General features: G+C 33.8%; 2 protein-coding genes across 2 annotated transcripts; both read right to left on the bottom strand.

Moving 5' to 3' along the window:
* Positions 1 to 20642: 20642 nt before the first annotated feature.
* LOC124927542 (homeobox protein ATH1) lies at positions 20643 to 24079 on the bottom strand. Its single transcript, XM_047467977.1, has 7 exons — positions 23755 to 24079; positions 23098 to 23177; positions 22710 to 22755; positions 21763 to 22619; positions 21318 to 21676; positions 21174 to 21234; positions 20643 to 21030 (listed from the first exon to the last, which is right to left on the bottom strand). Exons 3-7 carry the CDS (start codon positions 22717 to 22719, stop codon positions 20851 to 20853), a joined length of 1467 nt encoding a protein of 488 aa, XP_047323933.1. The 5' UTR covers positions 22720 to 22755; positions 23098 to 23177; positions 23755 to 24079; the 3' UTR covers positions 20643 to 20850.
* Positions 24080 to 47717: 23638 nt separating this feature from the next.
* Positions 47718 to 58245, bottom strand: LOC124927863 (uncharacterized protein ycf36). Its single transcript, XM_047468352.1, has 4 exons — positions 57685 to 58245; positions 57549 to 57577; positions 57380 to 57436; positions 47718 to 48058 (listed from the first exon to the last, which is right to left on the bottom strand). The coding sequence occupies exons 1-4, from the start codon at positions 58181 to 58183 to the stop codon at positions 47840 to 47842; spliced, it is 804 nt and encodes a 267-aa protein (XP_047324308.1). The 5' UTR covers positions 58184 to 58245; the 3' UTR covers positions 47718 to 47839.
* Positions 58246 to 72089: the final 13844 nt, after the last annotated feature.

Raw genomic sequence — 72089 nt, 5'->3', positions numbered from 1 at the left:
ACGAAAACCGATACAAAGGGTTTTTCCAAGGGTTATAGCTTTCTAGCGACTCCACTAGGGATTAAATGTTTAACACGAAAACATAAAATTGAAATTTGAAACATTTGTATCATGTTTTAAACTTAATAGGCATGTCTTGAAATGTACAACACCTAAAAGAGACGCATAGGTTTTACCCTATTTAAAAACCTTTATGGGTAAAGGGTATATCGCCCTCTTCTTACTTTCAAAGAAGTACACGACTAGGATCGGTACTTATACAATTATTTGCAAATATTTTCAATGAGGAATGACAATTTGTTACAAACCGAGTGATGTTGCGAGAAAAAAAGGTAGAATGCACGGGACCGACCCCACCCTTTGGCGATGTGTCGTCCGATAGGACGCAGGCATTGTGGAGGTGGGGAAAATTCCCAATTGAGTTGATATTTCTTGGTTTATGGCGGCATTTTTACCCCCTCCACTATTTGTAAATGATACACTCTTATGATTCCCTTAGAACAAAAACCTGGTTACTATCACCAAGCCAGTTGTTTGTCGTGTCTAGACACCCAAAACTTCGTCACTACAACCCTTTCTGTGACTACTATATATGTATTATGTGTATTCATGTATAGTCTAAGTGAGCATCTTAAACATATTCATTCTTTTCAAAACAAGCGTATGTTTGTAAATGTTTTAAATTTCTAATCACAGACGATGTCCATGTTGACGGCATCGAGCTGGTTCCGTGGATTGATAATCTTCGCACAAATGAGTGGAACTATCGATCCTATGGTCTCATTCCAATCATGAGATTCATAAACTTTAAGATAAACTCCACTTTCGTGATAAAAATGCAACGAAGACGGAACCCTATAAAATGGGCTTACTTCTTGGGAGAAATATCTATATGCCCAACCATAGAGGAGTTTTGCCATGGAACCCCATCAAGAAAATGACATTCAAGATGAACGACAAGCCCATGATTATGTTTGTAGGCTTGGAATGAGTTTACCTGTTATTATACCCATAGACTATTCAAGCAATTCGTCTAAAACTATATAGAAGTTTCCTTCGTTGTAGACATGCCAATAGATTACATGGCCTACGCAGGATACTTGGAAAAATGGCATGACGCCTTCCAAATAAATATCCTACAAAAGAGAAGGAAGTACCTGAATGTCATTCTCCAAGAATACGAGTAGGTCCATGAAAATGGAGAGGAGGAAGTTATAAGTGTGAACAGGCTACAATTGGACCTAAAGTATGTGACCTCCCTCAAATACTTTTTACTTTTAGACTCTCTTTGTAAAATATCAACAAGAGAGTTATGTCTGTAACAAACCTAACGAGTATGTTTATTTAACAACTATATATTTACTTATCGGATCACAAAAGAGATACTCACTCTCTATGATTCATTTCATATGCATATGCATTGCATTTGTACTTTGTTACAACTACAAAACCATCACCTCTTTCTCTTTGCAACTGTCCACGACTACGACAAGCCGACACAGCCCCCAGAAAGAGAGATCTAAAACCAGAAATTTTATACGCCACCAGATGACTAAAGAACTCTCATTACCTGTAATGGTCTTAGTGACCAATTTCAGAGAAATGAAGGCATATTTGCAACATGTAACGGAGCAACTCACGTTGATCACAGCTTCTTGAGCTAATTAGCAAATTCTGTCTACATCCCAAAACAAACCATTTTCTCCTCGATGTCCTAACTAGACAATCTCAGTTATGTTCACCCCCATTAAACCCCATCCTACTAGTCAGCAAGTTCAAGAAGAAGTCTCTCTCTACGAAGACTTTGAAGAGGATATCGACCTAACTACACGGGTAAAAAAATGAGGATGTAATCAACCCCTAGGACTACAAGAAAAACAAATTCTAGTGGATGATCAACCACCGCTAACAAAATATGAACACCAAATGGCTCAAGTTCAAGCCATGGACGCAGAGATGCAAACTCAGCTCAACAAGTTAGATAAGGGCAAAAGCACTAAAGAACATCTCGACTAGAAAGATTCTATAAAATTTGACAAACGAACAGTTATTCCGGAAGGCATCAAGCTTCCATCTCTATCCAAGTACATAGGAAAAAGCGATCCGTTAGTCTTTTTCAAAATGTACGCCTCCATAATGACCCATTGCGCCTTAGAGAACCAACTATTCTCCACTTATTCCCTCAGTACCTTGATGATGTTTCTCTACGCTGGTATCACCGGCTAAAGATAGTCTATTAGAGAATATAGGAACTAGCTACAATGTTCACAGAACGCTTCTCAATGCATCTCAACCTCGAATGACCTGAAAAGAGGTTAAAGAACATCAAAAAATGAAAAAATGAGAAATTCTTTGTGTTTATCTAGAGATGGAAAGTTGTCGCCGAGGAAATTGATTCCCTCCCTAGTGAACAATGACAAATCGATATGATTTTGGAAAACGTTAACGGATGATATTCTATGGGATTCGCCGTAAAAAACTTCCAAAATATAAGAGAAATTGCTAAAGATTAAAAATAACCTCGATGATTTTATCGAGAAAGAAGGAAAAGAGGGAAAAGCAATTAAAGTTACCCCACCCCAAGTCATTTCCCAAGAAAGGAAAAGACAGAAGTACACTTGGTAACCACTACTTGGCAGGAGCAATCGCCTCAAAAGACAAACCCAAGTAAGCCTCCACAACCTGACTTAGGTACAACCACTCCTAACAAGGTCACACCTCCAAAGGCATTTAAACATCCTAGAGTCTTTGAGTAACTAGGAATTCCTTTAAGTCAAGTGATGAAGATTCTCCAAGAAAATAATCTCATAAAACCCCTTTTACCAAGAATAGACGGACCATTCTTGGGAAAGTATGAGAACGCTTGGCACGACCACCACTAAGAAAAGGATCATGTTATTGATAGTTGTAATGTCCTCAAACACCTATTATAGGACTTGATCAATTAAAATGTGATCGTCAAGTTGGAAATAGCAAAGAATCTGTTACCGAATCACAAAGTCAATATGCTCACCACTAACGAAGCATTCCTTGACGTCAATCTTTTACTATACCTGATCCATAAATCTGAACTAAAGATCAACATAATCGATCCCTGGCCAAAAGAGAAGTCCAAAGCCCGCTTCAGCAAGACTTTTGAATGGTGGACGTCAAAAACGACTATGAACATATACGCCCAGATAGACATTGCATCAACACGTGGTGGAATAGATTTCCAACCCAGTTTCATGAAATCACACCGGCCAATGTGTCATCCACCTCTCAGATTCCTATAGGAACTAGAAGGGAAAATGAGCCTAGAGCTCTTAACTTGTGAGATAACCTCATGAGTCAACTGAAAAATGATAAATGCTAACATTTCCATCTAGGAAATTCTAATGTACTTTGTCGAGAACAGGAAAGCAGTCATCAATGAGCTGAGCAAGGCCAATGTCCCTTACAACACCATCCCTGAAGAAGTAGTAGAGATCATATCCGCTAGTTCGCAACACAACATGATCGGCTTCGAAGATAAATATCTTTCATCAGTCGAATCAAATCATGAAAAAGCCATCTACATTTATGTGTGAATGGAGGGAAAGACTATTCCGATGGTCTTGATAGACAACGGATTTGCTCTCAACATATGTATTTAGAAGACTCTTGAGAAAATTGGAGTATCACAAGACAGGATAATACCATCTGACCTGTGTATTATAAGTTTCGATAGTTCTCACTATGAGATAATGGGTTGCCTCAAGTGCACCGTCCTAGTGGCCAGCATACCCTTTTAAGTTGTGTCATCAACATGCAGCTTTCCTATAACTTGAACTTAGGAAGACCATGGCTTCATCAAGCTAAGGCTTTAGTCTCTACCCTACACTAGAATCTCAGGTTCATCATCAACGACCAAGTTATCACAGTCAACGACGCAACTGACACCGCAACAGTCATGGGGTCAACCCATATTGATGGCCTTGAGGTTTAACTAAGCGGGTTCGAGATATGTCCAATCCTCTTAGATGGTAAAGACTCGTCCCAACACCCTAAGTTTAGTATGTTTAGTCTCCCGTCAATGAGAATGATGCGTAGAATGGAATATTTCTATGGCATGGGCTTAGGCCCAAACACCAAAAGCATGCTATCAATCCTATAACCATGTTGTAACATGGATCGTCATGGTCTAGGATACATCCCTACAAGATTCGAAGAAATTCGTAAGGAAAGGATATCAAAAAGACACATAGTTGTCCCACCAACCCTAAATGGACAGTTCATCCGTGAAGGACAAAGCACCTTATGCTTTGACTTCCTTGAAGCCTTTACCAAAAATAAGTTACACTCTTTTATCAAAATATCAAGGTGTTGACCACCTTCCTCGAGGGTAATGATTATGGATAATCGTTTGTACATGACATCGAATTTATAGTTGATATCTCGAAAAGTTGGAAAAAAAATCTTATTCCATGATGAAAGAAAAATCATCACAAAAGATGGGAAAAAATGTTCAAAGTCAAGCCCTAAATACATTTCGAATCCGAAGATGTCATGATTCATTCTAAAGGATCAAGGTTGAGTCCAATCTCAAAAAAGAAATAGATAAATAAGGATAGGAACTAAGGAAACAAAAAATGTTTCTTTATCCAAAAACATGAGTCATGTGTCCATAAAAAAGACCTTAAAAACACCAATTGATTTTAAAATTAGTTGCGAAGGTCACTTCGCAAAAAAGGAAATAAGGATTCTATTGCAATAATCCCCTAAAAGTCATAGAGTCACGACCGATACTACAAAAGAAAAATAAGCAAAATCGAGTCTCTAAAACTCTATATATTGATTGGTGAGATAGATCGTTTATATACGATTCCACTTAAAAACCCTAATTATAGTTAGGCATCCAAACCCTATCTATGGATAGGTGAGATAGATCGTTTTTATACAATTCCACTAAAACACTAATTGTAATTAGGTATCCAAACTCTATCTATTGATATGTACGTGAGATCGTACGTACACAATCACGTTTAAATCCTAATTATAATTAGGTATCCAAACTTTATTTTTGTGTAGGTGTGATAGATCGTTTTTATACGATTCGGTTAAAACCCTAATTGTAGTTAGGTATCCAAAACATATATGTTGAGAGGTGCGAGAGATCGTTCGTACACGATCCCGTTCTAAACCATAATTATAGTTAGGTATCAAAACTTATATATTGATAGGTGCAAGAGATCGTTCGTACATGGTCCCGTTTTAAACCCTACTTGTTATTAGGTATCAAAACCCTATTTACTGATAGGTGCGACTGATTGTTTATATACAATTTCGCTTAAAAACCCTAGATGTTATTAGGTATTAAAATCTATCTGTCAATAGGTCGAGACATCATTAATATATGATTTTGTCTAAAACATTATTTGTTGATAGGTATGTGAGATCGTTCGTACACGATTCCGTTGTAAGCCTTGTTTCTTAACAAGCATGGAGATTATTTGTAAGATGATTCGTTAACAATCTTGTCTGTCAACAATGACCTAGATCGAGACTTTATTTGTATATGATTCCGTTAGAAATCCTATTTATTGATAGGTCTAAACATCGTCCGTACACGACTCTATGACTAAATCCTAATTATTGATAGGTCGAGACGTCATTCGTACACAACTCTGTGACTAAATCTTATTTATTGATAGATCGAGACATCATTCGTACACGACTCCGTAACTAAATCCTATTTATTGATAGGTCGATATGCCATTCGTACATGACTCCGTAACTAAATCCTATTTATTGATAAGTCGAGACGTGATTCGTACACGACTCCATGACTAAATCTTATTTATTGATAGGTCGAGACGTCGTTCGTACATGACTCTGTGACTAAATCTTATTTATTGATAGGTCGAGACGTCGTTCTTACACGACTACGTAACTAAATCCTATTTATTGATAGGTCGAGACGTCGTTCGTACACGACTTCGTGACTAAATCTTATTTTTTGATAGGTCGAGACGTCGTTCATAAATGACTTTGTGATTAAACCCTGTTTGTAAATAGGTCAAGACATTGTTCGTACATGACTCTGTGACAAAATCCTATTTATTTATAAGTTGAGACATCATTTGTATATGTTCCGTTAGAAACCCTATTTGTTGATAGGTGCGTTAATCATTCATACATGATTCTGTCTTAAAACCCTGATTATCAATTGGTCGAGAAATTGTTTGTACACATTTCTGTTAGAAACCCTATCTATTGATACGTACGCTAATCGTTTGTACAAAATTCTCCCTGAAAACCACATTTGTCAATAGGTTGAGATATTATTTGTACACAATTCTGTTAGAAACTCTATTTGTTGCTAGGTGTGTTAATAGTTTGTACACAATTTCGCCCGAAAATCATATTTGTTAATAAGTGGAGATATCATTTATATATGGTTCCATTAAAAACCCTATCATTTGATAGGTGCGCTACTCGTTCGTACATGATTCCGTCTAGAAACCATATTTGTTAATAGGTCGATATATCATTTGTATATGGTTCTTTTAGAAACTCTATCTGTTGATTGGTGCGCTAATCGTTCGTACACGATTCCGTCTGGAAACCCTATTTGTCAATAGGTTGAGACATCGCTTATATATGATTCCTCTAAAACTTTATCTCTCGATAGATATCACATCTCCCAATATCACTAAGCCCAAATATCTCAAAAAGAAAACACAATCTTTTGATAGGTATCTAAGCCTTGTTCATCAACAAGAACAACCATCATTCGTACATGATCCTATCCAAACTCTATCACTCAATAAGTATCCAAACCTTATCGTTTGAATAGGTATCAAAACTCTATCATCTGAATGGGTATCTCAAAACTCTATATCCCAATAAATATTCAAGCCTTGTTTTGTTAATAAGCACCATGATCATTTATACGATCATGATAAACCCTACCCCTCGATAGGTCCTCGAACAAAACTCTATCACTCGAGAGGTAACCCAAACCCTATCTCTTGATAAGGTACTCAAGAAAGCCCTATCGCGCGATAGATACTCCGATGAAATCTTAGTTTTCAATAAGTATTCTCTTCCTAAATCCACGAATGTTTATCTATTGATATCTACACAATCATTTATACATGATTGTTAGGATCGGTGTTGACAATAAACACTGGAGTCTGACTATTATAAACAACTTACAAACTTTAATTCGATTTTAAATCAGTTAAAAGTTAAAATATGTTTATATTCTTCGCAAATCTTCGCAAACTCTTGAACAAGTTCAAGTGCGGAACCGTTTGTTCAATTTGAAGCTTCAGACAGATAAATATAAATGGAAGAAATTAAAGAACACATGGAATTTTATGGATGTTCAGAGATAAAACTCCTACGTCACCCCTTCTTCCACAACCGGAAGGATGTCCACTAGGAGGCTTTGATTTGTATAGAACACACAACACAAACCCAGTTAGAAACTAAAGATCTTAACAACCGCCTACTTCTGAACTTTTAGCTAACTCTTTGTTCAACAAAACAATCTCTATTCAACTTATAATACTGAAATTTCACACAGAAAGAACAGTAGACTAGTTACAGAGTAATCACACAGACAGACAGTGAGTAGTTTATGCTTAAGCTAGAGAGATTGGATAATCAGAGAAAGAGTTTAATAAACAGTATATCAAAAGCAAAATTTTAGTTAGTTGTTAAGTTAGGCAAGATATTGAAAATGAAGTTGTTCGTTCGTTGTCAATGAGCTTATATTTATACTTGAAGAGTACCAACGGTCGAATATTCTTTGTGGACACGTGCCCTCCTTTTGTTGGTCGGCCGCTAATAGTACAAGAGTACAGCAAACTCTGAGCGTTGGGATCGTGGTCGTACCAGACAGGTAGTGCGCTGAATATCCTCTGATATTGTCTTGTACTGGATAGATACAACGTGCGCAATTTGAGTGATAAACGCATACGTGACAATCTTTTATTTGTTGGGATCAACTGGCTTGTCACACTATTGAAAACAGTAACTACAGATGAGTTGATAATTATAGTTAGACAGATGCTTCTTTTAGACTGCTGTTAAAGCAAGGCATCAGATGTTCTTCATTAGACCACATCTAAAGGAGTTAGACCGCGTCTAACTACGCTTCCCTTTAGACCTCGTCTAATTGTGATTCCCTTTAGACCGTGTCTAAAGGAGTTAGACCGCGTCTCACTGCTCTTCCCTTTAGACCATGTCTAAAGGGGGTTAGACGACGTCTACTCGCGTACTCGAGGCTCCATCTGAAGTAGCAAGATGTCAAAAAGCACCTGCTTCAGACCACGTCTGAAGTAGCATAATCCTTTAGATTGTGCTTGCACAAAAACAAATTAGCAAATTAGTCTTCTTCGTTTGAAATATTAAATTAAGCTCTTCAGCTTTGCCTGTGCATAACTAAGTTTTATTTCAATTAACTCATACATCATTAAAACAATGTCAGCCCATAACTAAGATAATAAACTTATTTCCTAAGTTCATTTTAATCAATTTGACTAGACTCAACAATTTCCCCCTTTTTGATTAAGTGAAAACTTAGTTTAAAGGATCAGATAGATCAGCAAAAATTCAATCCTATTTCTGACAAGAAAGATTGGATTTTATATATATAAGCAAATCTTTCCACTAACAAAGAAGAGTTAGGTCTTTCCTAAAATAGGTCAATATCATCGGGAAGATCAATATCCTAATACCCTTAGAGCCCTTTGAAGCCGCTGACTACTTCTCTTTTCCCTTGCTCTTCCTAACCTAAAGAAATAGTTATAGACTATGTAGATATCTATCACTTTGGAAGACTTAATGAGGACCCCATGTCCAACATTAACTCGAAGATAGGCGAGCAGCATACTAAGCAGAGTAGCATACCCAGTTGGCTTCCTTGGAGAAGAGATCGGCTTCACCAAGTTATCGAAGAGGATTTTTGACTAGTTGATGGATATTCCCCTAGTTATAGCCACCATCATCTCAAAGGTCTTTTTTGAATACACATTAGTGGCTACCTTAACCAAAGGGATTTAGAAATAATGTCATTGAGTATGAAAAACTCATGATTTAAGGAAGACTTCTTCCCGTGAGTTTCGACAAGAAAGGAGCTATCTGAGAAGGTAGCTTCATCTCAGATAGGACATCATCTGGAGAGGTGGGAAACTCTAACAACCCCTCTAAAGGAAGCTTGAAAAATAGAGCGAAAGTTTCTTCACCGAAGGAGATTTATCTCCTTTTATTGTTGTCAGGATAATCTTGTCACCTATTATCCTTACAAACTCAAAGAACTCATGAACCTCGAGGTTCGTGAATGATGACAGGTCCCCCAAGAAATTTCTTCAGGCTAGAAGCTTCAATAGTTTCGAACATTGCAACCATTTTTAGAAGCGTCGAGGAAGAGACAGACTCGAAGTTTACTTACAAAGTGTTTAGATAAAAAGAGGCCATTTCTTAGCTTCATATTTTGAATATAGAAGAGGACTTATAGTTGCAGGCAACTCAGAATCTTAAGAGATTTCTAGAGAGAGAGAGTGGAAGTATTCAGACTCATAAAGAAGATGATGAATCTCTTAAGGTGTAAGTTACTCTTTATAGAGTATGATTGACACTTAGCTACACAAGTTATCATTAAAAGTAAACCGTTATTTAATTTAAAAATGTGTTCCCAATAAAATCATCATTTAAAACAAAAGACGTCATTTAAGAACTATCATAAAATCCATCATTAATTTAAAAGAGGTAAGAAATAAACCGTAAGATATATTAGTCATATTTATAACATTGAGAGACACGTGTCTACAATTTATTCGAAATATGACTGTTCAATTTCTAGGAGAGAAAAGTACATGGATAGCTCATGAGATGATGGACAGCTGTCCTCAACTCGTCCGAAGATGAGACGTCTAAGTATACACGTAGTTAGACGTCTATGTCATCTGCATCCCTCGCGTCTAAGCTGGGTAGACGTCTTATTCGAAAGGTGTCTAACCAGGAACATCTACAGACGCTTCAACAAGTCTGGATGTCGTCTAATCAAACACATCTTTAGACGCTTCAGCAAGTCTGGACGTCATCCAACTACGCATGTCTATAGACGTTTTAGACACCTTCCTCACAGTTAGACGTCTAACCAATCTTCTATGCAAGTTGCTTAAACATAACTAGTCTAAGTACATGGTATCTTTAGACACTAATCTAATTGGTCCGATTGAGACCTCCATCTACACACGTCTATCCAACCACTTTACACAACAACTTTCCCCCTAAATTTGTGCATGTGTAATTTGAATAACAATTAAGGCACTAGTGGCCCAATATATTTCTAAAATATTTCTACAAGACCCAAAATATTTCTAAAGTAAGAAAACTTAATCTCGAGAAGTGGCTTCGTAAATACGTCTGCCACTTGTTGATCCATTGGGACATATTCAAGACGAATATGCTTCTAACTGACATGCTCCCGAATGAAATGGTGTTGGATTTTGATATGCTTCGTCAGAGAGTGCAACACCAGGCTGTATGTGATTTTTATGGAATTGGTGTTGTCGTAGAAAATCAGTGATTCGTCCGCCTCAATGTCGTAGTCCCTCAGCTGTTGTTGAACCCACAAGAGCTAAGAGCGGCAACTATCTGCAGCAAGGTACTCAGATTTTTTTGTAAACGTGGCGATGGACGTCTGATTCTTGCTGAATCGAGAGATCAGACGATCACCAAGGAAGTGGCAAATTCTACTGGTGCTTTTTCGATCGATCTTGCACCCTGCGTAGTCTACATCAGAATAACTAGTTAAATTAAACTAGAATCCTTTGGATACAACAGTCCCACAATTTGAGTTCCCTTTAAATACTTCAAAATACGCTTAGCAACAACATTATGAGATTGTTTAGGGTTAGCCTAAAATCTTCCATAGACGCTGACGGCCAAAAAAATGTTTGGCCGGCTAGCAGTTAAGTAGAGCAGAGAACCGATGATCCCTCTACAAGCAGTGATATCAACACTTTGGCCATTTTCATCCTTGTCAAGCTTGCTGGAGGAGTTCAATGGAGTAGCTACAACCGAGTAGTTCTCCATGCCAAACTTCTTTAGCAGCTCCCTGGTGTACTTGGCCTAGTTGATGAAAGTGTCATCTTCAAGTTGACAAACTTGAAGACCTGGGAAGAAATTCAATTCTCCCATAATACTCATCTCAAATTTGTCTTGCATCAACTTCGAGAATTTCTAACATAGTGGCGGGTTAGTTGACCCAAAAATGATATCATCAACATAAACTTGAACAAGAAAAATATGTGAATCTTTAACAAATATAAACGGAGTTTTGTCTAATGTGCCAATAATAAAATCATGATAAAATAAAATTTTGGTTAAAGTGTCATACCAAGCTCTAGGAGCTTGTTTAAGACCATATAATGCTTTTTCAAGTTTAAAAACGTGATTTGGAAATGAGTGATCTTGAAATCCAGGCGGTTGTTCAAAATATACATCCTCATTTAAAACTCCATTTAAAAATATATTTTTCACATCCATTTGAAAAACTTTAAAATTCTTAAAAGATACATAATCTAGGAAGATTCTAATTGCTTCAAGTCTAGCGACAGGGGCGAATGACTCCTCAAAGTCAATTCCCTCCTCCTGTATATAACCTAGCCTTGAGCAACTAATCGGGCTTTGTTTCTCACAACTAGGACATCTTCACTAAGCTTGTTTCGAAAATCCCATCTCATTCCAATAATCGATTGATCAATCGACCTTGGAGTCAAATGTCACACTTTATTTCTTTCAAATTGATTCAACTCCTCTTGCATTGCATTGATCCAATCTGGATCAAGCAATGCTTCATTGACCTTCTTTGGCTCAATTTGAGAAATAAAGGTGGAGTTTTCCATTTCATCCATTAATTGTTGTCTGGTCCTAAAAGGAGCATTATGATTATCAATTATCAATTCAGGTGGATGATTTTTGTTTCATTTATAGCTTGGTCCTAGGGGATCAGACGTCTGATCAGACAGCCCCGCGATGTCCGAACTGTCAACCATCTGCTGACTTGTAGTTTGTACATTTGGTTGACTCTCAACCGGATCAGCCATCTAATCAGAGGAATGTATCATGTTGATCGGAGCTTCATCATCACTATCAAATTCAAGACTTGTCGCTTCTAATCTGTTAGCAATTTCAATGAATTTGTCAAAATTATTTTCAATGGATTCATCAAAAACAACATGATAGGATTTTTCAACAGTTAGTGTTCGATTATTAAACACTCTATACGCTTTACTAACTAATGAGTAGCCTAGCATGATTCCAACATCTACTTTAGCATCAAAAGCAGTCAAATGATTTTTTCCATTGTTGTGAATAAAACACTTACACCCGAAAATTCGAAAATATGAAACTTTTGGAATTCTTCTATAAAAGAGTTCATACGGTGTCTTGCAAAAGCGTTTATTAATCATTGACTGGTTTTGTGTATAGCAAGATGTTTTTTATGGCTTCTGCCCATAGCTTTTGAGAAACACTTGAGTCGGCTAGCATAGATCTCGCTGCTTCCTTTAGTGTTCTGACTCTCCTCTCAGCAATACCATTTTGTTGTGGAGTTCTAGAACTAGACAATTCGTGTCTAATACTAGACTCCTCGAGGTAAGAAGTTATGCGTCTGTTGGTAAATTCGGTTCCCCGATCACTTCTAATCTTGATGATGCTTAAAGATTTTTCGTTTTGAAGTCTTCTAAGTATCTTAATTAAATTCTCATTTGTCTTATCCTTAGATTGTAAAAACAATAACCCAAGTAAATCTTGAAAATTCATCAATTATGATCAAGGTGAATCTCATTCCTCCCAAGCTTTTTACTGGAATTGGACCGAACAAGTCCATGTGCAATAGTTTCAGGCATCGGTTAGACTGAGATTTCCCTTTACTCTTCAAAGTTGATCTGACCTGTTTTCCCAACTGGAAAATAGGACAGACATTGTCCTTTGAAATTATCAAATTAGGTAAACTAGAAACTAAATCATGTAAACAAATGTTGTTAATAGTTTTAAAATTAAGATGATTTAATCTCATATGCCATAGCCAATTTTGATAATTTTTGGATATCATACATACGAGATATGATATCTTATTTTTTCAGTTCATTTGTAAGTATTTCCTACTCTACTTCTAGTCAGCAGGGTGTTACCCTACTGATCCTTAACTAGACATGCATGTATTTGAAAATCAACAGTAAATCTATTATCACATAATTAGCTTATACTAATCAGGTTATAACACAAGTTTTCAACAAGTAGCACGTCGTTGATGGTGAGGTTAACATGGATAATCTTACTCTTACGCATGGTCTTACCCTTGTTGTTGTCACCAAAATTGATCTTAGGCCCTAATCATTTAGTCACTTTAGTAAGTAGTCGTCTATCTCTAGTCATGTGTCTGGAACAGCCACTATCCATATATCAGACGGATGCTTCCAAGAAGCTGACCGAAGCTGACTTGTTGTACCTTTAAAAACACATATTTATAACTTTTTTGTACTCACATTCACTTGTGTCCTCGGTCAATCAGTCCTTTGGGAATCCATATTTGAATTATTTTGATGGATTTCTCATGTTGTGTTGTGATTAGTGCATATGATTTAGGCTTAGTAGACGTCTTCCTGCTAGTAGTTGTTGTATTAACCTTAAGGATGGTTTTTGTCTAAAACTCCTTGACTTCTTTTCAGGTTTTGGTTTGCTCGACTTGTTGGATGCTCCCTTCCTGGGCTTCAGCCATTTTTCAGTTGGCTTAACATAAATTATCGCATCCTTTAAGGTTAAGTCACCACAGCTTGAATGAGTCCTATATCAGTGAGACTACCCCTAACAAAGTTTATAGCCTCAAGCTTGTCTTTCTCCGGGTTTAACTTCTTTGACGACTGGTCTGGACTGGCATTGTCAAATCCTAAACCGGATTTGCATCCGACAGGCCTCAACATACTTATTTGTTGTCAGACTGTATCTCCAAACCTCGTACGAGAACTTACCACATAAGTCAAACATTGGTTTTCAGAAAACGGTGTTTGAACCTTTTCCTTGAGCTTCTCATTCTCATATGAGAGCTCAGTCACTTTGTTTTCAAAATCTTTTAGTTCAGAAGTTTGAGATGATGAAGAGTTATCAGTTCCATATTTCATTCTCATTTCATTACAAGAGTTTGACAACTTCTTGTATTCAATGACCATGTGATTAAGTGTAGCGGTTAATTCATCTCTTGTGAACTCTTTAGAGGAGAAGTCAAATACCTCAGATTCTTCTTTTGCCATGAAGCAGGTAACTTCTTCATCATCGATGTCACTGGATCATGAATTATCTTAGTCGCTTTGATCCCACTTGGTATTGCTATCAGCAGCCATGAGAGCCTTCAGCTCCTTCTAGTTCTTCTTGTCATCCTTTCTCTTGTCATCACGCTTTGGCTTCCTGCATTCCGCTTTGAAGTGTCCTAGTTTATCACAGTTAAAACACCTTAAGTTAGGCTTATATTTACCCTTATCAGCATTGTTATTATTTGAAGAGCTTGAGTTAGGATTGCTCTTCTTCATGAATTTTCCGAATTTCTTCATGAAGAGATCCTTGGTGTCGCTGCTGATCTGCTCCGCAACAGTCTTCACAGCAGTGGTAGCAGGTGGCTCCTCAGCAGTCACCAGCGCCTTGGTAGAGATGAAGGATGTGGAATTCTCCTCTTCATTCCTAGAGTTTATCTCAACTCGTAGGTCTTCAGATCAGCTAGCAAATCATAGACCTCTATCTTCTTGAATTCCTCAGACTCCCTCATCGCCATCGTCTTAATATCCCACTTTTAGGTAGAGCACGCATGACTTTGATTACAACCTCTCTTTTTTTGTAAGTCTTGCCTAAAGTGGATAGAGTAGTGATGATTTTACTGAATCTCTCATCAAACTCATTCATCATCTCTCTAGGACAAATCTTGAAGTTATCGAACTGTTGTGTGGTAACCATGAGTTTGTTTTCTTTCATTTGCTTGTTGCCCTCACACAGTTGAGTCAGCCTCTCCCAAATATCTTTTGAAGTGGGACATGAGATGATTTTGTTGAACATGTTATCATCCATTGTCTTGTAAAGGGTTTCTTTTGCCATGTTATTGAGGTTGTCCTTCCTTTTATCTTCACTGGTCCATTCAGATCTGGGATTCTCGATCTTTATCGGACCATCTGTGATGACAAACCACATGTCATCATCTATGGCAGATAGATGAGTTTGCACTCTAACCTTCCAACCGTTGTAGTTTTCCTTACAGAATATAGGAATCTTGTTGGTGACAGCCATAGACATGATTTCGGATATGATGATGCTTGAGAATAGAAAACGAGGTTCTGATACCACTTGTTAGGATCGGTGTTGATAATAAAGACTATTGTATGACTATTGTAAACATCTTACAAACTTCAATTCGATTTTAATTTTATTAGAAGTTAAAATATGTTTCTATTCTTCACAAATCTTCACAAACTTTTGAACAAGTTCAAGTGCGTAACCATTTGTTGGATTTGAGGCTTCAGACAGATAAATGAAAATGGCAGAAAGTAAAAAACGCAGGGAGTTTTATGGATGTTCGGAGATAAAACTCCTACGTCACTCGTTCTTCCACAATCGGAAGGATATCCACTATAAGGCTTTGATTTGTATAGAACACACTACACAACCCTAGTTAGAAATCACATGACTTAACAACTGCTTGCTTCTGAACTTCTAGCTAACTCTCTGTTGAACAGAAACACCTCTTTTCAACTTATAATACTAAAATTTCACACAGAAAGAATAGTAGAGAGTAATCACACAGACAGTATTTTATGCTTAAACTTGAAAGATTGGATAATCAGAGAGAGTTTAAGCAACAGTATATCAAAAGCAAAAGTCACTCAGTTGTTAAGTTAGGCAAGCTATTGAGAGAGAAGTTGTTCGTCAATTGTCCATGAGCTTTTACTTATACTTGAAGAGTACCAACAGTCAAATATTCTTTGTGGACACGTGTCCTCCTTTTGTTGGATGGTCGCTAATAGTATGAGAGTACAACAGACTCTGAAAATTAGGATCGTGGTCGTACCAGACAGGTAGTGCGTCGAATATCCTCTGATATTGTCTTGTATTGGAGAGATACAACGTGGACAATTTGAGTGATAAATGCGTACATGGCAGTTTTTTCATTTGTTGGGATCAACTAGCTTGTCAGACTGTTGAAAACGGTAACTACAGATGAGTTGAGAATCATAGTTAGACGTATGCTTCCTTCAGACGACTGCTAAAGTAAGGCATCAGACGTTCTTCTTTATACCACGTCTAAAGGAGTTATACCGCGTCTAACAGGAGTTAGACTGCATTTAACAACGCTTCCCTTTAGACTACGTCTAAAGGAGTTAGACCACGTCTAACTGCGCTTCCCTTTATAATGTGTCTAAAGGAGTTAGACCGCGTCTAACTACGCTTCCCTTTAGAACACGTCTAAAGGGGGTTAGACGACATTAGGGATGAAAACGGGTACCCTACCCATCGGATAGTGAAGTACCCATCCCCGAACCCGATTTTCATTTTACTACCTGACCCCGAACCCGACCCCGACGGGTATATCTAATTTTATCCCCATCCCCGATTCAACGGGTACCCCATTACCCGATTAAAAACTTAAAAATTGTAGAAGTTGAAGAAAAAGAAACATAATAACTGTAATAAATAATAAAATTATTAATAACGAAATGTTAAAAATATAAACAAAAACATTACTTACCTAAGTATTTATGTTATAGATCTTGAAAAAAATAAAAACTTTGTTGTTTGTTGTTGCTAAAGTGAAGAAAAGTTAGAATAAATGTAAAAAAAATATTGATTTATGTTGAAGATCTTGAAAGAAATAAGAACTTTGTTGCTGCTAAAGTGAAGAAAAGTTAGAATAAATGTTAAAAAAATAAACAAAAACATTACTTTCCTATGTATTTATGTTGAAGATCTTGAAAAAATAAGAACTTGGTTGTGCTAGATTGAAGAAAATATAATGAATATTAAAAAAAAGTTAAAGATTAAATATGAAGAGTATTGAGATTGAAATACATCTTGTTATTAAAAGAAAATTTGAAAATGATGAGAGAAATAACTTTTGGGGGAATATAAAGAAATAATGTCTTGTTGGGGAATATAAAGAAATAATGTTTGAGTGGAGTATGGATAAGAGCAAAATATTAATGATGATATTTGTAATAATGAGATATTTGACATGTCACATTAAACTATAATAAAAAAAAATTATTTTTCATATTAATATAATCGGGTATCGGGTATCGGGTATCGGGTATCGGGTATCGGGTTTGGGTTTCACACACTCCCCATCCCCGACCCCGTATCCGATCGGGTATTTTCTCTCATACCCCATGCCCGACCCTGACCCCATACCCGATTTAAAATACCTGAACCCAACTATCGGGCATACGGGTACCCATTGCCATCCCTAGACGACATCTACTCGCGTACTCCAGACTCCGTCTGAAGTAGCAAGACAACTAAAAGTGTCTACTTCAAACCACATCTAAAGTAGCATAATCCTTTAGATTTGTTCTTGCACAAAACAAATTATCAAATTAGTCTTCTATGTTTACAATATTAAATTAATCTCTTCAGATTTGCCTGTGCATAACTAACTTTTATTTCAATTAACTCATACATCATTAAAACAATGTCAGCCCATAATTAAGATAATAAACTTATTTCTTAAGTTCATTTTAATTAATTTGACTAGACTCAACATGATCATCTTCAATCTCACTTGTGGGTGATCTTTACGGAAAGTTTGTTAAATCACGTGATAAACATTGACATTATCATGATCATATATACATGATCAGACGATAGTAAGACCCATAGGAAAGTTTATTAGTTTCTCACCAAGAATTATATGTTGATAGTCTAAATGATCATTTGTTTATGATCACCCTAAAAATGTTACTTGTTATTGTTAGTAACCCACATAAAACGTTACTAAAACTTTCATGTTCCCAGCATATCTATTGATGATAACCTTAACTATTTATATATGACTAAAACATGAATATTTTGTTGATATTCATGTTAGACATGAATTGATATTTCGATACCTAAGACTATCTTTACCCCCATAGATTATACGGGTTCTTTGTTAAGTTATGTAAAACATGATTCCCAAGAATTATCCTTGTTAGGATAATCATCAAAGAAATATCCCTACAATAACGCTTGAAAGCACATCGACGAACTACCGTACACAGCATCACCAGGTCACTCCAAGAATCAGCACGTTATATGTTCTATCTTTCTAAACCCCCTCAATATAGATTGGACTAGATAACTTAGTGTTAGATGTCATACTCGAATCAATATTTTCAAAACCAGTTTGTTGTATTCAAACTCGATTCGAGATGGGAACTCTATAAACATTAAAAATCTACACACCAATTTATAAAATTAAAATAATTAGTTTGATATTTTTAAATAAATAAAATCAAAATAATTAACCCAATTGCCAAAACCCAATTAAAATAATTAATTAGGCTAATTATTATAATAATTAAAACCTAATTAATTAAAGAAAATTGCCAAAATAATAAAATAAAATTATTAAGGGGTAAATGTTGTACTCATTATCTTAAAATAATTTTAGACAAAAATAGGGATTAAAATAAATAATTTAGGATGAAATGAGGTACTCGTAAAATCTAAACCCTAAACCCTATACCCAAAATAAGTGTCAAACAATTTGTGATGAATTCATCTAATATTATACTTTCTTTCTCACCTATTTATGGTGAAAATAATGTTAACAAATATAGAAAATTAGTATAAAAAAACTTCTTTGTCATGAGAAATTTTAAAAAAAAATTGGTATGATGTGGTTGCACTAAGAGAATTTGTCTTTTGGTAAGGAGATATGAATTTTTGGATCAATGCTCATGGGATCAAAATTATACATGAATTTGTGGGGATGACTTACTTTATTTGATTGGACATTTATTCTCATATATTTCACATAGTTTTAAGATACGCGGTCCGACCGCGAAATAGTGAAATAGGTTGTTCGGCTTTTGACTTATATATGGTAACCTTTTGAACCGGTCAAAATTCAGTCCGATCTGACGGTTCGACTAGAAATTAGAGCCGAAAATTTCCGGTTAAAAAGGTTAGTCGATCATTTGTCTTCCTCCTTGTCCTCCTTCATCTGATCAGTTCTATTAAAGGTTAGTCGATCATTTGTCTTCCTCCATGTCCTCCTTCGTGTAATTAGATTTGTTCAAGGTTAGTCGATCCTCTGTCTTCCTATCTGTCCTCTTTCGTCTGATTAGATTTGTTCAACTAAGATGAGATGTCAAATAAAAAACATGGAGATTGAGCATTCGTCTTACCTTCGTTGGAAGATGAGATAGTATGAAACGATGAATCTCCATCTATAAGATGATACTTGGAGAGAGATAATAGATTAAAGGTTAAAAAATAATCAAGTTAAGTTAAGAAAGTAAAGGTTTAGTATTTTGCAATTGTTATTTATTATTTTTAAATAATTTTTTTAATTTATTTATTGGTTTCACTTGTACAAAAATTAAATTTCGGTATAACTAGTGGTTCAACCAGTCGTATCGAAGTTCGCCCAAAAAACTGGGTTGATGACCATAACAGTTTTCAAAATAATGTTATTTTGTCATTTCAAAAGGGGTTCTTTTGTAAATAAAAAAAGAATATTTATAGTTTTGAATTTTGCAACCTGAACAAATATTTTCATATGGATGAGTAGGACTAATAAGAGAAGTTTTTGCAATGAGGTGAGATTTGAATCTTAGACAATTTCATCTCAGGTGAGGCTTTTTTATATCTATTTACACTCAATAATAGCCTTTAATAAAGTTGTTAGAGTACATAGTTAAGAGTAATTGTAAGGATGTGAAAACTTTTGTAACAAATGAGGTAAGAATGATTGGTGACACCTTATAAATATATGACACCTTAAATTTTAAATTGAACATGATAAGCACATTTAATAAAAATAAAAAATTTCTTTTTTATTATTAAAAAATATTTAATATTTTTCTTTCTTTAATTTTTTATAATTATAAATAATCTTTTAATATTATTAATTTATTAATATGTTTTTTTAATTATTGTTTTTGTTAAATATATAAATTTATTATTATTATATATATAATAAATATCCACAACTTTTTATTAAAAAGTATTTAAGGTAAAATGTACCTAACCATCTAAACTGAATTGATTTAAACCTAAACAAAAAAACTAATTGAACTGACCAAACTAATGACGTCATGACTTGGTGGTTGATGAAATCACTAAATCGAATTACCAAATGATTTATTAAGGTTAAAATTTAAAATATACATAATTTAGTTAAAATTTATAGTTGTTACTAACTAACTAAGGCCTTGTTCAAGTTTTTTAAAAATCTAAAGGTGAAAAAAAATAAAGTTATTATAATAATAATATTTCTCTTAATTCTTAATAATTAAATTTTCAACCGGATACTATCAAACATCTTCCATCAACTTATTTCATTTTTGCCTTAAAAAGTTCTAAGAGAATATTAAAATACTCCTTTTCATTTTAATATATTTGTAACACATGGTTCCAAAATATAGTAACAAACTACCACTGGAGGTTAATAGGTAATGCAAAACCTTAGTTATTTACATTTGGAATCACGATGTTTAACACATATAATAATAATAATAGTAATAATGCTCTTTGCTATTGACTGATCAAATATAAGAAATTGTATTTTCCTGTATTGACAGACACAAATGCAACAGCATACTTCTCCTCTGCATCACAATTCACAACATATCAATTCATTTGAAATCTTCCATAACTTCCATTCTCAATGCTCAACTGGCTTCTTCTCTGACTGCTGTCTGTTTCTTCTTCGATCCTATGATTATTATTTCTCCTGTTCATCTCCGAATACATATCCTCTATCATTGGTTTCCATAGTCGAACCCGCGCATTTATAAACCAATTCGATACCTATTCACATTTTATACAACAAACATGTAAACCAATGCAATAATTCTCAGATCAAGAGATCAATTCTTTTTTCCAAAAACCAATAAAAATCTCAAATAACCAAACATCAACAAGCTACAATGTGTAATCTATCTCATATATACCTGGCTCCTTGTTAAACCGCTCTTAACCGCCAGCAAATGCTTCTCAGCATCTTTCGGATATCTGTTTTTTACCCACCATCAAATGTGACATAGTAAAATAAAAAAAAACAAGAGTGAAAAATGAATTCAAAGAATAACACTTACGGGTGAAGGAAATTTTGGAACATCCAAGCCCGTAAAACAGAAACAGATTTCTCGGGTAACCCTCTTTGCGGTCTCCATAGCTGATGATCCTTTCTTCGTAGCTGCTGAAGAGCCCATCTTTTCTGGATAAAAGAAGTATCAAGTGTTGTTCCATCTTCTTCACCTCCATTATTACTACCAAAATATGCTCCCATTGTAAGGATTTGGTTGCTTATTCTTTCTCTTAAGTTCTTATAAAGTGACGACACTGTTTGTAAAGCGAAACGAGCATGAATATGAGGATCCAGTTCTGTCGCTGCATGGAATGCTGATATAACTGTATGGATCTCATCCAAGCATTGGTTATACTTATCGTCAACCTAAATGAAAATAACATAAAATTCATATGAATAAATAACATTTTCATGTCATGCAAAAACAGAGCAAAATGTCACAAAAATGGTACCAATTGAAGAAGAGACAACAATTGTTTTTTCCTCGATAAGTTCTTTTGACCCTGGTGAATTAATTGAGACATGTCGATTCCGCCATTAATACCAAACTCATCGTCACTAAACGCATCGACTAAATAGTTTTTGTTTGCCTGATTTCCTCCACAATTATCAAGCGAGTAAATTGCAATCTCCGCTAGTATTTCTTGAATGGCACCAAGATATCTAGAACCATAAAAGAATTGTGGATGAACTTGGGCAGGACTTCGCGATCCAAAACTCAACGAAAGACTCTTGCTATCGGAAGATGATGGATCAGAACTTATCACCGAGGATCTATCAGGAATTCTCGTAATTCCTCCAATCATCGATGGCTTATAGGTGGCTAAGCTAAGAGAGAGCTCATTATTACCAATCACCCATGTGTTTGGATCAACATTTTGAGTCAACTGGCCATGCTGAAGCCCCAGATCAGACGACGATGATCCATTTACCTCAGACCAAACCGATCCTTTGTTGAAATCCCATTTCGGTACACCAAAATAATCAGGCTGAATAGAATTTGGGTAATTTTCCAAGGATGTTGGCAAATTGTTCGAATAGTTATGAAGGGAGAATAGAGATGCAAATTGGTCATGAATTTCAGTTTCTGCTAAAGGAGGCAAGTGATCTGAAACCATTCCCCTTGCAAGAGGAAAGTTTCTTTGAAAGCTATAATCTTCAACATTGTTCATTAGTTCACCCTGTAAGATTGGAATAGCAGCAAGTCCATCCATGATTTGTTGATTATGATTTCTATTATAGAATTGTGAAGATGGGGCCGAGATTATATGAGCTAATGTCCCATCTATATTTCGATGATTCGGATGATCTACAATACTCGAAAAATACCCAAATATTATAGAATTCCATATTGAATTCATCAGAGCAGAGTAAAAATAGAAAATTAAGATGATCTTACCATTTTCCATTTCTTCAAGCTAGTTTATGTTCTTTTTCTACAGTACCTGACCCAATTAGGGGAACAAAAACTAACATATTAAATCATATAATCAACCTTTTAATGATTCTATCTGGATTATTGGGATCATGATTCAACTAACCGCAATCATACCAACTATCCTAAATAGCTACAAATTTACTGATTTGACATACAACTCAAGATTTTCGAAAAAAGACAGTAATTTTCATGTGGGCTTTCTATCAATATCTCAGAACTATCCAAAAGAGTGTCAATGATTCGAAAGATATTGAAAAACACAATCTAAGACAAACCCATGATTGCTTCATATTTTAATTGAACATTGCCCTGCACCTGTACTAGGAGGAGAGAGAGAGGATGAACAAACCTTGGGGGGCATTGTTAAAGAAGTTCTCGGCACCGTTTCAACTTCAGATAAAAGACAGAGGAGAGGAGATCATTGGGTTTCTGCCGAATGCGAAAATGGAGTTAGGTTTTGATTGAATTTGAAGGATAACTAACAAGGGAGAGAAATAGAAAAGAGGGATAATAACCCCACAGATACAGTGCAGAAAACGAACAAAATAACGACTGATGATGAAAAGGGTAATGGCAAAAGGTGGGTTAAAAAAATTTCTTTTGCATGATTCAGAAAGTGGGTTCTTTTTTCTCCAAAAACCAAGAAACTGAAGTTCAGCTTTGAGACCTCATGAAGAGAATCATGACATCTGCTGCTAGTGCTGGCTATATGAATAAAGTTTATAATGGGGCAGAAAATGCAAATGGGTCTCTGGCGGAAAAAAACAAAAGGACGACCCATTTCAGAAGAGAGCCATTAAAGCAAGAAAAGAGAGACTGTCAAAAAGCCAAGAAAAGAGGGGCCTGTTCAGAGATGAAACCAGAGAGAGATTATGCCGTGGACCCATGGATTAAAGATAGTGACAGAGGAGAGGATACGTATAAACATGGAAAATTAAAAAGTAAAATTAATTAAATTTGATTCACTCATTTCAGTTGCAGGCTTTGGAGGGCCCATCAATCCCACCATCATCACAATCTGAAGGGTTTTGGTTTTGGGTTGATCTGGTTTGTCCTTCTCAGAGCCTCTCATTATCTGCTGCTGATGCTCTGCAGTTATCACAACCAAAATATCTGGATTCTGTCTGCTCAATCTTCTGTTCATGGCAGCAGGTCTTCTCAGTTCCATTTTCTTTCAGGCAGACAGACAGATTAAAGCTAGCGTCTTTGCTTGCTTTGTTTAATTTTTATGATGAGAAAGAAGAAGAAATAGAGGAAACAGAACAATATACTTTCATCCCTATGACTAGCCAACATGGGTTATAAGGCAATAATATATATATATTTTAGGGTTTGGGGTGGGTTTGAGTTTGAGTGGTGTAAACATTTTTATTTTGAAAAAGAGGAAGAAATGATGATGATGATGATGCGTGTACGGTAAATAGAAAAGTAGGTAGAGAAAAAAGAGAGAAGGGAAATGATGATGCAAGCCAAAGGTAAAAAAGAAATACTAATACTACACCACCTACAGGCCTACTCATACTGAGAAAAATCTGGGGGAGTGATCAATGTCGATTTCTTTCTTTTATGCTCCTCCATAGATGCCACCAACATTATTTTTAAAAATAAAAAATTTGACAAATTTTTTAATTTAATTAAATATTAATATTCATTAATAACTCAAATTTGAAAGCCTAATACCAAATTAGATTATTTAAAAATCTAGAAATTTTTATTTATTTAATAGATATGTATTAGAATAAGTTATGAATCATTAAAAATAATAATGGGTATTGATTTTAATAATAGTTTTTTAAAATAAATAAAATATTTAATATTTTAGTTAATAAATAAAATAATATAATTATTTAGATAATTAATAAAATAGTAATCATAATATGATTAAAAAAACAATTTTTTTTTACAAGTGTTCAAAGTGTCACCAAATACAAGAAAAAAAACAATAAAATTAACCATTTTAGAAAAATAATAAAAACGTAAGCCACAAATTTTTTTTTTATCAACGAACAAAACATAACAAAATATAGCATTAACAAACTCGGAGATCCTTAAGAAAATCAATAATTTCATTAACTGGTCCCTTAGCGTCATAATAATAGAGTTGTGGAGTAAACGTATCAATTGGCCGCAATCATTGAACGTTTTATAATTTTTTTTCGAGCTTAATGATTTATTAAAAAATAATCGGGATAGGGACTCATCGACTAAATATAACCGAGCTCACAATTTTTATCCAAATATCATAACAATTCACGATTGACTTAGACATCACTTAATAGATATCAATAATGTTTAAAAGTATGCTTCAAACTGTAACAACTTCTTTACAATGCAAAAACAAGTGATGTTGTCTTCAACTCTTTGCAACATATTATGCATCGACTAACCATAATACACAATTTTCCATACATATATCATCCGTCAAGATCTTTAGTATCTCACATCTTCTCCCAGAGAAAGTTATACAAGACCGTTAATAAATTGTAACAATAACCAACCTTAAAGGAATTCATATTTTGTCAACCTAAGATACTTCCACTTTGTGCCCCCAACATTTTTTCATTTAAGGTTAACTCTATAACATTAAATCTTCTCATATATTTGATTATACTAACGTCGATTGAATATGTCCTTGACCTAAAAATTTCTATAGATCGAAACCGAAGCGAGGGTGAGGAATGACAAGGCAAGATTTTTGACATTGCACTAAAACATTGTCTCAAAATGCCATTTTCATGGCCACACTATTATGAATAAGAAACAAAGTCATCATAAAAATAGACATAGTGGTCAATGCACTCTTGATAAGGACCAAACGACCCCTTTTTAAAATCATTTTGCTCTTCTAGATAAATAACTCTTCTCAATTTTAGAGATAACCGGTCTTAATAGATTTTGAATTGCATTTTAGCACATATAAGCATATCAAGATATTTGCTCTCGAATCTCTCATGCTCCCTTTGTTCCCTCTCACAGAGAGGAGGACAAAACAGTCATTTAACAAAATAATAATAATAATTACATTTTTGCCCCTCCCGTAAGAGGGAACATGTTGTATAAGGGATTTGAGAGCAGACAACTATGGGTGTATCAAAATGAGTAGACGAAAATATTTCAAATGTTAAAGCCAATAATACTTGTAAAATCGTCTTCTACCTAGCAAAAATAGAGATCGAGAAAAAAAATTAAATTTACTAATAATGACTCGTAGTCCAAAATGCTCCGAACAACTAAAGAATGTGGCGTAATGTTTCACATGCATGTGACATGAATCCTTCACAATTAAACAATTTGTCACGAATAATATCTATAAGTTATTGTGTCATTATATTACATAGAGATTACTAGTTATTTAAATTATAAAACATTAGAATAAATGATAAAAAAAAATAATAGATATCAAATTAAAAATAGAAAGTTATTTCATTGTAAGCTCCTCTATCATATGACCACGAACAAGGAAGATCAAATACTTAAAAGTAACACCTTAGCACTTAACAAAGACAAAATGAAACTGAGCACGACTAACTAGACTAGTTAAAATATAGACAATCATTAGTAACCATTAAAAAAAGAATCATGTTAGATAGAGAAATATAGTTATTTGTGTTTTAGTTTATTGAATTAGTATAGTGTTCTTTTATATAAAAAATTTAATTTTATAAATCTAAATTAAAATTATTTTAATATTTTAATTAATAAATTAAATAATTTAATTGTTGAAAAGAAATAATTAATTTATTTTAAATTTAATCATATTTATAATGCTATATATTTTGGTATAAGTAAATTAAAAAAAGAGAGTTTTAAATTTCAAATATTTCTAATGTGATATTTGTGTATTAATACAAAATCCAAAATCATCAAACGAACAAAATCCAAAATCATCAAACGAGCTTTAAGATTAATTTATTATTTAAATATTTATTTATGACCTATCTAACATATTTCTTATACCTTTCTATTTCTCTCTCTTGAAAGTTAAATCTCTCATTCTTAAGTCTCTCACTAAAATTTGCATCTATTGTATTATTTTATTTTTTTAATCCATATATAATAATGCTATATTAAAATTAATTTTTATTTATGAATATTATATTATACTTATAAATAAATTAATATAATATAATATTGATATTATCAGACAATTTATCAAATATATATATAATAATTTCAAAATGTTCAAATTTAATTAATTTCATAGTTGAAAAAGATTAATTAAAATTATCTGTAATTTTAATTTACTTTTTGTAGTTTTGTTTATCTCTTTTTAATTTATCTTCATTTTTTTAAATGATAGGGCAACGAAATTGTAACAAAAATAAGACCAAAAATTCTACATGTATTATAACATATGTAAGAGAGAGAAAAGAAAAAAAATATAAAAAAAATGAAAAAAAATCTCTCACTTTCAAATATGCCATTTAATCTTTCTCTCAATTCTCTTCGTCGAAAATATATTTTGTTTATTTTTCTATTCGTCGACTGACGATTTCATTTAATCTCTCTCTTAACTATCTGTGACGAAAATATATTTTTTTCGTTTCTTTATCCGGCGACTGAAAACTTCCTTCTTCGGCGCGATGACTTACTTTTTCGGCTGTGAAAAGAAATATCCTTGTAAAAACATGAGCATGTTATTTTATAAAAAGAACATCAACTTGTATAGAAAAAAAATTAACTATAAAGTTAAAAGAACATGACTTTGTAAAAACTTTGCCATGTTTTAAAAAAAAAAGTTTTTGAAACTAAAAATTACAAAAAAAACATGATTTAAAAAAAAAAAACTATTTTATTTTTAACTTAAAAAGGCGTTGAACATGGAGTTCATGACTTACTTTTTCGGCTGCGAAAAGAAATATCCTTGTAAAAACATGAGCATGTTATTTTATAAAAAGACCCCATTAACACCAATCCATCCTCTTTATCAGTGGGCATAACCACTGTAATGATACCAGGATCAGGGGCGGAGGCTCTATAAGGTCCTTCTCCAATTTGTTGAGCAAGTCAAGCAATTGACCGAATTCTTGCAACTACAGGGCTTGAAAACACCCGATCCCATGAAGACGGTGACCTTTGTTCCACACAGGCCAAACTTTGGCAGAACGTCGACCACAAACGAAGGATGGCCAGGCCCCGTTTGCTTGCTGTAGGACGGTTCCAGAAGTCTGAAGCCCTTACAGCCATTGTCTCAGTCCCGGGGGCCCCAGTGGTGAACCAGAAGAAACTCACGCCAAAACAGCAGAGGAAGCGAGCCTCTATCAGAGAAGCCATTGCAAAATGTTCTAGGTTGCAAATGGGTCTTCAAGCCTTCATTCTTACGAAGAAAGCAAGTCAAGCAAGGAACCGAAAGGGAGAGACGTTAGCGGTCACTACAAGTCTCGATCTATACAAAACGCACTGGGCCAAAAAAAATGTGTTTGAAAGAGCAAAACAACAAAAACAAAACTCCGATAAGAGTCACGAAAGGAAAAGGAAATATGAATATTTCATAATTTTGATAACCCCCCGGAACAATGCCATTAAGCTTCAAAAACCGATAAAGCGGGATCGTCGCTCGTGTCAGAAAAAAATTTAACTATAAAGTTAAAAGAACGTGACTTTGTAAAAACTTTGCCATGTTTTAAAAAAAAAGAAAGTTTTTGAAACTAAAAATTACAAAAAAAAACATGATTTAAAAAAAAAACTATTTTATTTTTAACTTAAAAAGGCGTTGAACATGGAGTTCATGAGCGTTGAACATAGAGTTCATTGGTACAGTTCATTGATACTGAATATTATTTTTTAGAAGAAAAAAAAACTAAGTAATTTTTTTAAAAGAAAAAGACGTTAAACCAGGAGTTCATGGACGCTGAACAAGCAATTAATTGGCGTTGTTCATGATTTATTTTGAAAAAAACTAAGTATTTCTTTTTTAACTGAAAAAGTCGATGAACATAGAGTTCATGTGCGCTGAACATGCAGTTTATTGGCGCTGAACATATAGTTTATTGGCGCTAAACATGATATTTTTTGAAAAAAATTAAGTACTTTTTAACTAAAAAAAGGCTCTGAACATGGAGTTCATGGGCGTTGAACATTTAGTTCATTGGCGCTGAACAAACACTTCATTGGCGCTATATATATATATATATATATTTTATAAAAAAAAAACTAAGTATTTTTTAACTGAAAAATGTGTTGAACCTAGAGTTTATTGGCGTTGAATAGGGATGGCAATAGTACCCATATGCCCAATACCCGTATGTACACGATAGTTCGGGATCGGACATGGGGTATGGGAGAAGGTACTCGATCGGGTATGGGGTCGGGGATGAGAAGTATGTAAAACTCAAACCTGATACACAATTATATATATAAAAATAAAATGATTTTATTAAATTTTAATGTGACATTTCAAATAAATCATCATTACAAATATTATCATAAATATTTTGTTCTTATCCACACTCTACTCTAACATTATTTGGTTTATATTCCCAAAATATTTATTTCTCTTATCATCTTCAACTTTTGTTTAATAACAAAGTGTATTACCCTCTCTAAACTCTTCATATTCAATCTTTAATTTTTTCCCTTCAACATTCATTCTACATTTTTCTTCACATTAGCAACAACAAAGTTATTATTTTTTTCAAGATTTATAACATAAGTATACATATGTAAGTAATGTTTTTATTACAGTTTTGATAATACTAATTTTAACCTTTCGATATTACTAATTTTATTATTTATTATAATTATGTTTCTTCTTTTTCAACCTCTACAATATTTTAAGTTTTTAATTGGGTAATGGGGTATCCGTCGGAGATCGAGTACCCAACAAATTGGGGATGATGATAGAAATAGAGATACCCATCGGGGTCAGGGTTAGGTAGTAGAATAGAAATAGGGTTCGAGGATGGGTACTTCACTACCCGGCGGGTAAGGTACCCGTTGCCATCCCTAGCATTGAACAAGTAGTTCATTGATAAAGTATATTTTTTAACTGAAAAATGCGCTGAACATGATTTTTTTGATAAAAGATAAGTTTTTTTAACTGAAAAAGTGTTGAACATGATAAAAAAACGAAAAAAAAACTAAGTTTAAAAAGACAATTTTTTTTTATCAAAATTATGAAGATTTGATAGTCATATGTCGGAATAAACACAAAATTTTGAGGAAATGAAATGAGAGATTTCTGAAGATGTTGAAAAAAACTTAAAATAAATATGGATGTCAAAGCTTGTATTGCAAACAATCAGAAGTGATGAAAGAGAATTTTTTTTTTGTGGTTTGTAAAAAGAGAGAGAAATAGAGAAAAGTGCAGATAAAAATAGAAAGAAGAAAATAAAGAAAAGAAATTATGCACTTTTTTAAAATATCAGATAATTAAAATTCTTTTGTCTCTCCTACACATATGTGATGGGACACGTCGGATTCGTGGTCTAACTTTCATTATAATGTTGTTGCCCTTACATTTCTCTTTTTTAAAATATCAGATAATTAAAATTAATTATTATATAAATGTTCAGAATAAACAATATTCTTATTACTATGTAAGATGTCCGATCTAAGTACTAAGCTAAGAAAAAAAGCAAAATAAATCAAATAAGTATTCAGGAAGAAAAAGTTTGAAACAATAGTATTTACACATGAATTGTAACGAATTTTGGTCTAATTATCTTGAAAGCCGGAGAACAATTATAAGGCTGAAATGATATATTTTCTATTTTATCATACAATATTTCTAAACTAGTAGATACTAAAAAATAGTCTGTTGGTTAAATTAAATAAAGAGAAGACAAAATTAATTAAGAAAAAAATAATTAATATGCACAACATAATTTTGATGATATGGTTTGAACAAAACTAAGTTAGGTAATTTGTCATTGTGCAAATATAAATCTAAAGAAGACTGTCTATTCGGATGTCGTCTAACTCCTTTAGACGTTGTCTAAAGGAAAGCGTAGTTAGACGTGGTATAACTCCTTTAGACGTAGTCTAACTCATTTAGACGTGGTCTAAAAGAAAGCACAGTTAGACGTGGTCTAACTCATTTAAACGTTGTCTAAAGAGAAGCGTAGTTAGACGTGGTCTAAAGGGAAGCGCAGTTAGACATGGTCTAACTCCTTTAGACGTGGTTTAAAGGGAAGCGTAGTTAGACGCGGTCTAACTCCTTTAGACGTGGTCTAAATGGAAGTACAAATAGACGTCGTCTAAGTTGATCATACGTCCGAAGGAGCGTCTAACTACTTACTCACTCAACTCATCTGCAGTTACCATTTTCAATAGTCTGACAAGCTAGTTGATCCCAACAAATGAAAGATTGACACATACATTTTTATCATTCCATTGCCCACACTATATCTCTCCAATACAAGACAATATTAGAGGATATTCGGTGCACTACATGTCTGGTTGACCACGTTCCTAATGCTTAGAGTTTGTTATACTCTCGTACTATTGGCGACCGTCCAACAAAAGGAGGACACGTGTCCACAAAGAAGATTCGACTGTTGGTACTCTTCAAGTATAAATAGAAGCTCAAGGACAACGGACGAATCACTGTCTTACTCAACCAACTCAGTGACTTTTGTTTTTATATACTATTTCTTAAGCTCTCTCTTTAATTATATAATCTCTTAATCTCAAGAACAAACTACTTAGTGTCTTATTGTGTGATTAATCTGTAATTAGTCTACTGTTTTTCTCTGTGAAATTTTAGTATTGTAAGTTGAATAGATGTTGTTCTGTTCAACAGAGAGTTAACTAGAAGTTCAAAAGAAGGCGGTTGTTAAGTCTTGTGGTTTCTGATTGGGTTTGTGTAGTGTGTTTTATACCGACCAAAGTCTTCTAGTGAATATCCTTCTGGTTGTGGAAGAAGGGATGACGTATGAGTTTTATCTCTTAACATCCATAAAATTCCTTGTGTTCTTTACTTTCTACCATTTACATTCACCTGTCTAAAGCTTTAAATCCAACAAACGATTCCGCACTTGAACTTGTTCAAGAGTTTATGAAGATTTGCGAAGAATAGAAATAGATTTTAACTTCTAACATAGTTAAAATCGAATTGAAGTTTGTAAGTTGTTCACAATAGTCAGACTCCCGTCTCTATTATCAACACCGATCCTAACAAATCTTGTACTCTTAGTTTTGTCTTCAAACAATGGGCTTGTTCTCAACTTCCTAAGCTATTAGCTAATACAAATACTTTATTTTCCCGAATCTTTTCCGAATCTTCTTAATCTATGCTTATAGGAATTCTTTTCCTAAATCTTCTTAGAATCTCTCTATGCTTGTAGAAATGAGTTTCTTCAATCTTCTCCGAATCTTCCTAAATTTATGCTTGTAGAAATTAGTTTCTTGAATCTTCTCTAAATCTCCCTAAATCTATGCTTGTAAAAATGAGTTTCCTGAATCTTCTCCGAATTTCCCCAAAATTATGTTTGTAGAAATGAGTTTAGATGAATAATAGTTCAAGAAAATGAAAATCATGGAGAAAAGGGTTTCCGATGAAGATGGATGAAAATAGAAAATGAGGAATTAGATGAAGAAATGAATGAACTTTCTAGAAATGTTAGGGCTTTCAAGAAAAAAAACATAATAAAATATAAAGGTAAATATAAAATACATTTTTTATACTAGTTTATAATTGGTTCTACAAGGTACAAGTTTGTATCTAGTTTGAGCTATAAAATATATAACTTTTAAATATTGTTTATATAAAATATTTAAACCAAACATTTAACTAATATTATTATCCTATCTATATCTACAGTAGAGCACGAACTTGGGATTAAATATATAATTGGTGAGTTAATATAAAAATTAACAAAAAATAAATAAAAAATAATTATAAGCTAATTTATATATATATATATATAAATTATAAATTCAAATTCCTAATTGACCAATTTACGTGAATCATGTTGGATTTTTCCGTTTAAGTTTCATAATTTTCGCTCTTCAAAATCTATCTCAAGGTAAGAATTATGTCTTTGAAGGGTATATGAGAAGTCTTATCCTATTCATTTTCCATGAAGATTTGAATGGTCCCTAAATTTATTTATGTTCGCTTATAGAGTCACCATTTATATCTAATTATATATATATATATTTTATTTTCTAATATAAAAAATTAGCATGACAGTCCACAACCATATTTTTCACTTCTAATTAAGACGTTATATATAATAAGTTATTTGTGTTTTAGTTTTTCATGACTAGGGAGAGAATTTGATTACAAGTCTAATAAACAATCTAATCGTTCGTTTAGAAACGGTCTCTACTCGCTGAAATTTACTTATCCTTACAAAAATGGTTTCCCTTATCTTGGTAAATCTCGTGAGATATTAGTAAGTTTATTTATCGTCCACTAGTAAAAAATGGCTTTTAACGAGGGCAAAAATTCTCGGTGAATGCCTAATTTCCTTCGGTGATGATTTTCACCGAGGGCGATAATGCTATTGGAAGGTGTTGATAATTCGACTGTCGATGAAGAAAAATTAGTATCACTGAGAGAATTTGGAGCCTTTAGGGATAATATTATTACCGAGAGCACTAACCACTCTCGGTGATAATTAAATTCTTTTACCGAGAGTAGAGTCAATGCTCTCGGTGATACTCTTAAATACCACATTTTGATGTTCACTACATAATCTCTCATTTCTCAACAGGCTTTTACACAAACCAATTCAAAATTTTCAACACCAAAACAAAATCAATCAATTAGACAATGAAATCCATCATAGATAAATACTAACCTAGTTTTTAATGGGATTGAATGAATACTATGATAATGCAAGACAACAAATCTTTCTAATGGATCCCAAACCTAGTCTAAATAGGACTTATGCAATGATACAAAGTATTGAAAGACAGAAAGAGGTCCAGTCTTTGATGAATGACCGAACATATAGTTTTGCTATGTCAGTAAGAGATTATTCTGAACGACAGAAACGACAAAACAGTGATAGAAATACAAAAGGAAAGGGAGGATACAACAAACAGAAAAATGTCAAAGAAAAGGGGTCATCAATACTGTATTGCACACACTGCAAAACTGAAGGCCACATTTAAGAAGGGTGTTTTAAACTCATAGGATACCCTGATTGGTGGAGAGGAAATCGTGACTCAAAAGCTAAAGTTTTTGTTAACGCAGTTAATACTCTATTCTGTTTTGGTGAAGAACAACTAGAGAGCTCCTCAATCAGCACAATATTATATTAATCAAAGGATGCGCGATCGGCATAGGCAACACGACATGATCAGCACGGGAGACACAATAGGCACGGACGACACAACCCGATTTGCACGAACGACACGATATTGTCTAACGACGTTCTGTTGTGTAGTTGGCTTTGATTGTTATTTCTCGTTTTTGTTTCTTTTGGATGTTTTTTGGGATATGATGGTTACCGTTTACTGTGTAGTTTGCTCCTCAATCAAGCTGGTCTAGGTTGGGTGGCTTTGCTGGCTCCTTTATTGTCATATGTTGCTACAGATTACTGTTGTTGATTTCTGATGCATGTCTAAATTGTTGATAGTTGCTAAGGCATTTGGTTGTCTTTTGCGCAGGCTAAGCCACGATGAGCCTCCGCTCGACCAGCCTCCGCTCGACCAGCCTCCGCTCGACCAACCTCCTTAACCGAACTAAAAGCATAAGGAAAAATAAAGGGAATCTAGAGAAATTGGTTGAAAGGGCTGCCACTTCTTCTATCCGACCAGTCACAACGTTGCTGATGCAGATGACGCTGACTTCAATCCAACTATTGCATCGAACACTCACATGGCTGGTCTATCAACCGGTCGCATCCATCTACTGACTCATCTCCCAACTAACCATGACGCCCCTCCCTTGACCGGTCATGTATCCACCACCCCGACCGTCATGGCTGTTGTCAACCAAACTAGTAGCGCTACTCCTTCGACAGGTCATGTCGCTGCCACCTTGACCGGTCATAATGTTGTTTTTCCAATCGGGCTCACCTCAACCACTATGGCATGTCACGACATCCCCACCCTGACCGCTCAAATCCCCGATAAGTCATGGACCATGGGACGAAGTGAAATCACAAATCTGGCAGGCATTAGGAACCAAATTCTCAAATCCCTCGCCCAGTTCCAAAGGCATGAACTTGTCATGACCAATGAAAGGAGCGAGCAAATCATTTGCCAATTCAAAATTCGATTCGAGCAAGATTGGAACTCATTTAACAAAACCGAATACGAGGAAATTGTTACGTGGTCGGTTAGTTTCATGAGTGAGTTCTACAAGTGCCCTAAAACCTATGCCTACACTACACAAACAAATGCAAACCAAACATGGCAAACCAATAAGGTTTGGGGGAAAATGGGACAGATAATGGAGGCAAGCTCAATGTGATCCTAGCCTAAAAATTAAAACGCTCGAACACCCGCTCCAAATTGAACTCCCCCTAGAAATTGAAGAGGAATGCGTCAACGATGGGAAGCGAATTGTCGTCGGTCACTTCATGGGCACCCACAAGGCCCCATTCCGAGCAATCAAGGCCGTCATTTTCCGACAATAGAGCGAAAAGGGACTTAAAAGGTCAAAGTCAACGACTTTGGCTATTTCTTCCTCACTTTTGGCACGGAGACCGAAGCCCAAGCCATTGCCAACTCAGATTTCACCTTCATGTTCAGCTTATGTTTCAAGCTTGCCAAATGGAATGAAGAAATGGACATCAATAACAAACCGCCACAATCCGAACAAGTGTGGGTGAGACTAAGAAACATTCCACCGCACCTTTGTAATGCCAAAGAACTTGCCTACCTCACCGGACTCATTGGAAAACCGCTTAAGCTCGATCCCAACTTTGACTCATTTGAAAGAGTCAAATTTTCCTGTGTTTGTATTGAGATCGATTCAACGAGTACAAAACCAGAAAAATTTGAGTTAGGATGTAGGAATGGAAACATGGTTGTCATTGAGGTCATGTACGAGCAGCCGAAAAAAGAGGACGAGAAAAAGCAAAAGAAACCCGTGGCCACCCCTGAGCAAGAGAATCTCAAGGTGGTTAAGAAATCATATATCGAAATCCTCAAAGCAAATGAAAACCATAACGAACACGTGAACGAGAACCAAACTGATCCCAATCCCACCGAGCCTGAAACCGAGGCCCTTTTCCCATTAATTAGGTTCGAAAAGCCCGACGTCGACGTGGATGATAGCGAAAGCCAAAACATCTCAAAAGTATGAGCTCTGAAACCAAAGAAAGCCGCAACGTTGTCAAAGAAACCACCTTTAGGGAAACAACTCATACGCTCAACTCCAAACTCAAGCCCAAAAGAAAAAAAAATGACAAGAGAAGCTGGAAAAGACGAAGAAGTCGGAACTCTATCCGGAAATATATCCTAAAAAGACATAAGGGTGACAAGAAAGAAGGAAAGAAAGAACAATGGTAAAGACAAGAGAGACGAGTCCGAGGAAATCAACCCCTATCGTCTTGTTTTAGTTGATTGATTGTTAGTTTCATTCCTTATTCACCTTTGTACTATGATTTCATGTCCGTGTGCGTTTCTTAGGTCAACTGTGGATTCCTTATGACCATCGTGTGTTGACTTTGAGCAAACTGTTGTAAGCTCAATTTCAGCTCTTGTACTCCTTTTACCCTTTTCGGGTTCTTTTAATTAATGACAAACCATTTCTCAAAAAACAAACAAACTAGAGAGCTCCTCTTCTGTTTAATTCAGCAGCTCTGAAATTGTTGTAGTCGTTAGAGAAGTAATGAAAGGACTTCTTGGATATGGAAAAGGAAAAGGAAAAGACAAAGGAAATGAGAACTACTATGAAGGTATGTATCCTACTAGTAATTTCACTAATGCATGTAGTTTAAATGTACATAATAACTATAAAGATAAACCTGTTTGGATTATAGATAGTGGCGCTAGTTGTCACATTTGCACAAACTTAAACTGCCTGACCGAAATTAGAAAAGTTACTAGCATTCCTTTATTTTTACCTGATGGAACAACTAAAAATGTTAGATTTATAGGAAATGTTAGTCTGTTAGATAAACTAAAATTGTATGATGTTATGTTTGTAAAAGATTTTACATATAATCCAATTTCAGTATCTAAACTTGCAAAAATAAATAATATTAGTTGCCAATTTTCTTCTATTGGTTGTTTATTGCAGGAAGTTAAAAATTCTACCATCATAGGCAAAGGAGATTTTAGACAGAACCCCTACATACTAGATACAAATTTAGTCAATAACGTGTGTAATACATCTACTGATTTTATGTCATTACATAGAAAACTTGGACATATTTCTGATGTTGCACTTAAGCATGCTTTTGGTTTGAATAAAAATGAAAATTTTCATTATGATATATGTCCACTTTCAAAACAGAAACGACTACCTTTTAATTTTAGTTCATCTAAAATGATAAATGTTTTGATTTGATTCATATGGATATTTTGGGACCTTATAAAGAAGTGTCACTTATTGATTGTCCATATATGCTTAATATTGTTGATGATTTTAGTAGATTTACTTGGACATACATGATTAAATCAAAAAGTTCTATTTATCAAATATTCATTGATTTCCATGCTATGATTAAAACACAATTTCAGTCATCAATTAAAATGGTTAGAACTAATAATGATAGTGAATTTTTAAGTCATCAATGTCAAATAATTTTTAAAAATAATGATATTTTGCATCAAAGGTCTTGCCCTTATACCCCACAACTAAATGGGGTTGTTGAGCGTAAACACCAATATGTACTATAAGTTGCACGATCTTTGATGTTTCAAGCCAAAGTTTCTTTAATTTTTTGGTCTTTTTCAATTCTTATTGCAACACATATAATAAATAGAACAACATCACATGTTTTAAACTGGAAAAGTCCATTTTATAAATTGTACAAAAGAAAACCAGATTTAAATAATATGAGAGTTTTTGGTTGTTTATGTTTTGTCAAAAATAATATTCCTCAAAAATCAAAATTTGAACCGAGAGCAAGAAAATGCATTTTTATCGGGTATTCTTTAGGACAAAAAGGGTTTAGAGTTTTTGATATCGCAAATGAAGTCATTTTTGTTTCAATGGATATAGTTTTTCATGAAAATATTTTTCCATATCAAAAGAAAAAAGGGCTGAAAATGAAACAAAAATTTCTGTAAAAGAAGATTTTATTTTTTCCGATTCAGATGAAGAATCAGAATTATTGGAGTCTAATGATACATCAATGAATGACAATCATGATGATCATATGACTAGCCCTAATGATGATTCAAATATTTTTCATGATAAACTAGATGAAAACAATTTACAAAATCATTTGTAAACACGTCAAATAAAAAGTAAGAGGGAAAAAAGAAAACCTTCCTGGTTTGATAATTATATTGTTAACTCTAACATTGATTCTAATAATGGTAAGGGATACACACCCAATATTTTCTCTTACTTCATAAATTGTAAGGACAGTGAACTTCTTGAATATTTGGGTAATATTTCTACCATTAAAGATCCTCAAACATACAAAGAAGCTTCTCAAAATGCAATGGATGAAGAATTGAAAGCACTTAAAAATAATCTAACTTGGGATTTAGTTGCACTTCCGAAAGGAAAGAAATTAATTGGTTGCAGGTGGATCTTTAAAACAAAACTCAATCTGAATGGCACAGTGGCTAAGTATAAGGCGAGATTGGTTGCTAAATATTACAATCAAATGGACGTAATAGATTTTCATGATAGTTTCTCACCGGTTGCAAAACTTGTAACGGTAAGACTTATGTTTGCGTTAATTGCTACTAATAATTGGTTTCTAGAACAGGTGGACGTAAATAACGCATTTCTTCATGGGGATTGGAGGAAGATATATGACTATCCCTGAAGGATATGCTGAAAAAACAGAAACTGTTAATAAGGGTTGTCGTTTAAATAAAACCTTATATGGTTTACAACAATCATCCCGACAATGAAATCTTAAATTTACAAAAAAAAAACTTGTTCAATTTGGTTTTGTATAGTCTATGCATAATAATTGCCTCTTTGTATATAAAACTGATTCCACTTTTACAGCTTTGATTGTTTATGTTGATGATGTGTTATTAACTGGAAACAACATGAAAACAATTGAATCAGTTAAAAAACATCTCAATATTAGTTTTTCAATTAAAGATTTAGGCAATGAAATTTATTTTTTGGGACTAGAAATTTACAGAATTAGAACAGGTTTTTAACCAACGCAAATATGTGTTGGATATTTTAAACGACACAGGATTGACGGGCTGTAAACAAACTGATGTCCCTATGATTAAAGGAACAAAATTTAGTAACTCTGATAGTTTAATATTCGCTGAACTAGAAAAATTCAGAAGATTAATCAGAAGATTAATATATTTGAAATTTTCTCATCCTGATATAAGTTTTAGCATTCAACAATTAAGTCAGTTTATGCATAACCCATTAAATGTACATTGGGAGGCAGCTTTGCAGATTGTTCGATATCTTAAAGGCTCACCATCATTGGGGTTATTTTATCCTAGTAATTCTAACTTTTTACTTGAAAGTTTTTCAGATGCTGACTGGGCTACATGTAGTGATACACGCAGGTCTGTTACAGGATACTATATCAAACTCGGTGAAGCCTTGATATCCTGGAAAACAAAAAAAAGTGATTATTTCTCGATCATCTGCAGAAGCTGAGTACCGTAGTATGAAGACAACAATATGCGAATTATAATGGATATCATTTCTGCTCAAAGACTTCCACACACACTGCAAACTGCCTATACCCCTAAGATGTGATAACATGGCTGCTATTCACATTATAGAGAATCCAGTCTTCCACGAAAGAACAAAACATCTCGATATTGATTGTCATCTTGTTCGGGACAATTTCAAGCAAGGATTCATCCGACCAGAACATGTGTATTCAAAACTGCAAGAGGCTGATATTTTCACTAAACCATTGAAGTTTAAAGCTTTTTACAATCTTAGAAGCAAGATGAATCTCAAAGATATTCATCTTGAGGGGAGAATGTAATAATTATATATATAATTTATATAATGTTAGGAATGCCTAATTATTGAGTTATAATATGTCAAATTAGAAGTTTAATATAATTTTATATATTCTTATATAGTTAAAGGGTCATGGTATAAATTAGACTTATATAAATAGGGAACACTATCCTAATTATCTATTATCGTGAATACATTATGAATTCATCTTTGGTTAATATCACAAACCTAATAATTTTTAAGTTATCAGATTTTAAAAATCCTTCCAAGAAACCTTGGCTAATTTAATATGATTAAACCAATTTAAAATTTCCAACACCAAAACAAAATCAATGAAATAATAATGAACTACATCATAGATAAATCATAACAAGTCTATCGATCCATGATTTATTACAGATCTCGCCGTTGTAATATGGAGTTGTTTATGATGATAGAAGATTAGGTTTAGGAGAACTTACAATTGGGGTTCAGGGAGGGGAATCAAGAGATGATTCTTTCTTGATTTTCTCTTCAGGGATTCTCTTTACCGGTTGAAGAGACTTGACGTTATGGATCGACACTTTTCTGATTCAATTATTCTCTAACGGTGGCTTAATTGGAAGATTAGGGTTTCTGGTAGTGCTGAATACTTGTGTTCGATCAATTGAAAATGTAGAAGTAAGAGTTTGAAGATTTAGAACAAGATTTGTTAAAGAATGAAGTGAGTAAATACCTCTAGAGTGGTGGATCCGTGAGATTTTTCTTGGAGGATCGATTATTGGCTTCAAAGGGGAGAAAAGGATCGACCGAGAGGAAGAGGGAGGAAAAAGAAAAAGGCGTTATCGGATGCTCTCGGTAATAATATTAAATGAATATCGTCGAGAGTTGTATCCAATTGCTCTCGGTAATAATAATTATCACTGACGGCAACCCTTTGCTCTCGGTGATATTAATATTCCCGAAAGTATTCTTTCGCTCTCGACAACAATTCTCGGTAATTATATATATTTTATTAGTGATCGGATGATGGGAGAAAGAAGAAATAGAGTGATAAAACATAGAAAGAATGTATTTTTTGATTTTTTGTTTAGTTGTTCCCCGCGCCTCCACCACTATTGAAATTGTCTCAGTATCACATTTTCGGAATTAAGGGACCGTAGTTCATAATGCAAACTTAAGTGAGGGTTAATACCTCATGGTTGAATGCAAATTTGAACGCTTTGGATGAAAAATTAAATTAATTTTCTTTAGAATAATTTCATAAATGATGAATAGTATAATTGTAATAAAAGAAAAATAAAAAATGACAAATGCACACTTATTTTTTACAGCTTAATTTATAACATTCAAATTATGAGCACCAAAGTTTTATTTTATAGAATTTCTAACTAACTCATTACACGATATTAAGAATAAATAATTGACTCAAAAATGAGATTTATCAACCAAATCCTAAGAAAGCTACAAAAATCATCGGGCGAACGATACATTTCCAATAGAAGTAATGTGCCTCATCATTTGTAGCTTAGGAGAAGCCCCGAAGCACGATTAAGTCAAGAAAATGACCGAAACATCCACATTAAATAACTAACGCTACTGTGCACCCCTCGTGAGCTACAAAGTCTCAAAGTGAAGCCTGTAACAATACATATCGAGTGGTTGTTACTGCCGGTCGTCATTCACCTTCTATAACTCGAGTCAAGCTAGTTGTGGTAGTTGCGAGTTAACTTAATTGGAAGTTTTAAAACCGCCACATAGGGTCTCTTATTTAAGCTAGACTTCTAGGCTAGTGTTAGGCTAGCTAATTAGATCCTAAGGTGATCGAGGGAAGGAGCTTAGGAGATCGTTTATTTTGTCGATTGTCATTGTCTTCAAGCTCGGGAAAGAGAGAAGCTTCCTTCGGAGTTTGCTCGACTACGTGTTGCTTAAGGTTTGCTAGAAGTCTTTTCCATTAGAAGTAAGTCCTCTGATCTCCTTGTAACACACGTATTCGAATAATAAATTTGATATTTCATTTTGTTTTGTCTTCTATTTCATTTGTTGCATGATTCATCGTCTAATCTTGATTTGTGCATAGCTTTTTGTTTTTTGCTCGTTGATTACATTACATTGTAAGTGCCTAGTTGTTTAAGCTCTATTGCGGTTTCTATTCTGAGAGTGAGACAGGTCGATTTTCCGAAGGATAACAAATACAATAATATGGTCTGGTTCAGTTTTGGGTTATTTAAATAACTTAAAAAAATAAAAAATTATTTTATTCTCTTTCTTATCAATTAAATCACTTAATTTATTAACAAAAAAATACAAAAATATTATCTATTTTAAATAATTATTTTTTATTTATTTATATTATATATATACCCTTTAATTTTTTTTTTTAAATCTACCTCCTTAAAATTATCGCAAATCATTTTTTTTTATCTCTTCTTGTTATTTAAATAACCTTGCGGAACAAGCCTATGTGTTGAGCTTCCGTTAAAAAATAGTGACATTAGAATGTGCTTATGTGAGTAAATAATCGATTAGTAAGTTATATATTCCGATGTATTATTTAGGAGTTGTTGACAATTTCGAGAAGGATAAGTCTCGGATGATGTCGCAAAGATTTTATTTCATAAAAAAAGTAAATTATTTAAAATTGGCTTAAAATAAATTATTAAAATATTTTTTTATTTAAAATTTAAATTTAATAAAAATAAAATAATAATATTTTTATATTTTAATTAATAAATAAAATAATTTTAATACGATAGAAATAATTTATTTATTCAAATATATAAGAATATGAAAAAACCAAAACAACCCAGATCAAATTAAATCTCCAATCATCTCAATAGCTCATTGGCAATGGGTAGAGCTAGCATGGGTAATTTCATGCAATATAATAATTTACTTGATCAAATCTAAAAACATTTTTTTTCATTCTCTATATGTATTCTCTACGTATTATCTTGAGGGATTTAGTAAATGGATCTTTTGATTTCATTTTGGGATTGAGGGTAAACTTTCTTTTTTGGATTGATAAATAATTAATTTAAATAAGAATTTATATATGAAAATTTAATTTGTAAATTATATAAAATAACATCTACCAAATCAAAACAAATAAATGAGAATTTATATATTAAGTAGTTAGTAACAAATTTGTAAAAATAAAAATTTAGAAAATTCAATAATTTTAAAATTTCGAATAACTTTAAATATGAAGATAGTTGAGTTTAATAAGGTGAATAAGGAAATACAACTAGTTAACAAATCAATTATAAATCAATTATTATTTAAAATGTTTTTATCATATGGGACTCGAATGATTTTATGAGGCTGGAACTTTCACATATTTAACCATTTGAAAACATCGCCTCAAACAAACTGAATGTCCGTATATTTATGGCAATGTGTTTTTTTATTTTTTTATCTAGCCACATATTTATTTAATTTCCCATGTGTATTTCTCTTTTATTAAATAAATTAAATCATAAACTAAAAACTCTAAATTGGTCAAATTTTTTCCACTCACTTCCTTTCTCCTCTCACTTGTTCTTTGTATATCAGCGCGACTTCAGTTTCTTCCTGAGTTCTACTACGACCGGAGCCTTGTCTTAAATTTTGAGCGCGACATTGACCTATGGGACAACTTTACCTAGACACTACCAGATATTTAGACTTATTTTTTTGTGAATATGTAAATGCAAGAGATATTATATGATGTATTTTCCTTTCAAATAATGTGGATTGTCCTATCTTCTTTAAGATAGATATTAATAGTTTATAATCCAAATAACAGTGTTAATATACACAATATTTTTTTATTTTTCCTCTTATATATTTCGTTAAATTGATCATGGCAATAGACCACCTTTACCACTTTATTATATTTATCATAACACTAATTATTACAAATATGATAATCAAAATATGACTGTTAAATATACGGTTTAAAGATTTTAAACCGTTAAAATTTAACGATTTTTTTTTCGGATTACATTTTTTATGTCTTGTTCTCAAAGTTCCTCTTTCCATGGTTTTTGATAATCGGAATAACAATTAGTGGTCAGGGAAAGCAAAATACCGATGTTTCGGGAAGAAAACTACCATAGGAGTAAAAATTCCTTAGTACCGATAAATTATCTCAAAATCCAGAACGATATACATTTTTAACTTTTATTTAAATTATTAAAATTTAGACTTTTGTAGTTTTATTATTATTCTTTTGTAAATTTGTTCGAATATATCATTATTGTAAACAACTAATATATAGTAAATTAATAAGGTAATTATGAAGAATCGAACAAATCTAAATAATAATAAGAAGAAAGTAATTATGAAACTACAGTAATTTAATTTTTATAATATAAATAAAAGTAAAAAATGTATACCGTTCTGAATTTTATGACAATTTTTTAGGGCTAAGGATTTTTTTACCCTATTGAAGCCTGCTCCCCAAAATATAATTTCGCCTTCCTTTACCATTAACTGCTATTTAGATTATCAAAACCATGGATATTTTAGGAACCTTTACAACAAGATATAACAAAATTTTATAATATGAAAAAAAAAATAACTGTTTAAATTTAATAGTTTAAAATCGAGTATTTAACCGTCATAGTTTAATTACCATATTTTTAACAACAAGTGTTACAATAAATAAAAAAAGTAGTGAAAGTTGTCTATCGTCGTGATCTATTTAACGAAATGCTTTAGAGGAGGAGAAATAGAAAAATAATATTTGTGTATATTAACACGAATTGTTATTCCGATTATTAAACTATTAGTACCTATCTTAATTTTAATAAAGAAGTCAGGACAATCCTCTCTATTTGAAAGGAAAATACAATATATTCATATAATATCTCTTGCATTTATATATTTACAAAAAAAAAAAAATCTAAATACCTGATCATTGTTAGGTAAAGTTGTACCTAAGTCAATGTCGTGTTCAAAATTTAAGGTAAGGCTGCAATTTTAGAAGAGCACAGGAAGAAAGTGAACCAAGAGAATGAAGAAGAACAAAGAGGAAGAAGAAAAGAAGTGAGTGAAGGAAGACTGTCCGATTTAGGGATTTTAGTTTAAGATTTTATTTATTTATTTTAATGAAAGATAAATATATCACTATTATGAAAATTGTTTCAGTCGTCAACACGATTTTTTTTTAGTAAACTTTGGTTAAATCGATTCAACCAATGGCTGAACCGATTTTTTTTTAAAATAAATTTAAATATATTACATAACAGAAAAAATGATAAATGCAAATTTCTAATTTTGATGTTATGGCCTGAAAATAATTACATATTTTAAGGCTAAAAGCAATTACGAGTGGAAAGAAGGCCTGAAAAAAATAATTACATACTTTAAAGCTAGAACCAATTGCGAGTGGAAAGAAGACAATCGACGTACACATTATCAGCTATATAGACACGGTTACCACCATTTGTGTTGGTTAATTAACTATTTTCATGTCTACCCATCTTTCATTCACTTTTTCTCAATATACTCACATTTTCATTCATTTTCCTAAAATCTCTACGTTCTCTCACCAAACATATTAATTAACCCACTAATTACATATTTCATTCACTAAACTTAATAATTATTTAATTTTATAAAATTAATATATATATAATTAAAATTAATAATATTTTATTAAATAATTAAAATAAAATACATTATATAATAAAATAAAAATATATTAAATAAATATTAATATACTTTATCTTTATTTAATTTTTTAAATATAATATGTATAATTATAATTGAACATTTTAAATTAAATAATTCAAATAAATATTATAAATTAAAATAAAATATATTACTTAATAAATAAAATAAAATAAAATAAATAAAATAAAACATTATTTATCTTTATACATCTTATTTTATTCTTACAATTTTATTTTATCTTTATACATTATATATAATATATTTATTTTAATTATTTATTTTTATAAATATATTATATTTAATTTTATTAGAAGACATGAATTTTTTTTAGGTAGTTAAAAAGTAATTTAATTTTATTATATAACTTAATTTATCTTTGTACATTTTATTTTAATACTCATATAATTTATATTTATTTATATTTAATTTTATAAATATAATATATAAAATTAAAATTATAGTTATAAAATTTTCCACTAAATTAAATTAAATAATTTAAATAAATATTATAAACTAAAATAAAATATCTTAGGTACACATTAAAATAAAATGTATATTTTATGTATGTAGTTTAATTTTATTTATATAAATTTGTTTTAGTGGGGTGTATATTTATTTAAATTATTTAATTTAATATGTCGATTTTTAATCCTATAAATTATTATTATAAAATTAAGTACAGATAAAATATGTGTGTAATTTTAATATTTATATAATATATATTTTATTTTATTTTAATATATAATATTTAAATTTATTATATTTAAATTGTTTAAGTATTATTAATTTAATTATGTAGATAAAATATATTAATATTTATTTGAGAATTTTAATTATTAGAAAACATGTAATTATGAATTTAGAGAGAATTTGTGGGTATTTTGATAAGGTGAATAATGAAAGATAAGTATATTGGGAAAAAATAATAGAATTTGGATAAATAGGGAAATGACAAAAATAAGAGAGAAGCAATGATGGATGGATTCTAGTAATGAGAGAATACCCATCAAATACTTTAATCTGATATGACTGATTAAGATCTTAAACAACACTCACTTGCAGATAAAAGAAATCTATTGGGGATGTGATCTTACTTACTTAACTCTGTTTAAATGACCCAGCTGGTGACAGATAGAGACTAGCATCATCAAACTCTCTCTGGTTACCTCTCATTACAAAAAGAAACAATGTATACTTGGATACGAGAAATTAAGGAATGGTAGACCATGCTGGATAAGTTCATGTTGGATTTCATCACAGTCTGAAATGGTAGATCTAACATCGGACGAGTTAAGGAATATAAAGCCGGTTGAGTAGATGTTCTTGAAGTTACCAAATAGATATGAGAAGAGTTTTGGAGGAGAAATACTCTATAAATATCATAATTGGATCAAAGAATACTATTTTATAATGGTAACCTTTCGAATCACAAATATCTAATTTGATTTTTCGGTCGAACCGGATTTTGACCGATTAACCATATTTTGAAGTCAAAATCCGAACCGTCCAATCAAGCGTTTCGCGGTCGGACCGCATATATGACATGTCGGAAGCCTCAAATAGTTAAATATGTGAAAGTTCGAGCCTTATATGAACCATTTCAAACTTCGAACCTAATATAGTAAAAACAATTCATGTTTGAGCCTCAAATGATAATTTGTATGTAATATAATTTTGTTATTAACTGTGGATTCAAAATATGGACGTGGATAGTTATTTTCCTACAACTACTGTCTATTCAAGGTGTTTTAGTACGTACAACTAAAACATATTTTTCCAGAAAAGATGGCAATCCTAGCAAGCTTGATTATTTAATAAAAAGTAGTGTTGATTGTCTTTTTCGCAACACCAAAGTCAATCAAAAGATTTCGACATCCGATCTAATAAGGAATTGAATATAAACACAAAAATGTTTCGTTAATCATATTTGTTAATGGAAATAACTACCTATTATGTAATTATTACAATAAATTATAAAAATTATAAACTGTACACACATTTTACGATTTAAGGATTTTGAGATTAACTTGAATCAAAAATTTAAATGAACTCTTTTGCTTATTTTTTTTTTCATTTATACGTCTTTAAATCTCAAAAGCAAGTCACAAACTATTTGATCTCTTGGATAGTTCAGTCAAACAATCTCCAAATTATCATATGTACTTTATTTTACTAAAGAAAAATAGTGTCTACTTCATCAAACCTTTAATATTAATATCAATGAAGGTCAATATAATGATCATTGTAATTATTTACAAAAAGATAGAGATCTACCAAATATGGAAAATATAAATGGGTAATTAATATACAATATTGCTACGTGTAAAATATTATTCTGAATGAGAAGTGAAAAAGAGGGTTAATATATTCCTAACAATTTCATTAATTATACATCTAATTAATGAAATTGATACTAAAACAATAGTGTAATATACAAAATACTTACAGATTGACCAGCAACAACTTATTCCAGACTGGGTTCACCACAAAATGCATCAGGTTCGAATGATCTTGCAGATTCATCGTTATAAACCCCAGGAACAGACCTCCCACCAGCTTCGGGCGATGATATGTAGGTGATCTTGCTACTTCCTTCCAGGTTCATTAGGAGGAGAAAGCATGTAAACAACCCTACTGCAAGTCCTATAAGTGTATCTTTCAATCTGTTCAGCACAGGTTTCACCTGTGTGAAAAACGCAAAGATGATGAGACAAACAAGAGAAGATGTGCTAAGTGAATGGGATTAGCTTATAATCATGAAAAGGGTCGGATGTGTTGAGCTAATTAGAAAGGGATAATTATTAATATGTTTGGATAGACATCACTGTGTGAACACAAACAGCCAAAGGACCATCCCCATTTACAACCTTTAATGTCATCAACCAACAACAGTTCCATTGACAAAGAATCAAAGTAGTATATCTTCAATCTTTACTCCCTCCATCCCTCCATCATCAAGAACATTATGGACTCTATTCTATACCAATGTAACAATCTGATACAAACCCTTTATAGGATTTGTATTGATTTTGAAGAGCTCAAAGTAATCTTGAACTTTCTTGAAAATAACTGATTAACTAACAAAGTTGTGAAACAGTACTCGAGTATCTTGAAGAGGGAAGCTAACTTTTTACTAAACTCTCGAAATTGGATTATTACTAGGGACGTAAATGAGGCAAACCGCTCGTGAGTTGCTCGGTCAAAGTTTGATTCAAGTTCGGTCAAAATCGAATTCGAGCCTAGCTAGAGCCAGCTCGTTTAAGATTAGAGCCGAATTCGAGCTTAGGTAAGACTCGCTTGATGACTCGTCGAACTTATTCGAGCCTAATTATATAATATTTTTTATTTATTATATTTTAGTTTTTAATTAAAATTTGAAACATACCCATAAGACTATCTATGGGCTTATTGCTTGGGGCTCCCCAAAATCATATTTTCCACGTTACCCTATTTTTTATTTTCCAAATTTCAAATCCTCATATGACTCTTTGAATGGTTTGATTACCCTTAGTCATCTCTTGTTCAGATCTGTCTACAACAATTATAGATCGAAGATTAGTTCTTTGTAGATTTTGATAGATGGAACTGTTGGAATTTTTAAACTAATTCTATAAATTCCATTAATGAATAGAAATTAGAATATGGATAATAAAATCAAATCAAATTCACATGAAATTCAAACGTGAATTAAAGGGTGAAATTTGATCCAAATGTATAATTTAAATCAATTAATTTAAATTAATTGATCTAAAATGCCTTGATGACCAATTAACAAAATGTTGTTAATTTGTAGTGTAACTTACATGAGTTTGTTATTATTATTATTATTTGTTATGATAATTTATATTATTATTAACAAATTGGAAAACCATGTAATGTTAGTATTGAATTGTAAATGCCTTAATTGTTTTGGCAAACAATTACTCTATAATGAAGAGAAAAACGTTAAGGTAATGAAGAGGCAGACAATGCCAACCGTTGGATCAAATGATGATTTTATTTAATGGTTTAACTTTCAACAATATAAGACCTCTCATCTCTAATTAAAAATAACTTCTTTATTTTTCATTCTTTCTCACTCTAGAATTCCAAAAGTCTTTTTCTTGTTTTGTGAGTGTTCTTCGAGTTCTGTGTTCGATTTTTCCGTTGAAACCCGGTGATAGTTCAGATACTTTATCAAGTTCGTTGTGTAGTGATTTCGGTGCTGAATCACTACTAGATTCGTTGTACCCTGGGAGACAGCCATCTGTGATAAGCTCTAGCACATGGGGAGACGGTGGAACTGTTTTAAGGGAAATGTGTCTAACACATGCCTCGAATCAACCATCAAATACGGTGATATTGTTCTTCATATATTTTATTTATTTCATGTATTTGTAACATCATTATATATATATTTCTGTTATTTTTCAAGACAAGATTTCTAACAATCTTAAAACAGTTTCTTTGTGCTAAGCTATTTAAGAGCTTGCACCATCGAATATATTTTTTGTCTTTGATATTTCAGGAATACGAGTTATGATGTTATAAAACAGATGATGACTTATTTCGACAAGATAAAGTTGTTCATCTAAAGGAATAGAAGAATCTACAAATAAAGATAAGTCTTTATTGCATATAAATATGTTTGATTATTAACACATATGTTTTTATGCTTTTAAAACTTAGTTTTATAAGCTAATATATTTTGATATGAAAATTTTCTGAAGAAACATTAATTTGTATATTCATTATACAAATGTTATATAGAAAATAAATTAGAACACAATAATTTAATTTGTTCTAATCTTATTTAAAGATTTGTTTGGTTATTAAAATTATTAATAATACTGAATGAAAATAAGAAATAACTAATATGTTAGCTTTCAATTTTTATAAAATTTATGGTGTTAAAATTAATTATAATTGAAACATATGATTTCAGTTTTAAAATAATTAATTATAATATATACCTTCTTTTTAATTAAGCAATATAATTAATAAGAATATGGTAGGATGATTTAATAAATAAAGAGAGATGATATCTTTATTTATATACATTGTTTTAATAAGTTATCGTTTTAAATGTGTATATATTTATTTATTTTTTTGACAAATTCCAATCATATATGGAGTATAAGTTATTTCCGGAAAGAAGACAAAAGGTCATAAAAGCGGTATAACAATGAAATGGCGCATTGGTGCAGTGGTTCAAAGTTTAGACGCAATGGTGCGTGACGGAAGGGAGGTCCCCTGTTCAAATCCAACAGATAAGATGATTTCTTTTTTAGAAATCAGACGTGACATTAGTCATTTACCTTGATTTCTTTTATAGAAATCGGACGTGATAAAATGACACTGGTCATTTATGGTGGAACCATTCAAATTTCTTGTATAGAAATTATTAGATGAATGGAACCAATGATTTCTTTCATAGAAATCTGATGTGTTATAAAATGACACTAGTCATTTTGTTGAAACCATTCCAATTTCTTTTGTAGAAATTATGAGTTGAATGGGGGTAGTCAATGATTTCTTTATAGAAATCAGATTTGTTAAAATGACTCTAGTCATTGATATTAAAACCATTTCAATTTCTTGTGTAGAAATTATGAGTTGAATGTGTAGTCAATGATTTCTTGGTAGAAATCAGACTCATTAAAATGACTCTATCCATTAATGTTGGAGATGGATGAGGTAGTTAATGATTTCTTTATAGAAATCAGACTTGAGTCATTGATGTGAAAATCATTATAATTTCTTGTGTAAAAATTATTAAATGAAATGAAATGGGGCACTATAGAAATTATGTGATTCATAATGACAGAAAAAATGAAGGTCATATGTGTAATGAGATTAAATAAGTTATTTGTTTTAGAACTTATTCTAATCATACATTGAAAGAGACAATTATGTAAGTCGAAATATTTTCGCAAAAATTATCTCGGTGAGAATGATCCACCTAGATTTGTTTTGAGCATTGTTGTTTCACGTGGATTATCGTTCATAACACGATAATGTAATCACTTCGATTAAGACATGAGGTACGTTTGTAGTTATGTTTTATTTGATTATATTGCTAAGTGATTATTTATATATATCATGCATATTAGCTAATAATATGATGATTCATGTTCATTCATAATAAGTATGATTATCTAAAAATTTATATACATATATAAATAAAGATTTATTTTTAATCTATTTTATTTTAATAGATAATTTTGAATTTTGTCACAAAACTGTATTTTTTGGTTGACAAATATTTGTTATAGAATGTTAAAGGTCATCTAATTAATTAAGAAACAAATAATTGATGACATGAATATTTATAATTAGTTAGTTTTATATTTGTTTAAAGTTAAACGGTCAACATTTTATTAATTATTATGTATTTTATAAATGTATTTTTATATATATGAAAGTTTATATATATTTGTTTAAATAATATATGACATATTATTTATTTGATTATGTTTCTAAGTTATTGACTATATATATATATTTGTTTTTGTCGTGGTGACTAAAATTAAAGAAGCAATAATATATAATATCATATATATATATGGATATATTAAAATTGGTATAATATAATATATTTGATATACATTGTTTAATTGTATCATAAAGACTTACTTAATTTGATAATTTTGAAATCAAATAATTACAAGGAAAATCTTGTTTAATTTGAGAATAATATGGCAAACGTGCCGATATTACGGGATGCAAACGTGCAACCGGAAATAAATGTTTAAGCGACTTCGGTCAAAGGTGCTTGAAACATTATGATTTCTTTTGTAGAAATCATGTGATATGGTGAATATTTATTTGATTAAATATTTTAATTTCTTTTATAGAAATTAAGTGTTGAAATAAATATTTTAATTGATTAAATATTTTTTATTTCTTATGTAGAGATTATTTGAAGAATGATTTATAAATGAATAAACATTCTAATCTCTTGTATAGAAATTATGATTTATTCAATTAAATATTTATAATATAGTTATCTTATTCAATGTATGATAAGTATAACAAAAGAAATTTGTAAAAGAATTGTGTGACAATTTCTTGATTAGAAAATTATTGATTTAAATCATATAAGTGTGTGATTTAAAAAAATGGTACCAACACGAATATGGGGGCAAATATTTTTATTGATTATAACACAAAAATAATTGTGTATATTATGATAAATAAAAAGATAATTTATTGTTAGAGAAATATGTTCTCTATAAAAGATAAAGTTGCGCAACTTTACAAAAAGAAAGAAAATAACAAGAAAATGTCTTGTTTATATTTGCTGAGTTGGTGTTCAAATCGATATTTTAGATTTGAGGATTTTGAAATCAAGAAACGTGTCATATTTTGACATTATTTTCATAAAACTTTGAAGAACCAATGTCTTCAAAAGGATTTTATGAAATAAATGAAAAAGAAAGTTTATAAAGTCATGATATGACTTATAACAAATTTTATAATAATGGTATGAAAATTTGATCATACTTTTATTAAAAAGTGAATGTGACAATTATATATATCATGAAGACAATGAAAATTATTTCATTACGTGTCTTTTGTACGATATTTTATCATTGAAAATTACGATAAAAATGATAAAATCCATTAAGGATATGAATTGCACTAAACGAAATATCATGTTATTATCAAATGATATATTGATATTATTAAATGAAAGACTTTATGTCTTAAAGTGAATATGTTTACACTTAGAAGTGTAATCTACGTATGGAAATCTTCTAAGAAACTTATGATGGATAGATTAAACGTTATAATCTATATTTTTGACTTATGTCGAAAAATAAAAATATTTTTATGTAAAATATATAATCGTTTACACGAAGGCAGAATAGTTCAAAGACATTTTGTCTACTAGTTAGCCAAGTAAACAATATTTCCATAAAAAATTAAATGATAAGCATGTACGGATGACTATGCTTCTTATTAGAAGATGTTCCAAGGTTAACTAAGAATGTACCAACATAAATTTCTAATTATTGTGATAGTAATTATAAATTGGACAAGCTTAGAGTCAGTGACAAGTCTAGACATACACGTCTTAGACATAATGTCATTAGACTATACTCTCTAATGAAGTTATCAAATTTGACTATGTATGTCAAAGATAACATTGTGGATTCACTAATCAGATTATTGAATAGAGAGATAATTTGAAGTCTTGTGAGACATTAGCCTACTATAAGTTGGTATGAAGGGAAACCCAACCTATGCAGACTGGAGATCCCAAGAACTAGGTTCAATGGGACAACTTAATTGTACTAACTTGGAAAGTTATTGTTGAGGATTAATTCTATAACGAAACAATATATATTTTGACGAGGATAAGCATATCGCTTTTAATGATTCTTTATGAGCAAAGAGATCACCTATGTGAGAGAGAAGTGGGGCCGCTTCGAAAGAATTGCACGGCTCAATTCTAGACCCTCTCACAGAACCAGGCGCGTGTTCCATGGCCAAAATGGACACATCCATGAGAGCTTGACATGTATCAGGGAGAATTCTATGTGAACGTGTGTAATCGTTTACACAAAAGGCAGAATAGTTCAAGGACATCGAGTCTACTAATCAGTTAGTAAAGTTATATGCTTTCACAAGGGAAGGTTCAAAGGGTTACACCTACCTATCCTATGTAGAATTCAACTGTTGAACCTTCACCGGGTTAATCTTTCAATTTCCATTAATGTGGGGGATTGTTGGAATTTTTAAACTAATTCTATAAATTCCATTAATGAATGAAAATTAGAATATGGATAATAAAATCAAATCAAATTCACATGAAATTCAAACGTGAATTAAAGGGTGAAATTTGATCCAAATGTATAATTTAAATCAATTAATTTAAATTAATTGATCTAAAATGCCTTGATGACCAATTAACAAAATGTTGTTAATTTGTAGTGTAACTTACATGAGTTTGTTATTATTATTATTATTATTTGTTATGATAATTTATATTATTATTAACAAATTGGAAAACCATGTAATGTTAGTATTGAATTGTAAATGCCTTAATTGTTTTGGCAAACAATTACTCTATAATGAAGAGAAAAACGTTAAGGTAATGAAGAGGCAGACAATGCCAACCGTTGGATCAAATGATGATTTTATTTAATGGTTTAACTTTCAACAATATAAGACCTCTCATCTCTAATTAAAAATAACTTCTTTATTTTTCATTCTTTCTCACTCTAGAATTCCAAAAGTCTTTTTCTTGTTTTGTGAGTGTTCTTCGAGTTCTGTGTTCGATTTTTCCATTGAAACCCGGTGATAGTTCAGATACTTTATCAAGTTCGTTGTGTAGTGATTTCGGTGCTGAATCACTACTAGATTCGTTGTACCCTGGGAGACAGCCATCTGTGATAAGCTCTAGCACATGGGGAGACGGTGGAACTGTTTTAAGGGAAATGTGTCTAACACATGCCTCGAATCAACCATCAAATACGGTGATATTGTTCTTCATATATTTTATTTATTTCATGTATTTGTAACATCATTATATATATATTTCTGTTATTTTTCAAGACAAGATTTCTAACAGGAACTAGCTAAGAAAAAAATATACTATAAAATTTAAATTTTGGAATATACTTTATATTAACAAAATATCTAACACTATCCCACAATATTATTTTTGTTAATCATTATACAAAAATATTATATTTATTTAATATAACATAAATTATACATAGGGATGAGAAATATTACCGATATTATAAGTATATCAAAAATATCGTACCACAATATATTGAGAATATCGATTTTTTCGGTATACTAAAAAAAGTAAAGTATTATACCTATACCGAAATTATTGGTACGGTAAATGTATGAGATTTTCAATATTTTGGTATATCAAGATATACCAAAATAATATTTATAAATTAAAAAATATATATTATATAATACTTATAAAGAAATAAATAGAATTGATATTAATTTAATTATATAAACATAATTTTTGAAAATAAAATCAAAATATAATTATACTGTAATATTATTTAATATATGCAATCTCAATGTATTATATTTTATAAGATATACATTTTTTTTGGAATTAAAGGAGCAATAGCATGACACCCCACCGCCATGGCCCCCTTAAACTTAAAGCCCTTCTAGATATAATCGAACCCGTAATCTTTTTATCTCTTAAGTCGACTCTCACTGGACTACCTTGGTGGGGTGATATAAAACTATTTTTATTTCACTATAAAGTATTAATTTTCAAAATAAACATAATGATGTCTAATATGTTTTTCAAGTTTATCTCAAATACAATACACGAACTAAAAGTATTTTTCTTGAGAATACTCTCGACTTCCTTCCATTATGTTTTTTTTAATATAAAAATTAATATATAAATATTTAAATTCGAGTCTTTCGAGCCGAACTCGAGCCTATGGTTATATGATCGAGCCGAGTTTGAACTTAATATTGAAATCTCGATCGAGCTCGAACCAATAAAAAACAAACCGAACTCGAGCCAGGGCTAGTTCGGCTCGTTTACACCCCTTAATTATTACTACAGTATGCTATAAAAGCCTTGTGACGTGCTTGTCACATGGATTTGTAAGTATATCAGCTGCAGAAAAGACAGCCTTTTAATTTGGATCTGAAGAGACACCTTTTCATCCATTAGATCATTCTTATACCAGCCCTTGATCACTAGGGTTTCATTTAGAAAACCATCCTTTATTATTTGTATCACAATTTGTTAGGGTTTATTAGATCGAAAGCAACATGACAAACTAGAGGAATCTTTAGAACGAGAAATCAAAATAATCAAACTCATTATTGCATAACATAATTAAAACTATAACATAAAGGGTCCATTTATAATAGGAAAGTTCTACACCTAACATAACATAACAGGATTAACCAATTAAAGAATATCTAATAACCTAAATAAAAATCTCATTATAATTAGGTTAACTGGCCTGATCCAACCCGTGAATAAATGTGTGTTCTTAGTCCTTCAAGTAGGAAATGGTACAATGTTCTTTAATGCCAATCTCACCATCAACAAAATTGAAAACCATGATTGTCTTTGCAAACCTAAACATTGATTCTCCTCTACCATATAAGTAATGAAAATGTCATCCCCTAGTGTAACAATATGACAATAGTATAGGAAGAACATATTTGAGGTATTTACTATAAGAAGCTTGGATTCATTTGTAAACAACATTTTTGCCATCTAGGTGTGGATTAGATGAGACCATATTTGAAAACAGGGTGTATTTGAACTTAGTACGACACAAATTCAGAAATTTATAAGCGGGTTTTTCTACCATATCCAGGTTCCAATTCAATCAAAAGTATTTTCAAATAGGGCTAATATTTTCCCAATCATGTAAGCACTGCAAGTAGTGGGTATAAATAAACAAGCATAGTTATAGTTAATTTCAACACCCTTTAATGTTTTTTTCATGATTCATGCCAATTGGAAACCTACAAACATTTCTACATGACAAAATGAATATTCAAGAATTCAAAAGAGGTTTTCAGTTGGGATGTTTTATGAGTAATTCTGTAGTAGAGTTCAAATTCTAAGTTTTAAACTATCCAAGAAAGGAAGGTAAAACACCAATAGAAAATCAAGACCATAACTATAGAATCTTTTATAATGTCATTCAACTATAATAAGTTGTAACTTAGATATATTTTTATATTAGCCTAATCCTAAAATATAACACAATTAACCAATTAAAGAATATCTAAGAACCTAAATAAAAATAATGTGTAACTTAGATGTGTTCTTACATTAGTCTAATCATAAAATACAAAAGATAATACTATCCTATTGACATAGTTTCATCATGTGATTGGCCCTTCGGAACACTAAGTCTCCATTCCATATCAAGGTCCTAAATTGCCCCAAAATGATCATTATATTTACTTTGCAAGTGCTTCCATTAAAATCAAAAGAACAGCAGGCCACTTCCATTAAAATCAAAAGAACAGCAGGCCAATTGTGCCTATTACTTACAGAGAATGAACCAAGAAGCCTATCACGTGCCAATACTTGAGCTGTCTTCACCCATATCTGCCAACAAATGATTCAATTTATTCCATGATTTCTATCTAAAGCATGAAAAATGACATGATTTACTGCATCAAAATTGCAATAAAACTGCAATTGGTGCAACAAAAAACACCTGGCCATCGTACCAGCCGGTCTCTTCATCTGGAAGAAGGTGAGTGAAGTTGAACATCAGTCACAATACATAGAATTGTTGCAAGATTATTTTTTTGAAAAAGCACAGGTCAAATGGAGAGGGACAGAGATCATACACTCAACAGTTGCACTAAGTAATCGATTGCCTACGTAAGCCCAACCTAGATACATCCTCACAACAGCAAGCGTGACAACCAAAAACCCACTGGAAAGCGCTGTCAAGATCGGCACCAGTGGTTCTCTTGCCGGTCCGGTCGAACCGAACCAGGAAACTGGAAGACCGATGAGTAGAGCAAATGAGGCGCCTGTAACAAATAGCCTAGAACCATACTCGACGACGTCGCCGGAGGCCCAGGAAAAAGGGAAAGAAGTTGACAAGGCCTGGTATTCGTTAATCGGCTGCTGATCGAGAGGAACGGGGCATTCGGTATCAGGTTGCTGACTGCTTCCATTTCTGGAAGAAGATAAGGGGATCAATCGGCGGCGATGGGAAATAGGGTTAGGGTTCGCGGAGGGAACAAGGAACGTAGAGAAGGCGCGAGAGGGAAGGCTGAGAGAAATCGGCAGTGAAGTTGGTTTTGTTGAGAAGATTATTGACGATGAAGCAGCCATCATCACATACTCTCTCTCTGCCTCTATAATTTTCAGCTCGTTGTATTTGGATTTACACTTTATCCATTTATGCTTAACCGAACCTAACATTTTCTATATCACAATTAAGGATTTGTTTGATAAAATTATTTTATTTTGTTTTTTTCCTTAAAAAAAATTGCTAGATAAATACTTTTAAAAATGACTAAGATCTCCTTTTAGCAATTTGTTCAAGCAACGTAGCGTGAATCTTACGTTGAGTCTCTTTCATCATATTAGTGTCGGCCATAATAATCTTCATGTCCAACTCTTGTTGTTAAGTTCCAAATTCTTTTGTTGGTTCTTATTAAATTCATCCAGCAGAGATAACTTCCTGCATTCAACAACTTTTATTTCTTCGTATTCTTCAACTGCCTTTATTTTTGCCTTTTTCTTTCCTTTTCTCTTAACTACTTTTGTACCATGGGGATGAACTGGAGATTCCACAACATCATTAGTATTTGTTGGTGTATCATTGTTAGTTGACGATGGATAAGCTCTGGTACCACTTAATTTAGTTCTCTTTGTACTCCCAATATTTGTTGAAAGGGTTCTCCACTTTGGGTGTCTCTGTAGCTCACCCCAATGCTTGTCAAAGTTACACTTACTTTTGTAACGAGTCCTATAGAGTTCATGAGCTGACTCTATTATGTTGTCCAGATTTGAACCACTCTCAATTCTTCGTTCAGCTTGCTCATAACACGATCCATATTTCTAAGCTCCTTCATTGATTCGTTGTCATCTTCTCCTTATAGCCACAACACCTCTTTTGATAAGACCAGGAATACTATCTTCACAATATTGACGAATCCGTTCCCAGAATGCTTCGCCCTTTTGGTCGGTACCAATCTGAGAATCGATCGATACATTTAACCAAGCACTAATTAAGAGTTTGTCTTCTTCCCAATTCCACTGAATAGTGTTTTTTCGTATATTTTCAACTTCCACAAAATCGTCGTTCAAATCTGTAACATTTCTACTATTAAAGGTAGAAAATTGGGAATGTGAAGATTCTTCAAAATTTGTAGGCGTTTGATTGTTTCCGACTTGTGAAAATGGTGTTGAAAAATTTTGATCGTACATAAAGGGATACGTTTGAGAATTTTGAGGATACGGAAATAAATTATTTCAAAATGGAAATGGAAAATTGGAAGATTGAGAATTGAAATTTGGATTTTGTAAGTTCGAAAATTGACTGGGATTCATTTTTCTAGATTGACTATATTTTTGTAGAAAAAATAAAAGGTAGAATGAACAAATTTTACTCAATATTTATAGTACTAAATTATATTACCATTACAATTTATAACACATATATAATTTATAACGGATATAAAACATGTTAATATAATTAATAGAAAAATATAATAATTTATTAAAAATATATATTTATTAATTAAATATATAATTAATATTCCTATATTATAGGAAAATTTGAGAATTTGGACCCTTATAAATGGGAAAAAATAAGGGGCCATATATATTATATAATATAATAATTAATAAAGTCGGAGTTGGGCATATCCGGCATAGAGGGCGTTGCCCTCATTTTGATTTTACACACAACGCAGAAAATTAACAAAAGCAATGACCGACCCTTTTACACGTTGTCCGATGTAGACACAGGTCATGCGCTGCATATGCTCTAACGTCCCCTAACTTTTGGCATAATATCCAACTAATCAAACAAATTAATTTTTTTAAAATATATAACAAATTAATTTTTAAATAGGTTGTTATATATATTTAATATATAATTATATAAATAATAAAATTATTAATACAAATAAAACTTTTAATATAGGAAGACTGTCGCACATAATTATTAACATATATTCATTATGAAAAAAATGGGACAATGAATTAAGCAAATAGCCCGCAAACACACTTAACCATTTAACTAGGCGCAGAACTTGTCGCCTGACGGGCTCGAATTTAAGAACTCAAGAAGGCTACGAATATCCACATTTTGTTACTGTTAAGCTAAAAGCGGAAATTATATTCACCATGAATGAAAAAACTAAAGTAATATCATCTAAATTAATTCATTATTTTGATCTACTATCCAAAAATGGTCAATCAAAAAATATCTAATCATTCAACACATTTACCCTCATTTTGAACATTATTGTTAAATTAAGTTAAATAATAAAAATGGGGAATTACGATTAAAAGGGTGTTAGGATCTAGGTCGCGGCTGGAGGACCGGGGTTGGGCCGGTTAGCGCGTCTCACTCAAAGGGTGGTGGTTAATCCGGTTAGAGATTAACACCGGGGTTTCAATACTACACAAACTGTCACAAACCCTTGAACTAGGTTCAAGCGCGGAAGAGGTTTGTTTCAGGTTGAAGCAACACACTTATATGATAGGCAGAACCGGTTTCGGATGATGAAGGTTTGAAGATTGATGGGTCGGTTTTTGTAACCTGGCGGTCCGGTTTAAATAGAGTTAAGTAAGTAGGTTAGAGCGGTGTAGGTAAGTTAGTACGGGTCGGTTAGAAAATGGAACCGGCAGAAAGTATATGACAAGACAGATTTTATGGATGTTCGGAGATAACACTCTTACGTCACCCATTCCTCTCGAAACCGCGAGAAGGATATTCACTAAGGAATACAAATACAATCCGATCGAGACTTATTCTCTGCTCGATAACACCCTTACAATTTGCACCGAAATTGTAAAATACACACTTCAACTTTAGCACTTAGGCTTTCTCTAGAGATAGAACACACTGTTTTCACTTGTAAATTAAATGCTCACTATATTGCTTGTGTCCCAATATGTCCCGCATTTACTCTTCTTCAACTGCTCCTTTTATAGGTGAAATATGCCAACGGTCATATTTCACTTCCTTGAATCTGATTGGCTGAGCAGAGGTTCAGTGATTCAGTGATTCAGACCTGGCGGTCATCTTATCAGACCTAGCGGTCAACTTTGCAGACTTGACAGTCTGTTCCTCCGGTGTGTAAGACAAACCTGCTAGGTTTGTCTTTTACTCAATGTGGTGACTGTCTGTTAAACAGTTGTCTGTACTTGGAAGATCTCCTTTCTGATTTATCCCGAAGTGGAAAGATCCGGTAGGACTGTCTTCTACAGCCTGCAGACTTTCCTCAGACTTGTATGGATATGGAAGTGTTCAGTCTGTTCCTTTGGTATCATCTTCAACAGATACCCGAATTGTCTTCTTATACTAGTCGGTCATTCGACTTAACCGGATGGCTTCCGGTGTGAGTGGTTTAACCGGACAGCTTCCGGTTATTCCTTTGCCTTGTGGCTGATCGGCTGTCTGATGTTTCCGGTTTTTAGCTTTGGCCGATCCTTTCTTTGTGCGGTCATGTTCCAAATGTCCTGGTCGGTTTAATAGCTTGACCGGTTCATTTGTTTGACCGGTCCGGTTCCTTGTTCCTGCATGGAAGGTTTATTTATGTTAAGTTCTGTGAACCGGTCTAATTTTATCTAACAAAGGGAAATCATTAATTAACTTGAATTAAGAAAAACGCTTTAATTGATTAAAATGAACTTAGGATAATAAAAATCAATACGACATAGTTTTGATGATGCGTTAATAATTGAATAAACTAAGTTCTGCAAATGCTTAATGCGTAAGTAGAGCTAAAGAGGAGCCGACAGTAGAGTTTACGTCAACAAAACTAAAAAGGCGTTGGTAGCAGGGTTGCCAATAATAGAGTTGTCTTATGCACGCTGGTAGCAGGATTGCTTCAACAACAGGGTTGAAGAAGCGCTGACAACCGACTTGCCTCATTAGCAGTCTGAAGAAGCGCTTGCAATAGCCTTGCGCTAACAACAGTATGAAGAAGTGCTGACAGCAGCCTTGCGCTAATAGTAGTCTGAAGAAGCGCTAACAACCAAGTATCCAACAACAACTCTTCTCCATTAGCACAACTGTGTTGTGCTAATAGTAGAGTAGCAAACAACAGTGTTGTGGAACCAATAGGGTTGCACATACAACTGTGTTCGTTATCAGTAGACTACCACATCAACTTAATACGTCAAAATGTACAACTACCACGTACACGATTATTCCACTAGCCCGCGCAGTACTATCTAGTACACCATGTTCTACCGAATATTCCACACACTACCATCCCATACGCTACGTTCCATCGAATATTATTCTGCGCACTATCCACCTAACGTACAACTATCGAAAAGCTGACACATATCTACGAATTAGATTTGACCATTGTTCCACTTTAAATATAAAAAGGCATTAGAGTACAACGACGATCTCTCTCGGACTCTCGGTGAATTTACGCACGATCTATGAATCTACGTATCTTATGATCCAAAAAGCTCTTTGATTAATCTCTCACTGAGTTGATTCTACAAATCACTACATTAAGTTAAGTTGAGCGATAATATGTTGTATTACTTTATAGTAATTTCAGTGTAGTAAGTTGAACAGAACGTTGTTTGTTCAACATAGTGATAGCTAGGAGTTCAGAACAGGTAACTGTAAGACCTGTACTCTGAGTGAGTTTGTGTAGAGGCTATACAAATCAAAGTCTTCTAGTGGAATTATTCTGGAAACAAAAGAAGGGGTGACGTAGGAGTTTTATTAAATAAAAGTATTAACTATAAGTATATAGATAAAGAACTGAATTGTGTTCAATCAATTATGTGCATATTGAAGAAAATCGGAAAGGAAAAGATGTTCGGTAGTTGATCAAATCCAGCATTTAATTAAACTTTGGTTCTATAAAAGAGGCGTTTCCGGTTTTATTTCACACTTCGGTACTTTATACTTCGGTATTTTATACTTTGGTATTTTATACTTCGGTATTATATTGGAAGCGCATCCGGTAGTTTGTGCATTCAGTATTTTACAAAAGCGTATCCGGTAGTTTGTGACTTTGGTATTTTACAATAGCGCATTCGTTAGTTTGTGCATTCGGTATTTTACAAAAGCGCATCCAGTAGTTTGTGACTTCGGTATTTTACAAACACGTATCCGTTAGTTTGTGACTTTGGTATTTTACATACATGTATCCGGTAGTTTGTGACTTCGGTATTTTACAAAGGCGCGTCTGATTGAACCAACGGAGTAGTACTTTACTTATGGATATTTTATATTCGGTTTTATATTGAGACGTATCCGGTATTATATGAAATCGTTATTTGGCAAGTTCGGTTTTATACTGGGACACGTCCAGTATTTTATCTTCGATTTTATATTGGAATGTTTCCAGTAGTTTATAAAGTCGGTACTTTACAAAAGCATACCCGATAGTTTATCCAAACTAGTTTTTGGGTAAATATTCGATATTTGATCAATTCGTCTTAATGATAAACGTCTACGGTATTTTACCAAGTCGGTATTTTATCAAGAGGTGCACCTTTAGATTATCCAAATCGGTTTTTGGATAAACGTCTCCGGTAATTTATCAATTTAGTTAAATACTAAAGCGTCCTCGGTATTTTGTCACCTCGGTTCTATACAAGGCGCCTTCGATATCTTTCAAGTTCGGCACTTTGACTAAGCGTTTTCCTATACGTGATCAACCTTAGTTCCCGAATAAGCATTTGTTATGGATAGTCTAACACAACAGTAGAATCAGACCTACAAAAGACTACTATGAACCAAGACAAGTCAAACCATCTGAGTTGTACGTTCCTTGTACCTTGTAATCTCATTAATGAAAATTTGGTTTACTATCATCCAAGTACAGACAAGATCAAAGAAGATTCTCCTTATTGTACCATTTTGGAACTCAACCAATCAAATTAGGGCTGGTGTCATCTGAAGAAAATATGTTTGTTGGTGAAGCAAATATGCCCGTTGCAACTTGCCTATTTAAGAAGACAAAGGACAACTTGCTTCACCAACCCTTTTGACAACCTTTTGAAACATCGTTCTTCACCACTCTCTTAAGCTCTAAAAGTCCTAAAATCCTTCAAGTTTTCTAGAGTGTTAATATTATATTACATACTATTTATTCTGTATGATTCCTCAGTATTGTAAGTTGACAAAATATATTTCTGCTCAACATAGTGTTGTGTGCTAGGAGTTTAGAAACAAACATTATTTAAGTCCTGATTGTCCGTCTTGGTTTGTAAAAGTGTTGTATTCAACCCAAATCTTCTAGTGAACATCCTTCTCAAGGTTGAGATGAAGGGGTGACGTAGGAGTTTCTACTCCGAACATCCATAAAATCTCTTTTGTTCCTTTCCTTTAATCCCATTCACCTTCCGCTTCAAGTATAAACAAACATTTCTGCACTTGAACTTCGTTCAAGAGTTTGTGACGACTTGTGAAGAATAGAAACGGATATCAACTTCTAACAAAGTTAATATCAAATGAAGTGTGTAAGCGTTCAACATAGTGAGACCACAATCTCTATTGTTGTACCCGATCCTAGCAAGGGGTATCAGAGCAGCTAGTTTCTACTCTCAAGCATTCAAATATCATCATGTCTGCCATCAACAAGCCCCCCATGTTCCGAAGTGAAGATTTCATTGATTGAAATCTAAGTATGCAAGTGTATCTGGCCTTGAAAGACGACGACATGTGGTACGTTATCACTAACAGCCTGATGAATATTGAAAAGGAAATATGTGAGTGAACCAATGAAGATAAAAGGAAGAACAACCTTGACAACTTGGCCAAGAACGCCTTATACAGTACTCTAGATAAAAATACGTTTGCAACGATCAGAGCATGTTCCACTGCTAAGGAAGTATGGGAGAAGATCATTCAACTCAATGAGGGAAATAAACAAAGCAAAGAGAACAAAATCATGGTTTCCACTCAAAAGTTTGATAACATGAAAATGCTTCCCGATGAAACAATGAACGAATTTGACGAACGTTTCACCAGCATTGTCAATGAACTTGCCATTTTGGGAAAGGTTTATGGCAATAAGGAAATCATAGTCCAGGTGTTGAAGGCTCTTCTCAGTGCCTGGGAAGTTAAGACAACCGTGACGAGAGAGTTCAGAAACCTCCACAAGATACAGTTGCATGACATGTTTGATGATCTGAAAGCTTATGAGTTCTAGATGAACTCAAGGAATGAAGATGAGCACTCATTCTCAAATGTAACTAGGGAGTTTGTGTCATCTGTGGAACCAGTAGTCCGTGAACCCATCAAGTCAGCTGAGTAGTTCAACGAAGATGCAATGACACTATTTGTGAAGAAGTTTGATAAATTCATGAGGAATAATCAATCTAACTTATCTTTCCAAAATAACAACCACTTTAATGATTATAAGGCTAACATTCGTTGTTTCATCTGTGATACTTTAGGTTATTACATGTCGGAATGCCGGAAGCCAACGAGAGACGACAGGAAGCCGGCTGATCAAAAACATAAGGGGATCATAAATCATCCAACCACATTAAGGATCAAAAGGTAATGGTGGTTCAAGAAAGCAAATGGACTCAAAGTGACTCTGAATCTAGTGATGATGAAGATGTCAGATGCTTCATGGCCAACGATGAAGAGATATTTGACTTTGCCTCTAAAGAGTTCACTCGAGACGACTTGATTACTACATTCAATGACATGGTCATTGTGTATAAGAAACTGTTAGGATCTAGGTCGCGGCTGGGGGACCGGGGTTGGCCGGTTTTCGCGTCTCACTCAAAGGTGGTGATTAATCCGGTTAGTGATTAATACCGGGGTTTCAATACTACACAAACTGTCACAAACCCTTGAACCGAGTTCAAGTGCGGAAGTGGTTTGTTTCAGGTTGAAGTAGCACACATACGAGATAGACAGAACCAGATTTGAATAAGACAGGTTTGGAGATTGCTGGGTCGGTTTTGCAGCTTAGTAATTCGGTTTAGGTGATGTTGAATCGGTTGGAGCGGTATTAGTAGGTTAGTGCAGATCGGTTAGAATGTAAAGCAGGCGGAAAGTAAATAACAAGACATGTTTTTTATGGATGTTCGGAGATAAAACTCCTACATCACCCCTTCCTCTCGAAACCGCGAGAAGAATATTCACTAAGGAATACACAAACACAATCCGATCGAGACTTATTTTCTGCTCGATAACACCCGTACAATTTTAACCGAAATTGTAATTATTCTTCAAATAAACGCTTAAGCTCTTTAGAGAGATAGAACACGATTTTTGACTTAGACTGTAAAAAACTTTCAGAACTTGTAACCGCATTTATTCCTCTTCAGCTCCTTCTTTTATAGGTGAAATGTGCCAACGGTCACATTTCATTTCCTTGAATCTGATTGGTTGAACAGAGGTTCAGTGATTCAGTCCTGGCGGTCAACTCTTCAAACCTGGCGGTCTAGTCTTCCAGTGTGTAGGTCAAACCGGCTAGGTTTGTCTTTTACTTAATATAGCAACTGTCGGCAGGGCAGTTGCCTGTACCTGGAAGATTGCCTTTATGATTTATCCTGGAGTGGAAAGATCTTGTAGGACGATCTTCTGCAGCCTGCAGACTATCCTCAGGCTTGTATGAATATGGCAATACTAAGTCTGTTCCTTCGGTATCATTCTCAACAGATACTCGAAGTATCTATTTGTACTGGTCGGTTGTTTATGTTAACCGGATGAATTCCGGTTTTTCCATAGCTTCTGATTGACCGACTGTTCAATGATTCTGGCCTTGTGATTTGACCGATCTTGTCTTTCTTGTTCGGTCAGGTTTTTGGTCGGTTTGATTGCTTGACCGATTGAGTTTCTTAACCGGTTGAGTTCTTTGACCGGTTGAATTCTTTACCTGTTCCTGCACAAGGGATTTATTTTTGTTAAGTTTTATTTAACCGATCTAATTTTATCTAACAATTTCTCCCTTTTTGATTATTTTATTTAAAATATTCAAAATCATGTAAGAATGCAAATGTAGGCCGGTTTTGTTTTTAAAAGTTTATTTGGCCGGATTTTTGGAAACTGACTTGGGAGAATTTTTCAAAAAATTTTGGAAAATTTTGAGAAAAATTTTGAAATTTTTTATATTTTATCTTATCAATTTCTCCCTTTTGATTATTTTATTTAAAATATTCAAAATCATGCAAGAATGCAAACGTAGGCCGGTTTCCAAAAATTACTTGATATATATATGAAAAATGCTAAGGCAAAAATACTATATATATAAAACCGAAATAAACATAAGTAAAGAAGGTAAATGAAGCCCCTATTTCTTCGATATAGGCGGCAGGAATTTTTCCAGTTGTTCATCGGTGGCCTTTCCCTTGACCGCTTGAATCGGCTTGGATGAGGATCCTCGACCGCCTGAGGTGCCATTGAGAGGAGAGATCAGTTGACCGAACGATCTAATTGGAACCGCATTTAAACACCGCTGTCTTCTGAGCTGCGGCTCTACATCTTCCTCGAGGTCTTCCTCGGCTTGCAAAACCGGGTTAAATTGAGGTTCAATAACCGTATCGGCGACTCTGTCCAACAGTGTCGTGATTTCCGCCCTTTTCTCAGCAGCCTTCCTCTTTCGTGTAACCAGAACGGAAGGGGAAGCAACCGCCTTGGACTTCTTGTGAGCCTTGGCGAACTTATTATACGTTTCCTGTTAGACCCTTAGCCGGGTAGCATCTTTGGCTTGTTGAGCCTCTATGGCCGCTGCTATGGCCGGTGCACTGTTCTCTATGTTTTGCATATATCCAGCTATGTTCGCATCTGCCGCTACCGTTTCCTTCTGTATCCGGGTCTGTTCGTCCAGGGCATCTTGGATCTTTTGGGCCGCATTGGCATTCGCTTCCTCAAGTGCCTTGTCGGCAGCCAGCTTAGCCGCCATTAACTCCGCCACATGTTCGGTGACCGCTTTGAGATCGGCTTCAAGCTTGACATTCTTTTCTTCAAGGGTCATTACCCTCTCAAGTGTAGAGCCGGCTTGGGCACCGGATCGAGCTAGATCCTCATCGACCTTCGTCAACCTTTGATCGGTTGTTTCTTGAGACCGTTCCATCATAGCGTTCCTTTGGCTGACAGAAGCGAGGTTGGTCACCAGCTTCGGAGTTATATCCTCCAATGCCTTGGTTCTGTCAAGATGACCGCCGTACAACTCATCCGTATTACCGTAATTTGTTTCAACAGACGTGATCGGTCGACCGCGGATTTTAGCTCATCCTTTGTTGTCTCGGCCATCTCGATGGCTTTAGCCGCGATTTCTTTGATTTTCTTCTTCCATGACTGAACCGCGTCATTGACAAATTCTTCAATGAGGGCCTTTACCCTTTCTTCCGTTATGGCCGGTTCTGAATCCCCAGTTTGAACCGATGCTCGCTGGTCGGTGAGAGGTGTACCTGTCCTGACTTCGGTTATGTTGACATTTTGATCCGGTGGAGGACAGGATTGCTCTTTATCGGTCGGATTCTGACCGCCAACATCCTCAGGAGGGGATCTGGATAAGTTCGATGTTTCTTGGTGGTCGGGCTCCGCTTCAAGCCGCGCCATCTCCTCGGTCAGTGCCCTTTCCTTGACCGCAAGCAATTCTAACACCAAGAGTTCAAGTTGAGAGTCCGGTGTCCCTGGAATATGCTTTTCTTGGAGGCGTTGAATGTGTTTGGTGAGCCCTTGTAACCGAGCACGCGATTCGACCATCGTGTTTTGTCATAGGGCGGTCGTGACATGTTGAGTCTTTGTGAGGCTGATGACCTTCTCCTCCATTTCAACCAACTTCTCGAATTTCTGGCTAACGGTGAGATCCGGTAGCATGTTTTTGTAGAGTATCCGATGCCGGTGCAGGACCCATTGATAGTACACGTCGGATGCCGCGTGAGCCTGCTGATGTATCTCGTCCATAATTCTGCTGACGAGTTCCTCGGCCGTTTGCAATGTTATTTCATCCGCGGATTCTTCCTCCCAAAGTCTGTCCGAGCCGGCATCATCATCATCATGTCGGACCGATTGTTCCTCGACTATCGGTCCTTTCCCCTTACCGGACTGATCTCCTCCGGTATTTTGTGAAGCGGTTCGGCTAGAGCTGGATGCCGAGTCTTCAGTGTTGGGGGTGTCGGACATCGGATTATCCGATCCGATTGGTTGTCTATCTTTCTTGCTTCCGGATTTTTCTTTGACCATAGCTGCTTTCTTACTGACTGCCTTCTTCTTTCGGCCACCTGTAGAACCGAGGCCTTCCTTTTGCCTTTCTTGTCCTTGAATTGATGAGACTTTATAACTTTGCTGGGGGCAAGGAGAACACTAGGCCCGGTGTTAATGTTGAAATGACGCATTATTTTACCAAGTGGGATGACGTATCCCCATGACCGAGTGGATGTCGGATCCACCATTTCACACAAGTTTGTGAAAACTACCTTAGCCCAGTTGATTTTGATGCCGTTGACCAAACCGGCAAGCATCTCAATCTTTGCCCGGGTGAGACTGTCAAAGTTCCCTCCTCTTGCTTGGACCGATTTTGTGAAGATATCACACAGCGGTCTATACTCCGGTCGAAGTGATAATTTCTTACCGGATACCACGATAGGGACCGCTGATTCCGAAAGAACCTGGCAAGCTGCCTGGAAGGTCTCCTCATCTAAGGTCGCCGAGAAGTCACTTCCTTCGGATGGTAGATATAGTATTTTAGCGACCGACTCCTCCGTCAAATCGAGCCGTTGACCGCCTATGGTTGCGATGATTGATCCTTCGATGTTGAGTGCGGTTAGGAAAAATTCGTTGACCGCATCCTGGTATAATACGAATGGCCCGCCCAGAAAGTGTTCGAGACCAGACTCGGAGATCCGGGTTAACACCTGCTTTGCTTGAGCCGAACCGTTTGCTCGAATTTCCTCGAAATCGACTTGGATGATGTGTTTGAACAACACTGAATCGCGACCCATTTTAGAGAATAGGACCGAGAGATCAAGATAGTAAAGGTTTGAGAGAGTTGAGAAAGCTGAAAACTAGAGAGAGAAAGCCGATTCGTGTGAGAATAAAAGAAAATGACTAAGGACCCTATTTATAGTCGCGGTTTGGAATTCCAACCGTCGCGAACCGTCCCATAATGGTTAGGCGAGAACTTTCCCTCCAAAGACTTTGAGCGGGAAACCATGGGCGGGTATCCATGAGCGGGAACTTTTTAGCGGGAATAGTTGGGCGGGAATTTCCCCTCCAAAGGTTTTGAGCGGTCTTTTGATTGCGGTTACTTAACCGGCGATGAAGCGGTTTTTCTCGTAACCGTTTATTAAATGAAGCGGTTATTTAACCGTGATGATGATGCGGTTTTCGAGTTTGACCGGATTTTTCAATGAAGTAATTTAGCGATATCAACCGGTTAGTCAGATAGATATTCTAATATTGCGATTTTTGATCCGGTTAACAAGCTTAAAAATTAGATAGTCATTGAAAGAAAAGATACATGATAGAAACCGATACATTGATCGGTTTAGAATACATAAGAAATAGAAATACAACTTATGTAATGACTATTCTAGAGAGCTTGTCCTCCACCCCATCCATATCGAGAACATTCGATGGGGATGCCGGTGTACCTGGTCCAAATTCTAGACGATACTTAAGAAAGAGCCGGCTTAAGTGAGGAGCGTAACCGAGACCTTTCTTGGTCTCCACCATAGTCCTCAGGTTTTGGAAGATGACCGATGACCAGTTTATGGGTGTATTGCTGACAATGTAGGTCATCATGTCGAACACTCTCTTGGAGTAGTGTTGGTTCGGAGATTGGCAGATGATGGATCGGTTGACAATCTCGTAAAGGAGGTTGATGTGGTGGGCAAGGCGGGTTTTTAGACCGTGGTTCTCCACCGGCACCTTGGTTCTGGAGAACAGTACGGAGTATTCGGTTGTTGCGCTTCCTACCCTAGTTGGGAAATCAGAAAACCCTTCAGTGGGTAAATTGAACATTTGAGCGAGTTCGTTTTCGTCCAGAAAAACGAAGTGGCCTCTCACTGTGGAAACAATGAAATCTCCTCTCATAGAAGCATTGTTGAAGAAGTCGGTTACGTCCAGAATGAGTATGGGTCCGGATTCTTCGAGAAAATCACGAAGACCGGTGTCGATTAGTGATTCAAACATGAGTTCCTTTGTTTCCAGATCATCATATTCCATGCAAGAATCGAAATCGATGCTCAAATAGTTCCTTAGTGTTCGGCTCGACATGTTTTGAGATTTTGCCAAAATAGAGAGAGTTCAAGAAGTTTTGATTTTAGGGTGTGTTGAGTTGATAAGGTGGGGTTCCTTAATTGGAGGGAAAATAACAACATTTAATACTGAAATTCAGTTTTGTCTCACTTATGAAGAGAATATTTATGTTTCCAAAACTCCTTGGGAAGAAGTTACTTTTGACCGGTTGCGGAGCTCGAGGTAAGGAATCTAGTTAGAAAGTAACTAAGCTTGTTAGATAGTAATTACTCATGTATTTGGAAGTTGAAAGTTACTTATCATTAATGAAAGAAAGTACAAGAGACCGGACGGTAAATGATTAAAACCGAAAATATCATAGACTAAACGGAGATGATCATGATAGAGTGAGACACTGATATAACCGGTGCGTACAGCAAAATGACCGGTTGTAGGAAGGAGTGACTTAGTTGCCGGATGAGTTGAGGTGGCGGTTCCTCCTCTTCCAGGCCTTCTCAAACTGCTCATAGAATGAGTCGGTGACCTCTTTGGTGATGACCTGGGCCTGGTTCAACCCTTCTCCCGAACAGAGTGGAACCCCAAGTTCCAAAAGTAGGCAGCTCATTTGGGGGACGAGGCCGGTTTGGCGAATGTCGATCATCCAGATTAGGACATCGAACAACACCCTTGACCAGTTGACTGGCGTACCCGTGGTTATGGTAGATATCATGTTAAAAACCGCCGCACAGTAGGTATTGGTCACATCCTTTCCTAGGATGCCTCGACCGATGACATCGTTGAGAAGTTGGTACTCAGCTCTCAGCGATGACCTGGCACCGTAGTCATTGACCGGGCGGTTTGACCGAGCAAAGCTTAAGG

Source organism: Impatiens glandulifera, chromosome 2 (genome assembly GCF_907164915.1).
Source record: "Impatiens glandulifera chromosome 2, dImpGla2.1, whole genome shotgun sequence".
Classification (NCBI taxonomy): domain Eukaryota; kingdom Viridiplantae; phylum Streptophyta; class Magnoliopsida; order Ericales; family Balsaminaceae; genus Impatiens; species Impatiens glandulifera.
Note: the sequence above shows the minus strand (reverse complement) of the source record. Positions and strands in the feature narration are given on the sequence as shown.

Excerpts from the sequence above, each read along its gene's own strand:
- LOC124927542 (XM_047467977.1), bottom strand. Across the intron at positions 21,235-21,317 it reads TTCCAAAATTTCCTTCACCC|ATATCCGAAAGATGCTGAGA; the intron begins GTAAGTGTTATT and ends GGTAAAAAACAG. Across the intron at positions 21,031-21,173 it reads GCGGTTTAACAAGGAGCCAG|GTATCGAATTGGTTTATAAA; the intron begins GTATATATGAGA and ends AAATGTGAATAG.
- LOC124927863 (XM_047468352.1), bottom strand. The coding sequence starts at position 58,183 with ATGATGGCTGCTTCATCGTCAATAATCTTCTCAACAAAACCAACTTCA. Across the intron at positions 57,578-57,684 it reads ACTTAGTGCAACTGTTGAGT|ATGAAGAGACCGGCTGGTAC; the intron begins GTATGATCTCTG and ends ACCTTCTTCCAG. Across the intron at positions 57,437-57,548 it reads CCGGCTGGTACGATGGCCAG|ATATGGGTGAAGACAGCTCA; the intron begins GTGTTTTTTGTT and ends ATTTGTTGGCAG.